This window comes from Lepidochelys olivacea (genome assembly GCF_965140295.1).
Source record: "Lepidochelys olivacea isolate rLepOli2 genome assembly, chromosome: 3".
NCBI lineage: Eukaryota > Metazoa > Chordata > Testudines > Cheloniidae > Lepidochelys > Lepidochelys olivacea.
In genome coordinates, this window is record NC_140413.1 from 38,791,566 (window position 1) to 38,853,631 (window position 62,066).

Genomic DNA, 62,066 nt, shown 5'->3' on the forward strand with positions numbered 1-62,066 from the left:
AGCCACTCCAGGGTCTGGCTCAGGAACTAGGGTGGGTTCCCGAGGAGGTGGTGTGACCGCAGACTCCTCTGCACCTCTAGGAGTGGAGCAACTGGCTGCTTCCTCAGGCACCCTAGGCTCAGAGGCCACTGAGCATGGGGCCTTGGACTGGCCACCCTGGGACTGGTGTTACACCCATGGGGTCCAAAATGGTCACTGCGCTGTACTGTGCCACTGTGCTGGCCATGGCCCTGCACCAATGTCAGGTTTGTCCTGCACAGACTTGTGCCGGGGCCACTGTGAATATTTGGATTCTGTCTCTGAGTCTGAAGACAGAGACCGAGACCGTCATGGCCATGGCAAAGCCAAGCGCAGCTGAGCCAGAGAGTGGTGCCACGAGCTTGGGGAGTGGTGCCGCGAGGTTGGGGAGCAGTGCCACGAGGCTGGGGAGCGGTGCCATGGCCTGGAATGGTACCACGATCTGGAGCAGTTCCACGAGCGGGGTCTGTGCAGAGAGCCAGATCGGTGCCAATATGAACGGTGCCGAGATCAGGACCTACTGAGCGAAGGCGATCTGCACTGTGAGTGGGAGCGCTGGCGGGATCTAGATCAGTGCCACGAGTCAGACCTGTGCAGCAAGTGCAACAGGTGCTGGGACTCCGAGCGGCACCAGGACTCTGAGTGGTACCTCCCCTCTGCAGGCTGAGTCAAAGAGTGGATCATCGCCGGCTTTCCCCAGGACGGCGCCACCCATGTCAGTATCGGAGGCTTAATGCAAAGGGACAGGGACCTCGGTGTTTTCATCACAATGAGGTCCCTGGCGGCCTCAAAGATGTCCAGGGTGGAAGGCAGTTCTACTTCCTCCACCATTGGACCCGGGGAATCCAACTGCACCAGACTCGACAGTCCCGCCTGTTAGCTGAATTCAACGGCACAGGCTCCAAAAGTTTTGGCACCGGGGGCTCCTCCCTGGGGCGTGCCCCATTGGCCGGCTCCGATGGGGTGGGTCCTGAAGTGGGGGAACCACTCCTCCCTTGCTTCTGGTGCCACGTCTGTGCCTACGAATGGGATCGGTGCCGGGCTGGTCCTGCCGGGGAGCGACGGTGCCGAGGGTCTCTACCCAAGTCCTTTTGCAGTGCCACCTCTGCCACTGCTGCCAGGGCACTGTGCACCGAGGAACTCAGCCCTGGGTCCTGCCATGCTGATGTGGGTTGCGGTCTAAGTGCTGCCTCCATTAGGAGCTGCTTCAGTCTAAAGTCCTGCTCCTTCTTGGTTCGGGGGCAAAAGCCCTTACAAATCCTGCACTTTTCTGACTGATGTGCTTCCCCCAGACACTTTAAACAAGCGGCATGAAGGTCGCCCATTGGCATGGGATTGTTGCAGATCTTGCAGGGTTTGAACCCCTGAGACTTAGACATGTAAGTCCCCCGAGGAGAACGCAGTCAGGGTGGAGGGTAAACCCTCCAGTCCAACAGCTAACTAACTACTAACCAGAACTACAATAACTAAGAATTAACTAAGAACTAAACAACTACAAAATACAAACAGTCCGAAAGAGAAGCTAGGGAAACGTGGAGAGCTTGCAAAGCAAGACGACACACTTCCAGCAACTGTCACTGGTGGTAACAAGGAACTGAGGAGGCGCTGGATTGGCAGGGTCATATATTGAGCACCATGAGGGGGCTCCACAGCCGACCCAACGGGTGCTGCTAGGGGGGAAACATTCCGACGATTATGTATGCTGTGCACACACACTTAATTGGAATCAATATGAGCAATCCCTCAAAGTAGACTACATATACCAAACAAATCTCTTATGATCACCACTCCCAATATGCAGACAAATTTCACCCAATGGCCAGTCAGGATCCACTCATCTGGGGGTCCCTGGAGATGCCTCTGCACGGCATGGTCGTGCAGAGGGGTCAGAGTTCCAGCTTGATGTTGAACTGCAGTTCGGAAATAGTTCCCGAAGAGCATTGTTTTTCATTTACTTTAGATAGGTAAAACTAACTACCTCTTTCAAATTTACTAAACTTATCACATTATTGCACACTCCTAAATAACAAAAAAATTTATCCATTACATACTAGCACCTATGTGTCCTTCTTCCTGCCCAAGGGTTTTACATTTTATCTTTCATGTCCAAATTATAACTTAATTGTGACCTACTCTGTTTATGCAGATGGTCACCATAAAAACACTGGTTAGAGCTTATCTGACCATTTATTGAGTCTCTTTCTGTATTCTCCCTAATTTCCCAGCACCTGGGTGTCTCTACTTTACAACCTTCGTGGTTATAACTCTCGTTAGGGACATTCCTGAAGTAGGGGTGCTTTATCAGTAGCGGAACATTGATTTTTTTTCAATTTTAGTGGTGAACTCCCGGAGTTTCATGCAAGGCTGGTTTAAGATGGGTGGGGGAGGGGTTGATCAGGTCTCAGGCTTACAGGGTGATAACCAGGGATCCTAGAAATCTGTTTTCTGTGGAAAAACGTGGAATTTTCATTTCGACAGACAATCTTAATATAGTTTATTTGTACATAAAATAAAAAAACTAAACTATTACCTAATGTTACTGAAGCATGAGCATGGACAAACAGAACATGGGAATACAGCCATTCTGCAGCAACTAGCCAGCCTGTTCGTGACAGAAGACATATACACTGACCTGAAATACATTGTAGAGAACTGAGGATGCCCAGTGACAGAACTAGATGTTTTATAGTCCCCAAACTACCAAATACACAAAGTGTACAATGTTGTCCTGTATTTAATTTCATGGCTGGAGCATCTTGTATCATCAGCTGATAATGCAAATGGATCCACAGCTGCTCAAAGCACTGCTGATAAACAGACAGTACAACCTAAAAAATAAACAAAGAGCTATTGATTTTCTCCATGCTGTTCATGCACTGGATCATAAACAAATAGCTGCTGCTTGTACAGATTATGAAACTGTGAAACTGCAATTAAAGCTGTCTAATTAATGCAACATGGAATGGGCAGTGTATTTAGGGATTGCCAAAGATGTGTTTGGAGACGCTGAGGATCCCATTTACTCCTGGATGGCTGCTGAAGATTGCATTCCCCACCTGGCAAAACACTCAGTGGTTCTCCTCCAACTAACTGTAAATTCAGCTGATGTGGAAAGAAGTTTGAGCAAACTTTGGGTTCTTTCCTGTGCTCAGCACCAATGACTGAAAGACAAATGTGGCAGGAATGCTGTAATTCTATTTTAACAACCAGAACTAACTCAGAATGTGAGTAATGTTAATATAAAAGCAATTTTCACTTTATTTTTGTGTATTAAAAGCAAAACAATTTTCTGAAAATATAGAATACACACATAGAAGTATTTGGTATATATAAAAAACAAATTTCAGTTCTATTAATTTTATAATTTTATATTATAAGGATTGATGGCATGGATAGGCTTTGAACTTGCTTAACAGTTGTAAATATATCAATAAAACATTGTGTTTAACTGTTGCCTCTATATATTGTGGCTTGGGAAACTAAAATTCAGCATTTAATTTTAATCGTGGAAAAATGCAGATTTTGTGGGGGGGGGGAGTTGTCTTGGAAAACTAGCGTCCCTGGTTAGAGCTGTACTAAAACCAGGAAAGTATCATTCCCGTATAGCAAGCTACCATCTGATATCGTGTCTGAGTGGTGATTACAAACTTTTGGCACAACTAATTCTGCAAAACATTATGCCCACAGTCGAGCAGGCTCTGAGTGATGACCAGCCATGTTTAAACCTAATAGGAGCACTTGCGATCAAGTTCTTGCTCTTATCACCTGTATAGCATATGATTTTTAACAGAAGACAAAGACAGGTGCTGTGTTTCTTGATTTGCAACAATAAATGATACTATGTGGTATACTAGCCTGCTGGCCAAGATATCAAAGATGTTACCTTGATGGGTGGTTATTGCTACAACATGCTTTGAAACGGACAATTCCAAGTGATGCTTTGAAATAACCTGAGCACATGGAGGATCCAGAACAGATTCACTCAGGGATCTGTTCTTGCCCCAATTTTTTCATGATGGTTTGCTGACCAGTGGTATATTTCAGCCAAGAAGACCCAGATAATTTCTTAATAAGTACTGTGCGTAGCGAGAAGTCCTCCATGGACTCAATGAGGCAAACAGAAAGATAGGTATGCATATGAATCACAAGATGACATAGGTCATGTCAAATGTACCTGGTTCATGAACGTTCACCATACAATTCAAGGGGATGCATTCAAAGAAGTAGAACATCATGCTTATCTAGGTCAAATGGTTTAAAAGGAACTAACCAAGAAGGCAAAATAGAACAAAAATTATCACAGGTTGAGTAACATACAGTAGATTACTGCAATTTTTTACAGGAAGGATGCTACTTTGCCAGAAGTGGATGTTGTACAAAATCTACATGCTTCCTGTTGTCAGTTTTGGCACTGAAACTTGGACAATGTCAAAGCAAATGGAAAATCACTTGAAGAACAGCAAAAGAAGAGTGGAGTGAGCAATGCTGATTAGCACAATGAAGGACAGAAGGACCAACATGGAGATTCATCATCAGAAAATAGCAAATGTCATCTATGCAAAGAAAAGAGAGTGGGCAGTTCACTGGCCGCATCATAAGATAGATGAAAGATGGTCTAAGGTTTTGAATTGCAAACAAAGTAGAGGGCAGTTACAAAGTAAGTGCAGACACAGGCTGACAAAGCAGGTGGGAGTTGCTTGGATTTCAATGGTGCATGACTGAAGAAAATGGTGCTTAACTGGGGAGTCCTTCATTCAGCAAAAAGAAAAAGAGTCCTTGTGGCACCTTAGAGACTAACAAATTTATTTGAGCATAAGCTTTTGTGAGCTACAGCTCATTTCATCAGATGTATGCAGTGGAAAATACAGTGGGGAGATTTTACATACACAGAGAACATGAAACAATGGGTGTTACCATACACACTGTAACAAGAGTGATCAGGTAAGGTGAGCTATTACCAGCAGGAGAGTGGAGGGGGGACCTTTTGTAGTGATAATCAAGGTGGGCCATTTCCAGCAGTTGACAAGAACATGTGAGGAACAGTAGGGGGGGAAATAAACATGGGGAAATAGTTTTACTTTGTGTAATGACACATCCACTCCCAGTCTTTATTCAAGCCTAAGTTAATTGTATCCAGTTTGCAAATTAATTCCAATTCAGCAGTCTCTTGTTGGAGTCTGTTTTTGAAGTTTTTTTGTTGAAGAATTGCCAGTTTTAGGTCTGTAATCGAGTGACCAAAGAGACTGAAGTGTTCGCCGACTGGTTTTTGAATGTTATAATTCTTGATGTCTGATTTGTGTCCATTTATTCTTTTACGTAGAGACTGTCCAGTTTGGCCAATGTACATGGCAGAGGGGCATTGCTGGCACATGATGGCATATATCACATTGGTAGATGTGCAGGTGAACGAGCCTCTGATAGTGTGGCTGATGTGATTAGGCCCTATGATGGTGTCCCCTGAATAGATATGTGGACACAGTTGGCAACAGGCTTTGTTGCAAGGATAGGTTATTGTGGTTTTGTTGTGTGGTGTGTGGTTGCCGGTGAGTATTTGCTTCAGGTTGGGGAGCTGTCTGTAAGCAAGGACTGGCCTATCTCTCAAGATCTGTGAGAGTGATGGGTCATCCTTCAGGATAGGTTGTAGATCCTTGATGATGTATTGGAGAGGTTTTAGTTGGGGCTGAAGGTGATGGCTAGTGGCATTCTGTTATTTTCTTTGTTGGGCCTGTCCTGTAGTAGGTAACTTCTGTGTACTCTTCTGGCTCTGTCAATCTGTTTCTTCACTTCAGCAGGTGGGTATTGTAGTTGTAAGAATGCTTGATAGAGATCTTGTAGGTGTTTGTCTCTGTCTGAGGGGTTGGAGCAAATGCGGTTGTATTGTAGAACTTGGCTGTAGACAATGGATCGTGTGGTGTGGTCTGGATGAAAGCTGGAGGCCTGTAGGTAAACATAGCTGTCAGTAGGTTTCCGGTATAGGGTGGTGTTTATGTGACCATCGCTTATTAGCACCGTAGTGTCCAGGAAGTGGATCTCTTCTGTGGACCGGTCTAGGCTGAGGTTGATGGTGGGATGGAAATTGTTGAAATCACGGTGGAATTCCTCAAGAACTTCTTTTCCATGGGTCCAGATGATGAAGATGTCATCAATGTAGTGCAAGTAGAGTAGGGGCATTAGGGGACAAGAGCTGAGGAAGCGTTTTTCTAAGTCAGCCATAAAAATGTTGGCATACTGTAGGGCCATGCGGGTACCCATAGCAATGCCATTGATTTGAAGGTATATATTGTCCCCAAATGTGAAATAGTTATGGGTGAGGACAAAGTCACAAAGTTCAGCCACCAGGTTTGCCGTGACATTATTGGGGATACTGTTCCTGACGGCTTGTAGTCCATCTTTGTGTGGAATGTTGGTGTAGAGTGCTTCCACATCCATAGTGGCTAGGATGGTGTTTTCAGGAAGATCACCGATGGATTGTAGTTTCCTCAGGAAGTCAGTGGTATCTCGAAGATAACTGGGAGTTCTGGTAGCGTAGGGCCTGAGGAGGGAGTCTACACAGCCAGACAATCCTGCTGACAGGGTGCCAATGCCTGAGATGATGGGGCATCCAGGATTTCCAGGTTTATGGATCTTGGGTAGCAGATAGAATACCCCTGGTCGGAGTTCTAGGGGTGTGTGTGTGCGGATTTGTTCTTGTGCTTTTTCAGGGAGTTTCTTGAGCAGATGGTGTAGTTTCTTTTGGTAACCCTCAGTGGGATCAGAGGGTAATGGCTTGTAGAAAGTGGTGTTGGAGAGCTGCCTAGCAGCCTCTTGTTCATATTCCGACCTATACATGATGACGACAGCACCTCCTTTGTCAGCCTTTTTGATTATGATGTCAGAGTTTATGAGGCTGTGGATGGCATTGTGTTGTGCACGGCTGAGGTTATGGGGCAAGTGATGCTGCTTTTCCACAATTTCAGCCCGTGCACGTTGGCAGAAGCACTCTATGTAGAAGTCCAGTCTGTTGTTTCGACCTTCAGGAGGAGTCCACCCAGAATCCTTCTTTTTGTAGTGTTGGTAGGAAGGTCTCTGTGGGTTAGTATGTTGTTCAGAGGTGTGTTGGAAATATTCCTTGAGTTGGAGACATCGAAAATAGGATTCTAGGTCACCACAGAATTGTATCATGTTCGTGGAGGTGGAGGGGCAGAAGGAGAGGCCCTGAGATAGGACAGATTCTTCTGCTGGGCTCAGAATATAGTTGGATAGATTAACAATATTGCTGGGTGGGTTACAGAAACCATTATTGTGGCCCCTTGTGGCATGTAGTAGTTTAGATAGTTTAGTATCCTTTTTCTTTTGTAGAGAAGCAAAGTGTGTGTTGTAAATGGCTTGTCTAGTTTTTGTAAAGTCCAGCCACGAGGAAGTTTGTGTGGAAGGTTGTTTTTTTATGACAGTATCTGATTTTGAGAGCTCATTCTTAATCTTTCCCTGTTTGCTATAAAGGATGTTGATCAGGTGGTTCCGCAGTTTCTTTGAGCGTTTGTGGCACAAGCTGCTGGCACAAGCTGCCAGCATAGTCTATGTGGTATGTAGATTGTAATGGATTTTTTACATTCAGTCCTTTTGGTATGATGTCCATCTGCAAACTGGATACAATTAACTTAGGCTTGAATAAAGACTGTTAGGCTTGAATAAAGACTGGAAGTGGATGTGTCATTACACAAAGTAAAACTATTTCCCCATATTTATTCCCTCCCTACTGTTCCTCACACATTCTTGTCAACTGCTGGAAATGACCCATCTTGATTATCACTACAAAAGGTCCCCCCCCCTTCCACTCTCCTGCTGGTAATAGCTCACCTTACCTGATCTTGTTACAGTGTGTATGGTAACACATATTGTTTCATGTTCTCTGTGAATATAAAATCTCCCCACTGTATTTTCCACCGCATGCATCCAATGAAGTGAGCTGTAGCTCACAAAAGCTTATGCTCAAATAAATTTGTTAGTCTCTAAGGTGCCACAAGTCCTCCTTTTCTTTTTGCGGATACAGACTAACATGGCTGCTACTCTGAAACCTTCATTCAGCGGTGAACTGAAAATGGCTAATTAAATAAGAGAGATGTCAGGCAGCTTGAATTGTATAGAGGCAAAGGCATACACAGAGTTTGAAGCATGAATAGAGATTAAAAGGGTGAAGGGATGTAAATGGAGATGGAAAATCTAAGGTGTGAAAGCCTTTTAGAAAGAATATGAAAACACTGTGCTACCACTGTACAAAAAGGATGGCAGCAGCATAAAGCAGTTGAGCAACTTGGATATCCTTAAATCTGCCATGAATGAGCAAGAAGCTGAGAGTGACTTGGCCACTTCATATATCTTTATAACAGCTTATTACATAGCTAAAAAGGGTTTGTCTTCTAGTGAATACATCGAGTTCACTGTTCCAGAGTGTTTGAAGAGGAAAGCTGGTTTAGTACTGTAAGTAATGAGTCACATGCAGGTATAATTAAGTGCATTTCTATACATATTATTTTAAAGTAAGCATTGAAAAGAAATCACTACTGAGTGTGCTCCATGAAGAAAACTCTAGCATAAAAGCAAAGAGTGGTGCTTAATTATTTGAGAGGCAGTTTTGATGCAGTGAAGCTGGTTGCTTTTCTTCTCAGACTCTCAGATGATAGACCCAAGCAACTGTTAACTATCACATCTCTCATGTCCCTGAAGCTGCAGGAATCTTTAGAGAGATTCTATATAAGCACATACTCTATATAGGCAGACAATAGCTACCAGTAGCCAAATCACTGCAGCAACTGTTCAAACAAGAAGCCAAATAGGGCAGATTCCATGCAATTTGCCACTGTTTACTCAGGATTTAGGAAGCACCACTAGTTCCTGGTCCCCTTCTCATGCCACCAGGCCCAAGGACACTCCCAGGGAGCCCCAACAGGCGGGGTAGGGCTGGGTACTGGGTAGGGCTAACACTTGTGCCCAGGTGCTGTATATAATCACCTGCCCAAGAAAAGAGTAGGAAGCCCATAGAAGTTCAGGGGACTGAGTGGGGATTCATGGCGACAACACATAATGGGGGATAAAAGAGCTGAGACCCAATGGAATGGCATAAGGGATGAGCCCCTCTCCCTGTAGGCACGGTCATGCCATTGCACATCCCTGAGCCAGAATGGTGGCATAGGAAATCCCAAATCCTTCTGCTCAGTCTGCTGCATATTCCCTGCACATATCTTCCAAAGGCCTGACTCAGTGTATGTGGCTCAGAGACACCGTACAGCACTAGAGCTGATTACTGGAGTAGGGACTCTCTTATGGGTCACAGATACTGCACATAGGAGAACCTGCAGGGAATAGGGCCAATATAGTATAGGAAGGGAGAGAAGGGCCACGAAAAAAATTGAGCCTCTAACTGGCTTGTGGGATAGGTATGTGGGTCAGGAAGCAAACAACACACTCACAAAACAATGAGGAAACAGCACTGATCATGCCTGGCAAAAGATATTCCAGCTTCTCAGTCTAATCAACAGCAGTGGGTGCTGTATAAGAAGCATGTGATGCCCATGCTTTGTTTTGGAGCAGGTGTTCTCACAACAAATTTTTTGGTGGCCTCAAGAGTGTGGCCACCAACTCGTGCTGGTGGCCGCACTGATACTTTTTCCTAAAATACTTAATTAGCTTTAGGAAAAAACCAAACAAATATGCACATATACACATCCATCATTGTAATATATTTATGTAGAGTTTTCTTTCTGGACTCAATAATAAAAATAATGCAGTGAACAGTGATGTTAACAAATATACAAGTACCACTTTTCACAACCTCCCAGCTAGCTAGTAAGTCTGCTGTGAAAAGTGATATTTGCATGTTTATTAATAACACTTTTCAAAGCAAGCCCCAGGACAAATTAAGCCCTGGATGGAGGGATAAGAGGGGAAGGCAGCGAGGGTCAGGGGCGATGGTGGAGCCCACTGCCCAATCACCCGGAGCTGAATCCCAAGCCCCATTGCCCCCCTGCAAGGTGGGTTGAGCACTCACCTTGCTCCTGCAGCGTTTTGTCCCATTTGTCTCCAGAGGTGGTGCAGGGTGGCACATCAGGAGCAAGGGACAGTGGGGAGGGGGAAAAACATCTGCTCCTATCACCACCAAGAGGTGGTTGTGGCCTGGTTCCCTCATGTGGCCACAGTGACCACATTTGAGAAATTCTGTTTTAGAAAGTATCCTGGCTTGTGCCATGACACCTTTATTTTTGATGCTTCCCCCATTTCAGGCATCTCTCTCTGCCACTGGTATGACTACCTACGAGGTAGGTGTGACATGCTCTCAGACTGCATTTGTGTCTCTGGGCCTCTGACACGCACATTTAGCAGCAGACAGGTTTAGGCTGCAGAGAAATAATAAGGTGGGGAATGAGATTGTTTAATATTCACACACTGTTTGCTTGATGCCCTCTCTCCCACAACCCAATTGAGGAAGAGAAGCACCAGCCCCTATCATTCTATGATCATTAGTGCAAGAGAGGGTGGAAGTCCCCTATCTGGTGGCTTTCAGTCAATGATATTTTCAATGTGTGGTCTAGTAATCCACTGAATGAATGACCTTCCTTTGGACAGCTGGGCATAGTGCCCAAGCAACCCTGATATGGTGCTGATAGGGGGAGTCAATGCACAGTTGCCAGAGTTTACTGGGCAGTTGCAGTGGGGCTATGACTGGGAGTCACAGGGGTGTGGAGAGAGACTGCCCAGCTATTCCCTGGGGTAATGGGCAGCAATGGTTGGCAACAGAGAAGTGCAGGGAAGAGAAATAACATTGTGGAGGTGGATTTGCCCTGTGTCCAGCAGTAGGTTGCTGTCATTTGTAACCCCAACAGGAACTGACATGAGGAAAGCATGAATTATAGTGGAGACTGTGGCCTGTGTGCGGCCTATGCCACAAAGTCTCTCTGAATCTGCAAAGACACTGCCACACAGGCTCAGTGATTTGTGGATAGCCCCTTGTAGTTGATTTACTCCTCTGCAATTTGAAAGCTTACAACGCTTCAAAAAGGACATAATTATAAAAGCCAACTGTAGAGAACTGGTAATCACTTTGACTTTTTGGTAATCACTTTGACTTTTGATTATTTTGGTAATCACTTTGACTTTTTGCCTATCACTTAAAATCTATCTTTTGTAGTCCATAAACTGGTTTTATCAGTGAGTTTACCTGAAGTGTTTGGTAAATCTGCTCAGCTCTTCATCACTTTCCATTGATGAAGTGGTGAACCAATTAATAAACTTGCACTGCTCGTCTTGAGCAGTGCACGACAGTATATTCCTGAGGTACAAGGCAGGGAGCTGGGGGGATTTGGCTGGTGCCTTTCTCTGTATGATTCCTGTGTGGCTTTGGGTGCATTCATGCAATCTAGCTGGATGTGGGGATCCAAATGCAGTTGTGCTGAATGTTAACAGTGCCTAGAGGGGTTTGCTGCTTTGTGAGAGACAGTGTGAGAGACAGCCCAGGCTGCCCCACAGTCCCAGGCTGCACCCCAGGGATCTCATCACAGATTAATTGTTCAGAATCCCTAAAGAAGTGATAATTAAAGGGTGGCCTGCAGAAATAAGTAATTGCTGTCCGAATATAAGAGACTGGAGACTGGAACTGCAGACATGAACTTACTGTGATAGAAGAGGTGATTGTCAAGGGCTGTAAGGTTGTAATTCCAATGAGCCTTTGAAAAGAAATGCTACAAAAGATCAGCAAAGGTCATTTAGGAATTGAAAAGTGCAAACAATGAGTATGAGAGGTGCTGTATTAGCCACAGATCAATCATGACATTACTAATGTAGTAGGAAACTGCTTTTCATGCTTAAAATACAAGCCATGCCAACAGGCAGAGCCACTGAAACCTCATCCAGGTCCACAAAGGCCTTATGAGAAAGTAGGCACTGATTTATTTACCTGGCAATCAAAGGATTATTTAATAGTCACAGATTATTATTCTCTGTATCAGAAATTTGCACACTGCATGGTACTAATAGTAAATCAGTGATAGCTGGCATGAAGGATACCTTCTCCAGACATGGAATTCCAGAATTATCTTAGCTATAATGGGTTGCAATTTTCCTTTGCAGATTGTAGGCAATTTGCCATAGATTGGGATTTTCATCACAAAAAATCAGGTCCAAATTACCCCCAATCAAATGGACTTGAGGAAAGGTCTATACGCGCAGTAAAGAACCTTATGAAAAAGACTTTTGACAGTGGGGTGATTTGTATAAAGTGTTACTGGTTTACCAAAGTCTTCCACTGGAGAATGGCTTTTCTCTGGCTCAGCTGTTAATGGAAGAAGGATCAGATCTACTTACCAATTACTGATAACCTGCTGAAATCTCATAACAATGAAACCATACAGAAGATGAAAGAAAATCAGAAGCGGAAGAAGATATATTATTTTTGTAAAAGGGCCCATGAGCTCCTATCTATTAACCCAAGTGATAAAGTGTGCACGAGGAATCACACCTCTAATACTTGGAGCCAAAGCGGTACCATTAAAGAACAGTTGCATCCAAGATTTTATGTAGTCCAGACAGACCAGGGGGACACATTTCAATGTAATCAAAGGGATTTACAAGTAATCCCAGAAATTTACAATGCATTGACAGTAGATGTGGACTCTGGCATGTCCCATCTGATTGATCCTTTATCATCAACACACAAAGGAAAAACTGTCAAGGAACAAGAAAACAACTCAGATGCTAATGGAAGGCTGTTACTGAGAAGATCAGAGCAGGAGATTAAAGTCCTGAAAGACTTATAGAGACTTGCTAACCTACTTGGAGAAGGGGTAGTTGAGGAAAGTGTTTGGTACAGACTCACTCAAGAGTGATTTGCTGGTAATCTCTCCACTCTCTAGGTAGTTGACACATTAGGTTTATAGAAATTTACTACATGGATTGAGAATTTAATGCATATGTTATTAGATCAGTGGTTCTCAAACTTTTGAGGCTCACGCCCCCCCTTACGTCTGTCTGCGCCCCCCTGCAGTCATTGCTGGGAGTGGGGACATGGCAGGGGAGCTGGGGGAGAACACGGAGAGAGGTAAGAGGGCAACAACTGGGAGTGGGTCTGGGCCAGGAGCGGGGCCACTGCCATGGGCCGTGGCTGGGGGCAGGAGTGGAGCCGTAGCCAGGCTGCAGTGGGGGCCAGCAGCCAGGTGCTGCTCCACTCCCAGCCTTGCCCCCAGCCTTGGCCCCAGGCTGGGAACGGAGCCGCAGCTGGGCCACAGTGGGGGCTGGCAGCTGGTCTCCCAGCCGGGTGAGGATCTGTGCCCTGGTGGGGAGAGGCTAGGCATGTGGCTGGGAGGAGCCAGGGACGTAGCTGAGGGTGGGACTGGGGCAGAGCTGGGGGCGGGGAGCTGCTCCCTCCCCGCCACTGTGGGGGCTGGCCTGGGCCCTGCCGCACCCCCCTGGATGGTCCTCCATGCACCCCTAGGGGGACATGCCCCACATTTTGAGGATCTCTGTATTATATAGTTGTTAGCTGTGTGTGTGTATATATATATATATGAGTTAATTTGTTTTTCTTTAAGAAGGAAGATGTAGAGATATGTTTATAGAAGATTATAATTTAGAGACACTCCTTCATAAGGGACAGTATTAAGAACACAGGAATTTGGAGATGTGCCCTGAAGACGTGGGTTGGGAAATGGCTATGTGAAGCAGTTCACCAGAGATGCTCTCCAGTTTGTTTTATTAAAGTTTTGTTCTTTTCTCATTCACTGATTTATTATTTAATGAACCACAAAATCATTCCATGGACCTTTGAGAAAGTTCTCCCATGGATGAAATCCACCAAGGTGAGCTGGTGGGTGATTTACCAGCTCCTCAGTAGACTGCAACCCACAACTCCAGCCCTCCCTCGCTACCCTTCACTGTTGTGCCGGGTGCAGGGTTGATATTTCACTAATATTGGATGCCTGGGTGCAGGGTTGATATTTCACTAATTTCACCCACAGGGTTATTTCAGTCTGTTTGTTACTGTGGACTTTTGGTCTTTTTTTGATTGCACAGACCAATTCATATGCTGATTCACACCTAAATCAGTATGCCCACAATTTATCATCCCATTCCCAGGTGGGGCAGTGGACCCCAACAAGTGTGCCTGAAATGCAGAGGTTCTGGGTTCTCCAATTTTGATGAGGATAATAAGTCCAATATTTCCAATTACTGGTCCACAAACCCACCCTCTCAACTCTAGTTTTCCAAAGAGTAATATCTTGGGATAGGTTTCTCCTCCTGCATGCTTTCTCCACTTCAATGAAACCCACAGGCAGGTGCTCAGACAAACTTTATTGGGCCAGACAACTCCAGGAGAGGTTTATGCAAGTGTACAGCTCTGGGTGGAGTGTAAGCATAGATGAGTCCATGCTGAGGTTCACAGGTCACTGAAAAAGACTTCTCCAATATATCCCCAATAGATGGGCATTATATAGTATCAAACTGTAAAAACTCTATGAAAATCATATGGGTTATCCCTATAACTTCACAATATAAACTGGGAAGGGACGAGAAACATTCAGAGGTTCCTTCTCCAGCAGCACAGGGGGATCTGGTAATATTGTTTGGGAGCTTGTTAGGGCCCTGCACATGTCTGGCTACCACATCTATATTGACTGGTATTTCACCAGCATACCTCTATTCAAAGCCCTTTCCCAAGGAAGAACAGGAGCCTGAGGTACAATCAGGAAAAACAGTAGAGGATGCCCCCAGAGCGTGGTCAGGCAACCCTTAAGTACTGGCAAGATGAGTGTCCTGTGAAGCTATGCCCTTCTGGCTGTTAAACATGCTGGCAGAAAGCCTATTTCTTGACCACCATGTACAATGAAAGAACCATCAAAGCCCCAGTCCCAGGAAGAAAGGAGCCCCAGAAGAAGCCTGTTGTACTTTAACCAATGAATGGGAGAGGTCAATAAATTAGACCGTTATAGCCATATCATGTAATCAGGAAAATGGTGGCATGGTACAAGAAACTAGGGCCTCTGTATAATGCAGCTTGCTATGCACAATTCCTGTGTTATCTTCCACCAGACATCAGGAGATTTTCACTTCACCTAGCTGAGTTTCAAGCTATCACTCATATCAAGCATGCTCGGAGCTTGAGGCAACATAGATTGAAGTATTGTTCCCTTTGACCAACTCAGCAAAGGCCACTTCATCTGAAAATTACTGCTGACCCGAGGCCATAGAAGAGATGCAGAGTCTGCAACAGGCAGGACCAAAGGCAAAATGCACTATTTCATTGCTCAAAATGCCCAGGAAAACCAGGCCTTTGGTTGGGTGCCTGCTTTGAACATTACTGTACTTCCATTGAATATTCTTTATAAATAAACCTTTCTCATTTCTCACATACATCCTGTCTCTGTACTGCTTCTAGGGGACAATCCTAGGGAATCCATTCACCATCCCCTCCTCCTTCTCTCTCGCTGAGTTGGCTGTACACTGTTCAGCTAAGAGGATGCCCCACACAGGGAAGAGGGGATCCCAAAGATCCCAGACAAGTTTTCCCAAGCAGTATGGGAGGGTCAGGGTCCCCTGAGGAGGGAATTGGAGGGGACTCTACACTTGCTCCAGCTCTCATAGACTCATAGATTTTAAGGTCAGAAGGGACCATCTTGATCATCTAGTCTGACCTCCTGCACCTTGCAGGCCACAGAACTCACGCACCTACTCCTATAATAAACCCCTGGCTGAGTTACTGAAGTCCTCAAATCATGATTTAAAGACTTCAAGTTAAAGAGAATCCACCATTAATACTAGTTTAAACCTCCAAGTGACCTCTTCCCCATGCTTCCTTACTGCAGAGGAAGGTGAAAACCCCCCAATGTCTGCCAATCTGATCCAAGGGAAAATTTCTTCCTGACCCCAAATATGGCAATCAGTTAGACTCTGAGCATGTGAGTAAGACCCAGCAGCAAGACACCTGGGAAAGAATTCTCTTTAGTAACTCAGAGCCCTCTCCATCTAGTGTCCCATCACTGGCCATTGGAGATATTTGCTCCTAGCAGTCGCAGATCAGCTACTATTACCAGAGAAATTCTCCAGTCTCCACTTTGCTTTCTTAAATTTTTATTCTGAATAAGCACCCTGAGATGAATGCTCCAGACCATGAGTGTGCTCAGTAAGAACTTCAGATTTCTAAAATGGTGCCATGGCAAAGAGCCAAGTATGGGCGCGGGGAGGGGGAGATTGGCAGAATCACAATTCTGAGATGAATGACAACAGTGAGCATATGCAATCCTGGTGACTACTGAATATGTGCAGTAAGGGGTGACAGAGAGGACAGTTACCTGAGCAGCTAGCTGGTCAGAGCCCACCCATTCCGCTCACAACTTGTTTTAAAAGTAAGAGCTGTCAATCAGAATTCTGAGGTAATGGTCAAGACTGGGCAACTGAGAGTGAGATGATTACTTCTAAGAATAAAAAAAGTATATAAAGAGAGAGCTAAAATATAGCATAAAAGCCCAGCTACCAGCAACAATTCTGGAGTCCAGAGTGTGAGTCTGAGAGAGAGAGAGAGAGAGAGAGAGAGAGATTTGGAAAGAGCCGGGAAGCAAGCAAGGGAAGAGAAAGAAAAACTGCTGCAGAGAGAGAAAAGAAAACTTGAGTGGAGCAGAGCTGACTGATCAGGAATTGAACAGCAGCAGCAGTGATTTTTAAAATGAAACATCAACAGATTTATAGAGTAAGCTTAATATTCTTAATAATAAGCTTAAGTTTTAATTTTAATTTAGCATAAGTATAGTATAGGATAGTATATAGGATTAGTATGTGTGTGCATGTATTGATAAGAACGCATACAATCCTGTTATTAATTGCATCGTATCTATATAACCTTTAAAGCAATTTAAGAGCTGCTGTCAGCAATTTGTTGCAAACTGGCCATGTGCAAGAAATTGCTTTGCTAAGACTCATTTAAACGATATGCTATTGTGGTTTAAGGGCTCTTTAACTTGCAATAAGGGATTTGTTTTCTCAGGGATTTTTGTGCCTTGTTTGGGATTTTTAGGTCATATTGTAGTAGGGACTGTCGTCATATGTTGGCTGCATGTGTGTTCTCTCTGCATGCTGCACTGGCTCTGGCCAGATAACCTGTACAGAAGCCTCCGACTGAACTGCCCAATATAACTACAAGATTTGGTTAAGCAGCAAAGGCACCCAGCCAGGTTTATTGTCGATGAAGCACAGTATTAGTGCCTTATCCTTGCTATAAGTACACTTCATACATCTATGCCCATGACAATGGATGCAGATCAGTGACCAACTGGATTTCCATTTGCCCTTAGGCTGGCCAAAGTCACTCTGTCATAAATATAAAGGGAAGGGTAAACCCCCTTTGAAATCCCTCCTGGCCAGGGGAAAGCTCCTCTCACCTGTAAAGGGTTAAGAAGCTAAAGGTAACCGCTGGCACCTGACCAAAATGACCAATGAGGAGACAAGATACTTTCAAAAGCTGGGAGGAGGGAGAGAAACAAAGGGTCTGTATGTCTGTCTATATGCTGGTTTCTGCAGGGGATAGACCAGGAATGGAGTCTTAGAACTTTTAGTAAGTAATCTAGCTAGGTATGTGTTAGATTATGATTTCTTTAAATGGCTGAAAAAAGAATTGTGCTGAATAGAATAACTATTTCTGTCTGTGTATCTTTTTTGTAACTTAAGGTTTTGCCTAGAGGGGTTCTCTATGTTTTTTGAATCTAATTACCCTGTAAGATATCTACCATCCTGATTTTACAGGGGGGATTTCTTTATTTCTATTTACTTCTATTTTTTATTAAAAGTCTTCTTGTAAGAAAACTGAATGCTTTTTCATTGTTCTCAGATCCAAGGGTTTGGGTCTGTGGTCACCTATGCAAATTGGTGAGGCTTTTTATCCAACATTTCCCAGGAAAGGGGGGTGCAAGTGTTGGGAGGATTGTTCATTGTTCTTAAGATCCAAGGGTCTGGGTCTGTAGTCACCTAGGCAAATTGGTGAGGCTTTTTACCAAACCTTGTCCAGGAAGTGGGGTGCAAGGTTTTGGGAAGTATTTTGGGGGGAAAGACGCGTCCAAACAGCTCTTCCCCAGTAACCAGTATTAGTTTGGTGGTGGTAGCGGCCAATCCAAGGACAACGGGTGGAATATTTTGTACCTTGGGGAAGTTTTGACCTAAGCTGGTAAAGATAAGCTTAGGAGGTTTTTCATGCAGGTCCCCACATCTCTACCCTAGAGTTCAGAGTGGGGGAGGAACCTTGACACACTCCCTCTGAGATATCTATTTATACACCACTACAAGCAAGTTATGTACATCCCCCAACGTAGTCAGTCACCACCCTTTACCTTGTACATGTTGGTTTGATCAAAACATATCCATCCACTACTGTCACCCTGACCTTATCTTTAGGAGGGGTCAGTGCATTCTTATTATCTTTGGTGCAGGGGGATGTTTGTACCATACTTGGTATTGGGGTGTTCTGGTACCACCCTTCTGGAATGTGTTTGCATGAGTGTCTTGTGCCTCGTACTTCTTAGAAATGCATGCTTTTGCAATACCAGTGCTGTTCTTGCCAGCTTCTGTGAGCGTGCATGCAAGCAGAGCCTGACTTCTGCTCAGAGCCTGTCTCTTGCTAACTTTGCCTTATATTAGCAAGCCTTGACCACTAGTTTAGTTCAGGCCTCAGGCCTCAGACTGTGTCTCTGATACAAGGACTTATGTCTCAGTCCCTGTAAAAGAAAGGGAGCCTATTAGATACTTCAATAAAAAGATACTTTGTTTTGGAAATGATACTGTCTGTGTCAATTACTTTATCAGAAGGTTATATTCATGTCCTTTAGTGTTTCCTTAACAACACCTGGAACTTGCACATCAGGAAGAACAGGCAATAGGCAGGTTATTAAAGCAGCATCCCAAAATCTATTTTTCAGGATAACACCATTGTAGGCAATCTCGTCATACATTCCCTTCATAAACTTATCGAACTCTGTCAGGCCTGGCAAGGCATGGATCGCTGAGGGCAGTTTTGGGGTGGTGCCCCATACTGATGGTGTGAGGATGGGGGCCCAGGGATTCCAGACAAGTTCAACTGATACCTCAAGTAGATTTGGAGGGGATTGGGTGACAACCTCATCCATGCACCCCCTTTTCCTCATTCATTTTGTCCAGTCTGGCTGAAATCTCTGACCTTGACCTGCCTCGGGAGCCAGGAACTAAGAAGGGATGCTGAGATTTCCGGATCTCCAATCCTGCCTCCCTGGGTAGAGTCCTGTGCTCCTGCCTGTATGAATGAGACATAGGGTTTGTCTACACTGGTAAGTTTTGTCACCAAAAACTGGCTTTTGGTGACAAAACAGCGATAGTATACACACTGCAATGTGACTTTTTTCCAAAAAAAACCCACCACGCTTAGTTTTGGCAATGAAAAGCTTCCACCCCTATGAGAGACTTTTGTCTTTTCCCATCCCTTTACTGATGACACACAGCTAGTGTAGACACCATTGTGGGTTTTTTTTTTTCAATTTTATTGGCCTCCAGAAAGTATCCCACAATTCCATGCTGCTCCTCTGGTCAGCGGTTTGAACTCTGCTGCCCTACAGCCAACCCGTCCCTCCCCCTTGCAAGCCCCAGGAGTGACGAGACTTGCTAGCCTCATCCCATTTATCTGGGCAAGGCGATTGCATAGAACTGCATACTCTAAAGATGAGACAATTCAGGGCATCACTTTGGCTCGTGATATTGAGGAGTTCAGTAAACTGTGGCTGGCAGCAGGTGGGAAGGAAAATGTGATGCCTGAGATACCCAACCCTAGTTATGTTCTCTGGTGATATCAAAATACCTGTGACAGGAGTACCAGGCCCTTTGAGGCCTTTGCTGAATGCCTTGTGGTCTTACCATACTGCTCCCTGGCGAAAGAGCAGTGAAGGTGGGTCCTCCAAGCCTTCCTAGAAAGGCTGCAGAGAAGCAGCCAATTAGAGCCCAGCAGGCTCAGATAAAGGGAACTGCAGGGCTGGCCTAAGCCAGTTCCTGGCTGGGACCTGAGCAGTTAGGAAGGGTGCTCTGCTCTGGCCATAGGTGCCTGAGAGAGAACCAGATGCTAAGTTCTGGATGCATTTAGTTTCTGCAAGGAGAGAGTGGACCTAAGAATGATAACCCTAAGGTACTGGGTGACACAAAAGAGTCCCGGTGGGAAGAACCCAGGGAAAATAATAGCAGCTAACTGTCAGAGTTAAAGGGAGCAGTGCTTGACTGCTTCTCATAGGATCCCTGAGTTGGGACCTGGAGTAGTGGGTGGGCCTGGCCACTAGCCACTGAGGAAATGGCTTAAGCCCTAGGAGGGGGATGAGACTGTACTAAAAGCCTGAGAAAGGAGTTGGAGTTTCAACAGGACCAGAGATGGGTCTGAGGCACTGGAGAGGGCCAACTATTTGTTGAACTTTGCTACCCTGGAATGAGACTGAACTTAAGGGGTGACCTGGCTGAACTGAGCCCAGAGCAAGAGGTAAATATACTAATAAAGGCACAGTTATAGACTCTGTTGGACCTTTGTTACCCCAGAAAGGGTTCATCCATTGTTGACCGTGTGACTTAGCTGGAGGGCTGAGACATTAAAGACCCACCTGATGAATTCAACAATCTACAGGAGGGTACCAGGAGGAAAATGATATTGCAGCACCACAACCAGATAACAGGAGGAACTCATGAAAGGTGAGTACACCCCGTCACAATACCACAGAGCGTCCTTGACACATTAAATGAGTGGGAGAAGCCGGCTCCCAGGGGCAAGTGCCCATTCTCCTGTGTCTGAGAGATGCGGAGTTCTCCCAGTGAAATGAACTACAATGCCGAGAAAGTGGAGTTGAACACTTACGTAATGATCCAGTCAGCAATTATTGGATCAGAAACCATACGGATTTTAAAGAGAGCCAGTTCCTAACACCTTGAAATTCAGAGTAAATGTGTATCCACCAGCAAATAACTAGGTCATAGCAAAAACAATCCATTATTGAGATGCTAAATATGAACTTTAATTTTCATTTTTGGGAAATGCTGGGCAGTCAAACATGCACACATAAAGAGGCACAATAAGCTCTGTGATATTTTGGTGAAAGAGGCATCAGGAACCAAAACTATACACTGCTGATGGTGAACTGAAAAAAACAGAGCTTGTATGTGCCAAGGATGGAACAGACCTGGTGGTTTTGAATATATATAAAAAAAGTATTCACAGACACAATGTCAGAGAAAGTCCAATACTATCGTTCTCTGACTGATCAAATAACAAAATTGATAGGAGCCGAGTTCGTCACCTAATATGGCTTCCCCATTGCTGTGAGAGCGAAATGGCCTAAGATTAATGATGAACTATTATCACATCTTGGGATGTTGGACTACAGGCAAGGACAAGCTGCTAGGCTGTTCAGTCTGAGAGCTCTTCTGTACTTCACTGATATCATCAACATCTTTGACAGCAGGAAGGGCGGTAGCAACTTCATGGATACTGAGCCCAATGGCACTGCAAGGCAACAAATGAGAATCTCATAATGAGTACACCAGACTTAACTCATGAACGTGATCAATGGACTTAACAAATTGGGTTGGAAGGGCCACCCGTGGTACAGCACTCCCCAAATAACCTGAAAAAGAAAGCCACTGGGGTTTTGCCAAATAGCCAAATGATTCATAATCTAATTGATAATGAATATGAATGAGATTCTCACTGCCCCTGCCTACTGTTATAAGACAAGTTCTCCAGCCTCCATTTTCAGTCCCTGATCTCTTCTGAACAGACAAATGTTACCCCACTCTAAGCTGCCAATCTGAAGCATGCTCAGTACTGAGATAGGGTGAAAAGTTCAGTTAATTGGGAGAAAACCCAGAATTTCTAAAATGGTGCCATGGCAGAAAGCCAAATCATAGAATCATAAAATATGAGGGTTGGAAGAGACCTCAGGAGGTCATCTAGTCCTTCATCCCAGCCAGGGCTTTGTCAAGCCAGGCCTTAAAGACCTCTAAGGATGGAGATTCCACCACCTCCCTAGATAACCCATTCCAGTGCTTCACCACCCTCCTAGTGAAATAGTGTTTCCTAATATCCAACCTAGACCTCCCACACTGCAACATGAGACCATTGCTTCTTGTTCTGTCATCTGCCATCACTGAGAACTGCCTAGCTCCATCCTCTTTGGAACCGCCCTTCAGGTAATTGAAGGCTGCTATCAAATCTCCCATCGCTTTTCTCTTCTGCAGACTAAATAACCCCAGTTCCCTCAGACTCTTTTAATAAGTCATGTGCCCTGGCCCCCTAATAATTTTTGTTGCCCTCCACTGGACTCTCTCCAATTTGTCCACATCCCTTCTGTAGTGGGGGGACCAAAACTGGACGCAATACTCCAGGTGTGGCCTCACCAGTGCCAAATAGAGGGGAATAATCACTTCCCTTGATCTGCTGGCAATGCTCCTACTAATACAGCCCAATATGTCATTGGCCTTCTTGGCAACAAGGACACACTGATGACTCATATCCAGCTTCTTGTCCACTGTAATCTCCACGTCCTTTTCTGTAGAACTACTGCTTAGCCAGTCAGTTCCCAGCCTGTAGTGGTGCATGATATTCTTCCTTCCTAAGTGTAGGACTCTGCACTTGTCCTTGTTGAACCTCATCAGATTTCTTCTGGCCCAATCCTCCAATTTGTCCAGGTCACTCTGGACCGTATATCTACCTCTCCCCCCAGTTTAGTGTAATCTGAGAATTTGCTGAGGGTGCAATTAATCCCATCATCCAGATCATTAATAAAGATGTTGAACAAAACCAGCCCCAGGACCAACCGCTGGGGCATGCCGCTTGATATCAGCTGCCAACTAGACATCGAGCCGTTGATCACTACCCATTGAGCCCAACAATCTAGCCAGCTTTCTATCCACCTTATAGTCCATTCATCCAATCCATACGTATTTAACTTGCTGGCAGAAATACTGTGGGAGATCATATCAAAAGCTTTGCTAAAGTCAAGATATATCACATCCACCACTTTCCCCATATCCGCAGAGCCAGTTATCTCATCATAGAAGGCAATCAGCTTGGTCAGGCATGACTTGCCCTTGGTGAATCCATTTTGACTGTTCCTGATCACCGTCCTCTCCTCCTAGTGCTTCAAACTGGATTCCTTGAGGACCTGCTCCATGATTTTGCCAGGTACTGAAGTGAGCCTCACTGGTCTGTAGTTCCCCAGGTTCCTTTTTTTCCCTTTTTAAAATATGGGCACTATATTTGCCTTTTCCCAATCGTCTGGGACCTCCCCCGATCACCACAAATTTTCAAAGATAATGGCCAATGGCTCTGCAATCACATCAGCCAACTCCCTCAGCACCCTTGGATGCATTAGATCTGGACCCATGGACTTGTGCATGTCCAGCTATTATAAATTGTCCTTAACCTGTTCTTTCACCACTGAGGGCTGCTCACCTACTCCCCATGCTGTTGTCCAGTGCAGCAGTCTGGGAGCTTCCCCCGTTTATGAAGACTGAGGCAAAAAAAGCATTGAGTACTTCAGCTTTTTCCACATCATCTGTCACTATGTTACTTCCCCCATTCAGTAAAGGTCCCACACTTTCCCTCACCACCTTCTGTTGATAACATACCTGTAGAAACCCTTCTTGTTACCCTTCACATCCCTTGCTAGCTGCAACTCCACTTGTGCCTTGGCCTTCCTGATTACACTCCTGCATGCTCTAACAATATTTTTATACTCCTCCCTGGTCATCTGTCCAAATTTCCACTTCTTGTAAGCTTCCTTTTTGAGTTTAAGCTCACAGAAGATTACATATTTAAGCTCATATTTAAGCCAAGCTGGTCATCTGCCAAATTTGCTATTCTTTCTGCACTTCAGGATGGTTTGTTCCTGTGCCCTCAATAAGACTTCTTTAAAATACAACCACCTCTCCTGGACTCCTTACCCCCTCATATTAACCTCCCAGGGGATCCTGCCCACCAGCACTCAAAGGTAGGGGAGAAGCTCAATAGTCATCCTCCAGAGAGTGAGGCTGGGACTCCTGGACCCAATCTGCCCACTAGTCAGAGGCAACCCCAACACAGAGAATGGCACATCCACGTTGGCCAGAGAGGAGCAACAGGAGCACTCTATCACAGGGCCACAGGAGCACTCTTCCACAGGGTCACAGGCACTCTAAGATAGCTCTATTTTATTTTCTTCTGCCCATTTTCCCCTAATTCTGATGGTGTCAGAGTATCCCTCTCCACCAACCACCACATGTAGACGTTCGTAAGGAATTGTGCACTCATATGAAACCCCTTTAGCCACACTGAAGTGGTTAAAGGCTCACTTTATGGCTTAAGAGAGAGAGTTGAATCATGTATTTTTTCTCTCTGACACACACACACCTTCATATTTACATTCCACATCAAAATCTGAAGTACTTTTAAGAAGCAAATTTGTGGCAATAGTTCTATCTGTTCTGGAAAAGGAATGTCTGTTACAGATTCCTTGTGCTAATATTTTTCTTGTCTCAAGATAACATTGGTTCATCTTTCCTTCTTTAAAACAAATATTTAAATATTGCAATAGTCAAAGTTGTCATCACCATTCAAGAATTCATAGCATTCAACTACAAATTTAATTGGGTATCTTAAATTTGTGGAAACAGTGACATCCTTTGCAAAACTGATGAATGGCTATCATATATCTAATCAACATTTATATGATATTTACAAATATATTACTGAAGAGCAGTAACTAACTCAAGGAATGGTCAGTTTTGATTCAGAAGTGTTGGTTGTTCTGGAAGACAAGGGAATAATGTTCACAGGCTCACAAAGGTAGGAGTAAAAGAGATGTTGGTTGTATTGGCAGGTTGGCAGACCACCCTGGAGGGAGAGAATATATAGAGTTGGCTGGATTCCTCTACCTCCTCAGGTTCTCCCTCTTCCACAGGCCAGCTGGGAAGGGGAGGGGGTGAGCCGATTGGCCTTCATTCTCAGTCCCTACTCCTATCAATTTAACACCCTTACTGGGCTTTCAAGGCCTCTTGCCCTCTTTAGCTGCAGACTGAGTCCCTTGTCTCTTTAGTTGCCAACAAAGCTGGAAGGGAGAAGAGAGGTGGTGGCTCCGAGCCCCACTGAAACAGCCAGGCTGGAGCTTAGCCAACCAACCCCGTCCACTTGTGGGAGAATTGGCAGCCAGCAGTGTCAAGGGGCAGAGGTCATTGAACCACAAGGGTCATCTAGTCTAACCCTCTGCCAAGGTGTAGGATTTCCTGTGTCTAAACCATCCAAGACAGGTCGCTATTCAGCCTCCTTTTGAAAATCTCAAGTGAAGGAGCTTCCACAATCTCCCAAGGCAGTCTGTTCCATTGTCCTACTGTTCTTAGAGTTAGGAAGTTTTTCCTGAGATTTAATCTAAATCTGCTATGCTGTAGTTTGAATCCACTCTCTTGTCTTGCCCTCTGTGACAAGAGAGAACAATTTTTCTCCATTTTTTATGACAGCCTTTCAAGTGTTTGAAGAGCACTACCATGTCCCCCCCTTCTATCTCCTCCTTTTCAAACTAAACATACCAAGTCCCTTCAGCCTTTGCTTATATGGTTTATGTTCCATCCTTTTGACCATCTTTGTCACTCACCTCTAGATTCTTTCCAGTTTTCTCACAGCCCTTCTATGGACTGGTGACCAAAGCTGGACACAGTAATCCAGCTGAGGACTAACCAGCTCCAAGTAGAGTAGTACTATCAATCACCTCCCATGACACGCATGCTATGCCTCAGTTAATGCAACCTAAAATTGCATTCCTTTTTTGCAGCAATTTATTAAGATCCCTCTGAATTTTAGCTCAACTTCCAAAGTATTGGCACCCCCTCCTCCCAGCTTTGTGTCATCTGCAAACTTGATCAGTATGCTGTCTATCCAGGTCATTAATAAAGATGTAGAACAACACCAGATCCAGAACAGATCCCTGTGGAACCCCACTTCCCTCCAATCTGACATCATTCCATTAATAATTACTCTTTGTTTGTGGGTGCTTGACCAATTATGTATCCACTTAATGATAGTTCTGCCAAGTCCACATTTCTCCAGTCCACTTATCAGAATGTTATATGGGAAGGTGTGAAAAGACATGCTGAAGTCCAGGTATATTATGTCCACTGCATTCCCCCATCCATCCAGGTATATTATGTCCACCTCATTCCCCCATCCATCAAATCAATTACCCTGTCAAAGAAGGAAATCAAGCTAGTTTGACATGATATGTTCTTGGTAAATCCATGATGGCTACTAGTGATTACCCCTTCATTCTCCAGGCATTCTCAAATTTAATGCAGGAGTTGTGAACCATGCTGCAGTAATCAGGTCTGGGACTGGCCCATGCCCTACCCTTTGTGGGAGAAATGGACCCTGGGTGGCAGCAACAGGGGTGAACTCTAGGGGCAGAGCAGAGAAAAGGGAACTACAGAAGCACCCAGGGCAGAGTTTAGTCCCTCTGAACAGTGGAGGATTCCAGCTGAGCCCTCCTGGAGGCTTTGAGATTCATAGCAATGTATGAGGGCAGTGAATTCTACCCAGAACTCAGTGAAGGAATCACAGCTTTAAACACCACCACCACCACCACACAAAGACAGGCTCTCAGTAGCCTCAGCCAAGGTAAGGGGATTGGGATCTTTCCCCCTGGATGCAGAGTGTGATCATACACAGATAACAGCAAAGAAGCTTCTGAAGAGCAGAAATGAGCAAAGAACAGGAGGGGAGGAACCCCACACCAGCCTAGGGAGAAAAATGTAAGCAGACCTTATCCAGGATCCCAGCTGTGGTCATATACATTGAGTTGGTGGCCCCACCAGAGATTTTCAAAGAAGGTAGAGGAATGTGGCATAGGGATGCAGTAAGCAAAATGTGACAGTAGGTTTACATTTCAGTTACTCCCTGTGCAACTCAGTCAAATGCTGATGTTGGCTCATACAGCATCCATGTAACACTCACTGCAAAGCAAAGTTGAACTGAGACTTAAATCAATGTTTGAAATTTTTATTTTTTGAATTGAAACAAAATTGAAAATGTGTTGATGCACTTTTAAATTTTTCATGTTCAACTGGTTTTGAATGTTCTGTTTCAATGTGGGATTTTTGGTTTTTGTACTCTATTCTTCAACTAATTAACACAAAATACTGGATATATGTCACAAATAGTTATTAATTACTATTAATTATTATTGTTGTTTTATTATTATTAATTTAGCTAATGCCTTTGTCCAGGGTGACTTCATTAATTCAGCAGTTTATCATTCATTTTGACTGGGTTTGTTTTGCTATAACAACCGCCGGGCTATAACAAACAAAAGGCTTGGATCCCAATAGGTTCGTTATAGCAAGGGTGTACTGTTATTACAAGGGCACTGGTGTGCACAGAAATGGGCAGCATAGGATATAACAAGCATTATTACTTTTTTGATTTTTTTCCCCAGTGTTGATGGCAGTCATTCTTTGGTGTGAGGAATTTAGAAATAAAAAGGTTTGCTTTTGGTGTGACAATCAGGCAGTAGTTCATATTAACTGACAGTCAGCTAAGCTGGGTCTGGTAATGAGTCTACTGAGGGCATTTGCACTGCACTGTAAGGGCAGTGCTGATGTTATATCTCAATTTCAGAATGACAGATTCCAGGAGTTCTCACAATCTTCTAGCTGAGACCTGCAGGTGATGCCTCGCCAGTTGTGGAACCCTGACTAATGATGACTTTAGGATTGGAAGAAAACTCTATTGCCTTGAGGACATTCAGGGATTACAAGACTTATTTTCAAGTTTCAGAGTAGCAGCTGTGTTAGTCTGTATTCGCAAAAAGAAAGGGAGTACTTGTGGCACCTTAGAGACTAACAAATTTATTTAAGCATAAGCTTTTGTGAGCTACAGCTCACTTCATCAGATGCATCTGTAGCTCACGAAAGCTTATGCTCAAATAAATTTGTTAGTCTCTAAGGTGCCACAAGTACTCCTTTTCTTTTTAAGACTTATTTTGTTTGGCTCAAGGAACTTAAGAGGTAGGAAACAACTCCAGCATATTGGGCCAGTCCCTGAGCTTCATGTGTGCTGGCCAGGAAGCAGTGAAAAGAAAGCAGTGAAAAGAAAATTTTGTTCTGAGGCCACCCCAACAGGCTTCTCCAGCAAGGGATAGATGCTGTACTTTCACTCACTGTCCAACAGCCATGGCAGGGTTGGCAAGTGATTAATGAGAGACTTATCAGCATCCAGTTCCATAACAGTTGTGGGTATTACCCCATCGTTGTAGTGTACGACCCCATCAACACCACAGTCAAGAATGCTGCTAAAGGTAATTTTTTTACCATCAAGTGCAGATAGTTTATAATGGAACTCCAAGAAGAGCTGTCATCATTATTCTGAGTGACTTTAATGTGCAGGTAGGAAAGGATAATGATACCTGAGGAAGTGTGCTTGGGTCTCTTGGTATCTGGAAGCAGAACAGAAAGGGGAAGGGACTGCTTGAATTTGGAGCAGCCAATGACATTTTTATCACTGACTTGTTCTTTCATCACCTGAACATTCACAAGCTGACCTTGTACAGCCCAGATGGTTTCACTGTGTCCTCATTAACAATCATTTGCAGTTAACAGTCATGGAGGTACAAGTTCAGAGGTGCTGAACTTCACACTGACCAGACTTCTGCTGCCAAAAATGCACCTCTGACTTCGATGACAGCCAGTTAATGGGCCAAAATTAGCCTGATTCAAGCAAAAGTACTTATTACAACCAAGGTATGAGATGGCTTTCTGCTCTTAACTGGTTATGCCATTGGAGCATTAAGGCCTGAAATCTAACTCATTCTGTCATATGAGGAGGAAAGGCATTGTTTCAAGTCATTAGTGCTGACTACTGTCAGCTTAGTGATGGAGCCTCAACCCTTAAAACATCATCCATGGATCAGTGAGAAGATGCTTACTGCAGTCAGAGCTAAGAAAAAAGCAAGGCTATAATTCAAGTCTTTAAAGACAAGCATTGAGAGCAAAAGCAAAGACTAAATGAGTTTGACTTCAGAATATTGTCAAGTCATTGTGTAAGCAAAATAAGGAATCTTTGGCATCAACTTAGGCAGCCAATTTAGAACAGACTGCCACCAGGCATGATTTTCACCACCTGGTAAACAAATTTGCTGAGTTTGGGGAGAAGGTGGCACCAGCATGTCCAGTAAAGAATTGGGATGGCTGCATTAACCAGAGACTGCAAAATTAGTAGCATCAATGTGAAAGACCATTGTGAAAGACATTGTCATTGTCAACTGTCCACCATCTATTGTCATTCTTCCTTTTGAAATGGAATGGGAAGTTTTGGTAGGCCCACTTTTGTTCAGCCAATATGAGATACAGATTGAAGTCCATATATTTAAGTCTGGAAAGGCACCAGGAATTTGTAACATCACCCCTGAGTTGAAGACAGGTGCATAGGCTCTTCCAGACCATTCACCACACTAATATCCCAAATGACTAGAAGAAGGTGTTGTTCTGCCTCTGTTCAAAAAGGACAACAATGTCAAATGTAGTAACTATAGAGATATTATGCCATTGTTGGTCCCAGAAAAAGTCTTTGCTTCCATGTTAATGTCTCAATTCCTGTGTGTGTGTGTGTGTGTGTGTGTGTGTGTGTATATATATATATATATATATATATATATATATATATATATATATATATATAAAAATAATAAAAAGTTAACAGAAAACACAAGAATTGGCAAATTTGCAGTTTATGCACAGAACAATGTCCTGGAAAACAAGGCCACGGGGAGCTGCCCGTGACCATGCCTGTGGACGGTCAATGTAAAGAAACTGTCTTGCGGCCCACCGGCGGATTACCCTGATGGGCTGCATGCAGCCCGCGGGCTGCAGGTTGCCCACCAGTGCCCTAGACAATATGCTACAGGTTAATATATTTCTAGATGGTCATGTTCTATACTCTGAGAATCAGAATGTCAACACTGGCGATATGAAGAAAAACGTAACAGCACTGGAGAGATGCTGGCATATTGAGGATAGTCAGACTTATGCCTGTTTGTTAAGACAAGGGGATATGGGCTTTATTCTACCCAAAAGTATTCAAACTTGATAAGATTGGCTGCAGCACAGAAATATGGTAGATCCTAAACAAAAAAGAAATTATGTATTTTCAACAAACCTCTATAAGAAACTTGAATTTCCTACAACTAACACTTAATATTTCTCTCCATCTTTTGTGGTTACAGCACAGAGAATGCAGAATACACAGATTTTCTGGCACATATGATTTTTTAAAAAACAATCAATCCAGTAAGTCAATATTTCTTATTTTCCAACATTTCAGTTCAAGTTCCCATTTCTAACATTTTCCTTCTGTATTAAAAGTATTTCCCCTTTAGCATTAATATTACTGGAAGTGACTTTACTTTCATGTATTCATCACACATGTAAACGATATCTTAGAGTTATTTAATGTTAAATATGTTAATTTTTTAAATTATTACAATTTGAAATAGGCTGTGAAGTACTTAAAATGAACCACATTTTAACATTACATCTGTCATTAATGATAAATTAAACATTCTTTTTACACTCTCTAATTTCACTAATTAGGACACACAATTATCATTAAGATTGCTTACAGCTGACATTAATGTGGTGAAACTGCAGTCTATCTTACTGCTTAATTTTTGCATACTACTTTCTAAATGATTTATACCTCTCAGTGGGTTTTTTGCAGTTTACAAACTAGATTTTATTAGAAGTAATCCTATTAGTTTTTTCCATTATCTCCTTATTCACCACACAATATTCAGGTGTCTTCCATTATGTTTTCTGTCTCTACAATTTCTTCACAGTAGTATTTTCCCTTTCTCTCTATTTCCTCAGTATTTGTTTTCTGTAAACTAATATAACATGTGTAATGTTTGAATGAGAGAAATTTTTGAATATGGAATCATTAACAGGGGGATTTTCAAAGGGGATGATGTGAATATACAACAGGGAATCTGAACACTCTTTTATGGAACTTACAGCAATTGTCAAAGTTGAGAGTAGATGTCACTGGAATTTTTAAAATTTAACCCCTGCCCTTGAGGTGTAAGCGACCTAAGCACTCTGTCCTTAGCTTTATTTCCTACCCTGGCATAGGTAATGGGGAGCATCTCCAATGTGTTAAGTGTCAGTGACAAGTTCTGTCTTTTTAGGGGTGCAGGCATATGCTAGTCTGTGGTCTAGCTGTCACTATATATCTGATGAGCCTCATCACTTGAAATGTATCTTATCAATATTTTGTGCCTACCTTTCACCCTCCCCTCCTATGGTAGGAGAAAACCAACAGAAGTTTACTTCATGAGATAGAGATTTCAGACTTGCATTTACATGAGACATTAGACCCACAAAAAGAGAGATCACTGCCTGGAAGGTTTTCCCACTTTAGCCTCCCATCAGAATGATTATATTGGCCAATGAAATCACTACTTTTCGCCACAGCAATGCATACAACCAGCACATCCCTGGAATATTATAAAATTATTCATTCCAAGTCCATACAACTTCTGCATTTCACACTCACATTCATCACAAGTTAGTGCTTGCTGTATTCCTTATTTGGGTTTTCAGCATGTCAAGCAAAACACCTCACCTACCTTATTTGCACTCCCACTCCCACACTGTGCCCTTGTGCTTATGTTGCCTTTTTTATTTTATACTACTGTCTGAAACCCAGACAAAAAGCTTTATAAAAAAAAAAAGTTATACCATAAAAGAAAGCATATGTGAACAGAAATCTAGATTACACATCTATTTGAATACCAATTTTGCAACTGTGGTTTAAAAGAGATCACTATTATATTTTGCAATATTTACCTTCAATGTCTCTTTTCTATCTTTTTAATGTTTGTGTCAGATGAATTCTTGGTAAGTTTACAGTTTTGTTTGCTGATATAAACAGTTGGTTACTTGGTGTCAGACTTCAGATAAATATACCAAATAGAACATAGACTAAAGAAAAAAATCTAAAACTAAAACCCCCCTCTCTATCCACTGTTAGAGTGAGCAGGCACGGTGGAATTCTCCTAGCTATTGGTTTTATTGGTAAGACCTTGAATCTTTATATAACAATGCACAGTTACACTGAAGTTAGTGGGGCTATGCCCAAACTAATCAGTACTGGGACCTAAGTGGCTACTAGTGAGTAAGGTAAAGAAGAAGTGTAGATACCAATCCATAAACCCCAAAGATTTTTTTTATTCATACTAGGTTCTATGATCACAAAGCTTCTCTGAACTCACTATATCCCTGAAAATGTATTATGTGGTCAACAGTGCTCACTAAAAGATTATGTTCCTGAAAAAATAATGTACTCAAGAAATACCAAGTAATAGTGCCATCTACTGTTCTTATTTTGTGTAATAAAAAAATGTCAGGATGTTCCTTCATGATACTTTGCTTTCTGTTGTAAAAAACTGTGTTAATCGTTGCAGTTATTTTCTTTCTAGTTATGTACACATATTGACATTAGCATTAACAAAGACTAGAATGGCATGGTATGCCATTAATAAAGTACTGTAACACAATTAATGTCAACTCAAAATGAAACATTAAAACAAACATCAGGTAGACTTTGGACATAAGGATGATCTAGCAGGTAGGGCACAAGCTTTCCTATGCAACATAACTATGAAAAAACTCTTTCAAAAAACCTCTCAAAATCTCGCTTGTAATAATTTTTTACAGTTCTAGCTAAAACAAAAACAAATGTACATTTTTCAGTGAAGGACATTATATATTGCACATTTTGGAAACAGAAAAAAATGGCTATTTATATACACACATATATACACATACACAGAGCAATGTTCTGTATTGAAATTTGACTTTATCAACTTAACCCATTCAGTACTCTATCTCTGTTACGTTCCTGAGTCATGGTTGAGAGAGACTTAGGGATGGTAGAGAAGCAAATCATCCCAAAGCAACATAGTTATTTGCAAAAGCAACATTCTCTCCCTCCAGTCTTCTTCTCTCACCATCACGAGAGAGAGGTAAACAGAAGACAAGATAAGTACTCAGAATTACCATGAATATTATCCCTAAGCATACATCAATCACCATTTGACAGATCTCACACACAGTATTTCCATTCTTTTGTCCATTACTAAAGACAACCAACAAAATGAGTGGCATAAATTAGATGCTCAAAGAAGACTAAAGATTTATTCTTGTAGAATTTAGAGGAATTCAGCATCTTTTGAGATAAACAGGTACCCAAATGTACAAGTTCTTGATGCATAAGGACAGGCATTCAAGAGGCTTACAGAGCCAACAAAAATAGAGCTAAGGCTGTTTAACAGGAGGAAAAATCTTGCAAATATGTATACAGATACCAGCTATTCTAAACTAGACCTTCATTCATCATCAAGTCAGATTTTGGAAGATAGCAAAGACCATAGCCTGATAGACCTAAGGACAAAATTCTGAAGTCCTTAGTTTTATTCACTCCTTATTCAGGCAAAACTCATGGTTTGTGAATCAAAGTGTAACCCCCAAGGAGCTCACCTAGGTTCCTGGGGCTCTGTGTGCTGGTAGCTCAGGGAGAGGCCCACTGACCCTGGTAGGGAGGGAGAGCCAAGGGCAGAGTCAGAGTCTGCTCTGGTTGGCAACCAATAGGGAGAGAGATGTCCCTCCCAGGGAGATGAGGAGGGGGAAGAAGTCATTTTGGAGCCGTCTGGAGCCAGCCAGGGAAAGGACAGGAGCTAGTGAGTCCCAGGTCTGCATGCAGGGTTCCCTGTGAGAACTGGCCCCTGGGGACCTAAAAGCAAGATCCCTCATCTTGATCCTTTCCCTCTCCAAGGTGACTCCGAGTTTGTAGACAGGTTTCAGAGTGATAGCCGTGTTAGTCTGTATCAGCAGAAAGAACGAGGAGTACTTGTGGCACCATAGAGACACAAATTTATTTGAGCATAAGCTTTCGTGGGCTAAAAGCCCACTTCATCAGATGCATGCATGAATTTGTTAGTCTCTAAGGTGTCACAAGTACTCCTCATTCTTCCAGTTTGTAGAGTTTGCTAGGAAAACTTCTCCCAAGCAGGCTCAGACTGATCTAGGTGAGATCAGTCACCACATGGCACCACTAATCTGGCTGCTAGTCCAGGGCTGCTGCCTGCTGTGAGTGTGTCTGAGTGCTGGGGTGGGAGACTAAAGTTTGGATTTTAGGATAGTTTTGTAATGTGCATCTTTAGCCCTGCACCCCTTCGTGGTGAGGGGAAATCCTAGGACTAGAAGTAGCCTGACTCCTGCATGAAGAGGATGCCTGCCAGCAGTGATCATCAGCCCCTCTACATAGACTGAGGAGTCCAGTACATCTCTGAACCTGAGGATCATTCACAGAGTTTGTGAGTGCACCATCTTTTAGTTAGCTAGTCAGGGAAATTGGTTGGGAGACCCCTTACTCCCTGAACTATGTCCTCAAGCCAGGGGGTAAGGGTTTGTGGATTTTATTACTTGCTGCATATTAAACCTGAGGAAGGAGTTACCACCTTATCCTACTTGTGAGTCCTTTGGACTGTACTGAACCAAGTCAGTCACATTGCTAACTGCTGCACAGAAGATATCATGGTCACAGGTCATCAAGGGCCACAGAAAAGTACATGTAGCAATGGAACACTAACTTTATATTTGCTATATCAGGTCACATGGCTGGGGAACTTCACAGGTATTATCAACAGGGGCACCAGTGACCCTGAGAATTATGTTTTACCCTGTTATATTTATCTCCTGTTTAATATAATTACTGAGTTGAATATATTGTATGTGTTTGTGTTATTTCTTGGGAGTCCCCAATTATTTGGCAAGTAAATGGGGATTACCCTGTGTTTTGAATTTTCCTCCCAAGCTGCCCCAGTGACCCTGCCAGGAAGAAGTGAGTGGAGTAGAGGCATTGCCAAATAAATTTCTGTAGGAAGAAAATAAAGCAGTTACACCCTGCTGAGTGGGTGGCAGGATCCAGAACAACCCAGGCCTGTCCATTGATACCTGTAAGCAGATTGGCATTAAAGGAGGTAACCAGGTGGAGAGGGGACACTACAAAAGTTAATCAGAACACTAAAACTCCTTTTGCCTTTTTATTACTATGGCTAGTGATTCAAACTAAAAAAAGACAGTGAACTGTGGGCTGAAAATAAGGCAACTGTACATGTTTAAAAAAATGTATTCAATTTCTCTGCCATTCTGCAAAATGACACCTGATGGCACTGCAGAGCTGACAATCATTGAAGCAATTCTCTTGAAATAAAACTGGTTGGTTACAGGTTAGCCAGCTATTTCAAATGAATAATTATGGGTCAGTACCTAGGATTGTGGGGGAGCCAAAGCTGCTTTTCCACCTGCAGTTTGGCCTGGCCTCTTCCACCTTTGAAAAGTAGCCCAGGAGAGGTATAAAATAGTTGCCTTACTGTAACACATCAGGTCAGTGAGGAAGGGCTAAAACGTTCTTTTGGTGAGACTGGTGGAGTTTGTGAATGGTTTCTGTTAACTGGAGGTGCAGAATTCACCAATACAAGCTGCCAAAGCCTAAGGGTCTCATTTTACAGCTTCCTGTACTGATGTTGAAAGTTACAGCCATAAGTTTTCTGGAAGCCATTCAATTTCCCTACTAATTTAATTAGATTTAGTTGAAAACATAGGTAAAAGTGTCCTGATGACTGAACTAAAGAATACTTGTTTGTAGTGTTGTAGCCATGCTGGTCCCAGAATGTTAGAGACAAGGTAAGTTAGGTAATAAATATCTTTCATTGCACCAATAGAAGTTGTTCCAATAAAAGATATTACCTCACCCACCTTGTCTCTCTAGAGAATATTTGTATTTCAGAGTGTTTCTAAGTGGTTTGGAGATTGTGGAAAAGTAGTTGTTGTAGATATTGTGCTGTGAAAAATCTTAGAAAGAAACTATTGGATAAAAGAGCAACATCAAGTTATGTGCACAACTATTAATAAGGAACCTTCAACTGTTGGACTACTGCAGCCAACTTTAATGGACATGCAAGTGAAATATCTGATTAAGCCTCAATACAGCATAAAAAACCATTGCCGTATTTTTATCAACCAAATCTGAACAAAATAAACCCCACAAATCATATACCCTAGACCAGTGGTTCTCAAACTAGGGACGCTGCTTGTTCAGGGAAAGCCCCGGCGGGCTGGGCCGGTTTGTTTATCTGCCGTGTCCACAAGTTCAGCCGATCGCGGCTCCCACGGGCCACGGTTTGCTGCTCCAGGCCAATGGGGGCTGCAGGAAGCGGCACGGGCTAAGGGATGTGCTGGCCGCCCTTCCCGCAGCCCACATTGGCCTGGAGCGGCAAACTGCGGCCCGTGGGAGCCGCAATCTGCTGAAACTGCGGACATGGCAGGTAAACAAACCGGCTCGGCCCACCAGGGGCTTTCCCTGAACAAGCGGCGGCCCTCGTTTGAGAACCACTGCCCTAGACATAGCCCCCAGACTGAAGTAGTATCAGTTTTCAGAGAGAGAGAGAGAGAGAGACTCCATTTGCTACATTGTAATAAGTGCAGTATAATGTATCAGCATTGTAGGGCTTGTATACATATGTACGGAGGGTCTCTGTGTGCCTTAAGTATCACGTTGTAACTGTTATATGATTTGTGTAGCTATGTGTTTTGTGTAGTTTTTGTCTTTCTTTTATTGCACTGCTTTAATGTATAATTTCTAAACAAAAGTTAATAATGTTATATTATATTTTATGTATTATAATATATTCCCTCTTGCTTTATTGAATGCATTGTAACTGCTTATTGCCTTTAAATAAATGATACTTTGTTTTTGAAGAATTACTGCTTGAATGCCAATCCTTTGAGTGGAGGGCGGTATCCATGTCCTCCCACAGGGTAAACCTGGTAAAACCCTGACAATTCGTCTAGGGCAGGCCACCACCTTATAACCCATTTGGGCAGAATAAATTGACGATAAATTTATTATTATAGGCAAGCCAGTATTGGAGTGCCTTGGATCCAAATGTTGGGGTAACACCCTTGTATATATCTTCTGGAGCTCCAGAAAAATACATGTCTGATGTGGATGAAACAATATTGGACACCTGACACAGTGCAATACAGCAGAAGACATTTAATCAGTTTCAAAGAGAAACATAAGAATTGCCATACAGGGTCAGACAAATGGTCCATTATCCCAGTATCCTGTCTTCCAACTGGCCAGTGCCAGATGCTTCTGAGGGAATGAACAGAACAGGGCAATTATTGAATGATCCATCCCTTCTCATCCAGTCCCAGCTTCTGGCAGTCAGAGGTTTAGGGACACCCAGAGCACGGACTTGCTTCCCTGACCACCTTGACTAATAGCCATTGAGGGACCTATCCTCCATGAACTTATCTAATTCTTTTTTGAACCGAGTTATACTTTTGACCTTCACAACATTCCCTGGCAAGGGGTTCCACAGGTTCACCATGCATTGTGTGAACAAGTCCTTCCTTATGTTTCTTTTAAACCTGCTGCCTTTTAATTTATTTGGGTGACCCCTCATTCTTGTGTTATGTGAAGGGGTAAATAATTCTTCTGTATTCACTTTCTCCCTACCATTCATCATTTTATAGATCTCTATTATATTCCCCATTAGTCGTCTCTTTTCAAAACTGAACAGACCTGGTCTTTTTAATCTCTCCTTATATGAAGATGCTCCACACCCCATATCATTATTGTTGCCTTTCTCTGGATCTTCACCAATTCTAATTTTTTTTTCAGATGGGGCAACCAGAATTCCATACATTATTCAAGGTGGGGGTGCACTACGGATTTATATAGCAGCTTTATGATATTTTATCTTATTAGCTATCCCTTTCCTAATGGTTCCTAACATTGTTAGTTTTTCAGTACCACTGCATACTAAGCATATCTTTCAAAGAACTATTCACATAACTCCAAGATTTCTTTCTTGAGTCCTAACAGCTAAATTAGACCCCATCATTTTGTATGTATAATTGGGATTATGTTTTCCAATGTGCATTATTTTGCACTTACCAACACTGAATTTCATCATCTGCCATTTTGTTGCCTAGTGACCCAGTTTTGTGGGTTTTGTAACTCTTTGCAGTCAGTTATCGACTTTACTACTCTGAGTAATTGTATCTGCAAATTTTGCCAACTCAGTGTTCACCTCCTTATCATTAATATATTCAACAGAACAGGTCCCAGTACAGATCCTTGGGGAAGCCTGCTATCCACCTCTCTCCAATATGAAAACTGACTATTTATTCATACCCTTTGTTTCCTATCATTTAAACAGTTAGTGATCCGTGAGAGGACTTTCCATCTTATCCCATGATTGGTTACTTTGTTTAAGAGCCCTTGATGTGGGACTTTGTCAAAGACTTTCTGAAAGTCCAAGTGCATTATTAACATTATTAACTGGATCACCCTTCTGCATGTGTTTGTCAACACCCTTAAAGAATTGTAATGGATTAGCGAAACATGATTTCCCTTTACAAAAGGCGTGTTGACTATTCCCCAGCAAACTGTGTTAATCTGTGTCTGAAAATTCTGTTCTTTATTATACTTTCAACCAATTCACCTGGCACTGAAATTAGGCTTATTGGCCCATAACTTTCAGGATTACACCTCTGGGGCCTTTTTGAAAAAAAATCAGTGTTACATTGGCTATCCTTCAGTCATCTGGTGCAGAGGCTGATTTAAGTGATAGGTTACATACCACAGTTAGTAGCTCGACAATTTCATATTTGAGTTCTTTCAGAACTCTTGCATGAATACCATCTAGGCCTGGTGATTTCTTACTCTTTAATTTATAAATGTGTTCAAAACCTTCTCTACCTGTTTCCAGAGAAATTCTCCAGTCACACTTTGTTTGCCTGATCTCTCCACACTGAGATGAATGCTACAGACCCAGAGTATGCTGAGTTGAAAGCCCAGAATTTCTAAAATGGTGTCCTGGCAAAGAGCCAGGTATGTGTGTGTATTGATCAGCAGAATCACAGCTCTCAGGTAAATAACAGTGAGCATATGCAAGATTGGTGGCTATTGAGCAAGCACAGTAAGGGCTGACAGAGAGGTCAGTTCGCTGAAGAGCTAGCTGATCATAGCCCACTCATACTAGTCAAAACTTCTTCTGAAGGTCAGAGCTGTCAATCAGAACTCTGAAATAATGGTTGATCCTCGGCACATGCGAGTGAGGTAATTATTTCTAAGAATACAAAGGTATATTAGAAAAGAGCCACAATGCAGCATAAAAGGCCAGCTGTCAGCAGACAGTTTTGGAATCAGAGTCTGAGTCAGAGGGAGAGAGAGAGATTCGAGCAGAAGTAGATGGAAGAACTGGAAACTAATACAAGAGATTTTCCAGCTGCTCTGTTCTGTGGAAAGAATACAGTACTAAGAGCACTGTGCTGCCACCACTAGCTGAAGCAGGGAGGAATCAAAATTAAACTTCTTTAAAATAACAAAAATGGAGTGGTGACAGTGAATCAGTGTTACAGTATACTTACATATGGATAGTTGTTTATAAATATAGAGGTTTAATAATTAATAAAGATAGTTTTAGGTGGTTACAGCTTGAAATAACAAGATGGCAGTTGCAAGGAACACGTCAGAGAAATCCAAAATGGAGGTCTGAGAGAGAATCAGCCAATATCAAGCAAGCAGGCTCAGGTGGAACAAAGGGAGGGGTCAATTAAGCATAACACAGGTCTTCAATCAGGTCCAGCTTTGATTGACTGAAGGCTTAAACCTGATTGGTGGGAATGCTTAGGATTGTAAAAATAACCAATCAGAATAAGCAAACATCTGTATATAAGACAGAGAGCTGACAGGTCTGGGTCAGTGAGTGCATGTGTGGAAAGCCTGTGGGAAAGGAAGCAGAAAAGAAGAACACATCTAAAAGAGTGACATCACAAGAAAAAGGAAAGCAGAACAGTGAGCAGCAAAGCAGCAAAATATAGACAGAGCAGAAGGACCACTCAGAGGAAGGAAGACTACAGGAAAAGTAAGTTTAGTGATATCAATAAGAAATAAACTGTGCGAGTGGGTGTGTCTGAAATAATAAAGCTGGATGTCTGTGTATGTATATTTATTATGTTTGTTGTTATTATTATGTAGTTTTAATGTTTAAATAAATAGTTTGTTGCCAGCATCCTGTATGTGATCTGCTATTGCATATAGAATGTAACCACTGAAAAGCCCTTTCTAACTGTATTATACCCAGGGCTGGATTACCCAATAGGCAGACTAAGCACGTGCTTAGGGCACCAGCAAAACAGGGGGAAACCCCAAAACATGAGATTTTTTTTGGGGGGGGGATTTGATATTTCAAAAAAAGCATTGAAGTAATCATCATGGGAAAAATCAGAACTTTGTTAGACTTTCTTACATTCCACTATACACTCTTCCCCCATTTTTCTGTTCTCTTTTTGTTATTTATCCCCACCTAAACTAGGGGGTATCCTACTAACATAGATCAAAATAATGTGAGGAAATGAGATCCTGTCATTTATAACATTCCTCAATCTGAAAAGCCACACTGGTGAAGAAATGGCAAATCAAGTACTGCCTTATCTGTGCGAAGTTTGCAGAGTAGATTTCTCAAAGTGCAGAGGTCAATCTTATGGCAACACTGCCAACATGTCAGGGCGTTACCAAAGAATGCAGACAAAGCTTTTAGAACAGAACAAATATGCCATATTCATACCATGTGCTGCGCACTCTCTCAGTCTTGTTGGCCGCCGTGCTGTTGATTGTTGTCCGGTGGCAGTAAGTTTTTTCTCAACAGTCCAGTTACTTTATACATTTTTCTCTGCCTCAACACGCCGATGGGCAGTTCTTAAAATATATTCGGGCAATGATTGTGTGTTGAAATCTCTTTCTAATACTCACTGGGAGGCACATGCAGTGGCAACGAGTGCAATTCTGGAATCCTACTCAAAGATTGTGGATGCATTAGAAAGTATAGCTGAAGACCAATCTCAAAAGGGAGAAACTATACAAGAGGCAGAAAACATTGCAAACAAGATGCAAGAACTAGAGTTTGTATTCATGTTGACCATGTGGAATGAAATTTTATGACACTTTTACCACTCAAGTCAAGCTCTCCAAGAAAAATAATTGGAATTGAAAACATGTGCAGACTTCTGCCAATCATTAGCAGACCACTTACACACTTTGAAGAATGATTTCGAAAGATTTGAAGACATATCAAAAGATATCTTGCCTGATACTAACTACAAAAAAGCCCAGTCCCACAAGCAAATCAGGAAAAAACAAGCAAATGGTAGCAGTGCAACAGACACAGCACTGAATCCTAGAGACAAATTTTGCGTATCTATTTACTATGCTATAATTGATACACTTGAAGCTCATATGAAGAGGAGAGGTGAAGTGTACAAAGAAGTATCAAGTAGATTTTCTTTTCTAAATGATATGGACTTATCTGACAAACAATATTCACAAGGTTCCCAAAAGTAAGTTGACTCATATCCTATTGACTTGAGCATAAGTCTCTCTGGAGAAGTACGGCAGTTCCACTGTTATATGCAAGCAAAGTTTAATGAAACAGGAAAAATGAAATTCAGTCACATTGATCTTCATAATACAGTATTGAAAGACAGAATACAATGTGTATTTCCAAATGTAGAGATCGCACTACGTATTTTTCTAACACTGATGATAACTAATTGCTCCACAGAATGCTCTTTTTCTCAGCTGAAAAGAATAAAAAATCCTCAGAGAACAACAGTGTGTCAGGACACACTTGATTCACTTTCTCTATTGTGTATGGAAATGGACATGCTTCGATGAACTTATCCAGAATTTTGCAATCAGAAAAGCTAGAAAGAAGCTATTTTAATTTTAGCATACATGTAAGTTTTGTGTAATTTCGAAAAATAAAATTTTATTTTACGTTATAGTATTGTTTTTATTTTGAATTACATATGAGGGGGCACCGTAATCTTTTCAGTGCTTAAGGCCTCTAAAGGTCTTAATCCAGCCCTGATTATACCTTAATATGCATCTGTGTTAATACAGTTTATAAGACATAAACTGTACAAACTAATGTATTGTTTCTCTAAATATACATTTTAGATTTATTGTATTAGAGTTGTGTTAAATAAAGGTTTATTTTTGTTTTTGAAGAATTACTGCCTGAGTGTCAATCCTTTGAGTGGAAGTCTGTGACCGTGTCCTCCAGGGGTTAACAGAATTAGTCTGTTCTGGGGAGTTCTCCACAGGCTGAAGGGAAACCCGCTGGTAAAACTCTGACAGTTCCCCTAAGGTGGGCCACCCCTTTTCACCTACCAAAAACAGACAAATTGCGAATTAAGTTACGGGTAAAGGCAGGCCATTGTAGGGCTGGCTCGATTCTGATTTGGGGGGTAACATATCTTGTGTCCCTGGGTGAGCCCACCGTGTTATTTGAAGCCTCAAGGAAGGTATAGTAACCCCTAATAGATAGGAGGACAATTGACAGCAGGAAGTATTTTTTTTAATTGCTTTAAAAAACTGATGCTATGTGTTCAAGACAAGAAGGCCCACAGGAAACAGAATCAGCCACCAAGGGTAAGAAGACCCAAGAAGGCAGATTCTGGAATCAGGTACTGAGGGTAGAGAAGCCCTGGGAGGCAGACTTTATCCTGAGAATTATTAAAGTATAGGAGCCTCTGAAGAGAAGTATTATTCTGAGGATAATAGCACAGTTTGAAGGGTGGAAATTGAGGATCACAACCTAAATTTCTGCTGGGCTAAGTGGTTGAAATAAAATATAATACGACAATGAAAGGGATACGAAGTCATGATATCACTTAGAAATGCTGTTGGGAGATTGAATTATAAGACTTTGTTAAAAAGATGGGGTGCGGTACTTGGAAATTAGAAGCATGCATTGGGCCTGGTGCTTAACAACTGTGTAAACAATGGGTTCAGCCAAGAAAAAAGGGATTATCTCAGGAAAACCCAGCAAAAAGGAAAAGAAACAAGCAGCTTTACAAGGTTTATGAATAGTAACAAATATTTTAGATTTAGAAGTAGATAACCTTATGTAAGAAGCAAGTGTCACACCATGCCCATATTCTTCATAGAAATATGCTTATGATATGAATATGGCATAACTAAGTTGTATTTGATGCAAGATGGGTCTTGTGAGATATCACTGGAAAGGTTATGATTTACTGACTATGACTGTCCTATTTGTATGTATCATTGTGGAATCTGAAGTTAGGGATATAAGCTCTGTATCAATTGCAAAAGTGTTTGTCTACTGTCTCGTGGGCATTTCCTAGATGCAATCAGCCTAAACGGGCCATTAGGAAGAACAATAAGACTTTGAAGATACTAATCTCCCACCTTCCTGAGAAGCTTCCTGGTTTCCTGCTTTGACACTACAGGGTCAGGTGATCATGTCACCGGGTACTAGACCCAATCCTGGGCTTTCAGTGTTTTTTCCATTAAAGGGGATCAGACTGGGAAACAAGATTCCAGTCATATATAAATTTTATTTAAGGCTGGAGAGTGAGTTAATCCTGGTTGCCAGTTCTTCACTGAATCCCCACCCAGGATGACTGCTGGGAACACCTAAGACTGATCTGGGGAGAAAGGTTAGCCTGTGAAGGGTATACCTGGAGATTTAAGCTGCAAGCAGTGCAGTTTACCTTCAAGAGACTCTGCAACCTGCATAAAAACAACATTTAGGGTGAGAAATTACTATTTGTAGCCAATTTCTTTAATATATTAAGCCTAGTTTGTGCGTTTTATTTGCTCAGGAATCTGCTTGGATCTGTTTGCTATCCCTTCTAATCACTTTAAATCAGTCTTTAGTAGTTAATAAACTTGTCTTTGTTTTCTATAAACCAGTTTGTACAATTCATATTGGGGGGAAGGGAAGCAGTAAAAAGCGCTGCATATCGCCCTCCACATGGAGGGAGGAGGCAAATTTTATAAGCTTGTGCTGTACAGATCTCTATACAATGCAAGACAATATTATTTTGGATTTACACAGCAAAGGAGGTGTTCACAAGAGTGCTGGGTAAATCCCCAAGCTGAATCCTCCCACACAGAGCTGATTTCAGTCTGTGTCTGCAGTTGGATGTAGCCTTACCTGTGAGTAGTATATGGCTCGATAGCATTCATCACCATGCATTTTTGACAGTTTTCCATGCCCCCTTTGGGGCTTATGTCCCACCCTCCAACCCTGTTTCTGTTGGCATGGAAGTTTGGCGCCATCGGCCATTTTGAAAAAAAAAATCTTATGTTTAAATAGGGGGAGTGTTGTGTATGTTTGTGCTTGGATACATTTAGAAAAAAAGGTTAAAAGACTAGAGTGTGAGAGTTTAAAGAGGAAAAAAGAAAGTTTGGGTAAGGTTTAAAGGAAAGAAAGGTTATTTGGGGAGGTAGAGAAAGGAGAGAGGATTGTAAAGGTCTAGTTTGGCATTTTATTCAAGAATAGAAAGAGAACTTGAAGAAAAAAGGAGAGTTTTGTTTTTAAAGGGTTAGTTTTAAAGAAGAGGGGTAAGTTGTTAAAGAAAAGAGATTTTTGGTGAGTTTAAGTAAGGAGAGATGATTTTAAAGGTCTAGTTTGGCATGTTATTAAAGAATAGAAAAATTTGAAATAAATGTAAAAGGTTATTAACTAGCAGGGTCGGTTAAGAAAAAAGTTAAATAATATTAAAAACCAGGTTTAAAAAGGGAATTTACTAAGGCAGAGCCTGTTTAGTAAGAACATGGTAAAAAAGTGAATACAAAAGCATTTAAATACAAGGGTAAGTTAAGAAAAAAGAACAGGGCAAGAAAAGGGAAAAGAAAGCCCCTTTGCAAAGGGCAAAGATAGACAGCACATGGTTGAATCAGAGAGCGAGAGAGAGAGAGAGAATTCTTACCTTTCAATTTTTCTGTAGAATGAGGCAACTTCCCTGGTTCAGACCCTCTCAGACTTGTTATCACTGCCTTTGGATCAGCCCAATCAGAGGTTGTTCTACAGAAGCGTCATAGAATTAATTTTCCAGAACCAATCCTATAGTTCCAAGATTTTAAACAATAGCCAACTCCCTTCTCTCCCCGCTCCCCTCCTCTCTCCCCCTTCCCTTTTAACTGCCTTATTCTTATCTAAAAAAACAGATCCCCAGCATTTTTTCCCACCATATAGTCCTTTTACATAGGGGCTTTCATAAAAGTTAAAACCATAAGCTTTTTGTAACAAACAATTTGTAAAAGTTATCCCCTAGGTTTTAGACTAACATGGATTATTTTTAGTAAGAAGAATGTGAAGCTGCAGCAAAGCCCCTGTTAGCAAAAACAACCTTTGTGAGTCAGTGGATCAGAGAGAAGCAGTCTGCTTCTTTCCCAAACTTTTTAACAAACACCAGTAAAAGTTACATTAAGTTTTGTAAACAAATAAAGCTCTGCTTTATAATGACTTGAAAAGACAAACATATCTGAAGACACATTCCTTTATTTATAGGGGTGTTTCAGTAAAAAAGAGCATGCTGAAGCACCCATAGCCTCAACCCTGACTAACAAAAAGTATTTAAAAGCTTTTCCCCAAGGTTTTTAGTAAGAACAACTTGAAACAGCCTTTTGAAGGTAGTGGATTAGAAAAGAAGACCACTTTCAAAAACAAGGCCAGCTGAAGACACATTCCTTTATTTAACCCCCTTGGCATAGGTGTTTCAATAAAATGTGAGTCTGCAGAAACAACCCAGGCTTAAAAACACTGAAAACCTGTTTTTAAAGTTGTCCCCTAGGTTTTAGACTAACGTGGGTTATTTTTTAGTAAGCACAATTTGAAACAGCAGCAAAGCCATTTGTTAGCAGAAACAGCCTCTTGATCGGAGATAAGAAGGCCAGAACATAACAAGAAAGCCCTAAGCCTGCTTTTAAAACAAAATGATACCAAAGACTTGTATTAGAAAGAATGGTAACTTTAACTGTAAACTTCCAGATGCCCAACTAGTAGAGCGGGCCAGACATCTCCATCAGGAGTTGGGGCTTTCGGACCAAAAAATGATTAGCTTTACAGACATGAGCTCTTTTGAAGAGCGCTTAGGCGTGGCTATTAGCGTCATGTATCATGAAAATGGGAACTTGTGCTTTTTAATATATAAAATAAAAACTTTTTTAAAATGAAAGTTTAAAAAAGCTAAAGTATGTAGCCAGAGGCCCTCCCGCGTTTTTTTTTTTTTTTGAGAAAAAGGGCCCCTGCTCTGCTCTTATCTAAACAACCAGGACCTTCTTTCTTTTTTTCCACCCTGTAACAAAAGCTGAGCAACACATAATATAAACAATTTTAAAATGTGTTTTTTAACGTGATGCCTAAAAAAACCCTCTTTTCAACTTATTAACAATGTAAAATAATAAAAAGATAACCAAAAACAACCCTCATGGCCTGTAAATTGTGCAGAAAGCTTTAAAAGCCAGGGTTCAGTTACAACCCATGCCAACTGTGGCTTTTTTAAAAAAAGGTTAGAACATAATATGAAAAAAAAATTAAAACCCACAGTAAAACACAGCAACCTTTTTAACAAAATGTAAAATAAGACTTGTCGGGGTTTTTAGTAATAAGTTTAACAGGGATTATTTTAAAATGAGCAAGCTTGTTTTAAAAAGCCAGGGCCACAAAATGAATTAAAGAATACAGGTTGCGGCTTTTAAAGACTTCTAGTTACAGAGATGTTAATGGGTTTATTACCATTTACAGTGTCTTTTTATTAACTGTTTAAACACATTTACTATAGAAAATAAGAACTTTTTAATTATTAACATTTAAAGAAGCTAAAGTATATAGCCACATGCCCCCCCACACACATACCTACCTACCTTTTTTCCTAGAAAAAATGTCCTTTACACACCTTGGTTTTTCGAAGAAATGCCTTTTTAAATATTAATTTTTAGAGGTCCCAAGACCTTTTTTCCAACAGGTTTAAACCTATAAATAGGGACAGAAAACTGGACAACACTGTTAAAGAAATACTGCTGATACAAGACTTCTGCCACCACGGGAAGCAACACCATGGTAAGAAAAATTACTATGGTGTGTGTCTGTGTGTTTGCCACCATGGTTTTATACCTGTGTTGTGCTTAGTTAACAGTCAAGATATATATATTTTTTAAATAGGACAAGGCCTTTTTTCTTGACATACCAGATTCTTCACTAGAAGTTTTAAATTTTGGTAAGCTGATTAATATGCTACACATTTATGGTTTATTTTAAAAGAAATGGTTTTAAGGAGTTTATTTTTTTTTAATTTAGAACAAGATGGAAGTCAAAACCAACCAATAGGTTTTCCTGAGATTACAGAAGACAGTATGATTTGTTTTAAATAGGTGTTTGAAATAACGGTTATTGGAAATAGTGTATATGTTTCTAGGGGGGTGCGTTAACAGGTGTATTGGGGACTATGTTTGGTGTTGTTAGTTTAAAAAAAAAAAAAAAAAAAGCTGCCTTTGCCCCAAAGGTTTTACTATAAAAAAGTTTCGCTGGACGTTGTTGAGAATTTGGAAGCTGTACTGCCCCCATGTGGCATAAGCGGGAATAGCGCTTTATTTTTGTACATTGTATTTAAACATAGTTTTTAGCCCCCCTTTCTAAAATAAATGTTTCAGCATTGCGGGGCGTGTTATCCCCTATACACACACACACACACACACACACACATATAATTTCACATATGTTGTGTTGCTGTTAGTAAAAAGAACATACAGCCTTATGTGCTAAAAACATTTTGTTTATGTGTATTGGCAGACTTATCAAGCGTAACCCCTCAAGAAGAAATGTTGAAGGGGGCCAAGAAATTTCCCTCTGAATCAGCGACAGTTTCCAGCGTTTGAAGCAAGGGTATTAGGCACCCCGATTTTGAACAGCCCTGCACATCCAAATCCTTCATTACACAGAGCCAGCCATCCTTAAAAAGGGCCAAGAAATCTACTTCTGAAACAGCAACAGTTTCCAGAGGTGGGAAATAGGGGATCGTACCCCCCAATTTTGAACCGCCCTGCACCTCCAGAGCCAAGAAATCTACCTCTGCAGCTTCCAGGGACATTGGTAAGCAATTCAAAGGGGTCAAAGCCCTTAGTTCTCAACAACCCTATGCCTTCACAGCCCAGAAGGAATCAGCTTTAAAAAGGGTAAAAGCAAACAACTCTGTAGCAGCAACCATGTCCGACATGGGTTTGAGCAGGGACTAGGGGCCAGCCCCCCTGCTTCTGGGCAACGCAGAACCTCTGCTACAAATAACAACCTCCCCGTAGGCCTTGCTGCATCAGTTGTTGTTTGTAATGAGATGTTTAGTGTTTGTACATCTCTTAAGCGTTTAATAAATAAAAAGTTTTCGAAGCTAATTCTTGAGGTGTTTCAAAAGCAAAATGCTCCAGAAGAAAGGGTGGTTTTAGACCAAAAGATAACAGATACCCAGGCACTGATTGAAAAGGTGGAAAGCGCGTTGAAGGCGGAAGGGAGGGTGTGACTAAACATGAAACCTAAAAACATAAAGAGGTGTAACCCTTCTGCCCGTCAGAGTTGGCAGCAACAAGGGCCGGGTTCAATATCTAGGGGTTCCATTCCAATAACACAATGCAAACCGGCTCGAGCCCCCACCCAGTGACCTGGGACAAATATATACCACCCCCGCTGGGCGCCTCCAAGAGGCAATACTTCCCCTCTCGCAAGCACATAGTCTGAGTGTAGCAAAAGTCTTTTAATAACAGAGAGAAACAATGTGGCATTATGTTGGGGAAACACCACCAACAGGATTCATAACACAACCCATGAGCAAAACAACCCCACCCCAGGCAAATTGGGGCATGCCCTTTTCCCTTTTGGTTCTTGAGTCCAGCAACCCCAAATCACCTAAAGTCCCAAAAGTCCAATGCCCCAAAAGTCTCTGTCCCTGGTCAGGGCAGCCCCAGAGTTCGAAAGTTTATCGGCGGAGCTTTACCTCCCAACCTGGGTGGAAATGGGACGGGGGTAAGAGGCACCTTACGTGATCTGAAGCTGACCGCCCCATAGCTCCATAGCGGCGCTCCGCTCCGCCAGCCGCCCCACAAAACTCCTTCGCTCAGCTGCACTCCGCTCCACCAGCCGCCCCACGAACTCCTTCGCTCAGCTGCGCTCCGCTCCGCCAGCCGCCCCACGAACTCCTTCACTCAGCTCCACGGCCCACAAGCAGCTCCTGCCATCCACACACTGCTCCGTGTCGAACTGCTTCACCAGCCGTCCCGCAACCTGCTCCACAATATATCTTCAGGCTCCCCCACTACTTAACACAACACTCAGTGATTTCAGCTCTTAGGTGAATTCAGCTTATAGTAGGGGAGCCCCAGTGCTGGTGCACTGTCAGCCCAAAGTGAGCTCAGCAGCCTATAACTAGACTTCTAATGAAATCAAAATTAGCTCTGATATTCCACAGTGGAGAGAGGAGGAAGTGCAATCAGCATGTAAGGCCCTCACCAAGGGGCCCATGCCACCAAGTATTAATACTTGTCCCCAGCCTCTCTCCATTCACACAGTTTTGGAACCCATGACCCTTGCCTAGCGAGTGCTACTTAGTTGATGGTGAATCCCTCCATCATAACAAAAGGCCACGTACAGTTCCAAGCACAGTTCCCATAATCAGGGTAATAACAATTTATTCTTCCTGCCCCAATAACAGAGACACTGGGGATCCCACAGCAGCCAAAGTGACCATTTGGGCAGCTATGGTCTCATTCTAGGCGTGGTGGGTGTGCCTATGCAAATGAGATCAGCCCCTGAAGTTCTTTTCCACAACTTGCCACACCTCACCACCAGATGTCAGGGTGGAGCTCATCCTGACACTGCTTACAAGGGGTTAGGGGGAAAAATGGAAGAAATCTAAAAAACTGAGGAGGCTTTTGGCCAAAAAACTTTAAAAAGCCAGAGCTTTTTACAGAAAATAACCCCCCAACCAAGAAAGGGAAATAGACATAGACTCCCCCCCAACCCCCTCTTCTGAAGGTCCAGATTCTCCTGCTCCTAATACACCTCCTTAGGTGTATTTGGAATGTGTGAGACACTGGATAAGACCCCGAAGAGAGTTTAACATATACGAATATTTTCAAGAATTTCGTTTCACTAATTTGGACAGAGTAATGGGGTTCACAGAGGCCACGGCAGCCATTGACACCGCTATTCAAAACTTTCTAGATGATATTAATAATCAGGTGGGCTCTGAAGATTTTGTACAGCTACACTTAGATGCCCCAGGGCTAAATCACCCGCTTTTTTCTCTACGGAGGCCTTGGGAAGATTTAAACACCATAGATTTTTTTAAATAATATCATTACGTTGTTACAAAGTAATGCAGAGATTATGGGGTCTGGAACTCTAAAACTGGTTGTTACGATTATTAGAAACAGGGCTGGTGGAGGTGGGTCTGTAAGACTCTCAAAGACTATCACATACAGTAAAATCATCGGGGAAAAAAATAAAACAATTAATTGATTTAAATAACCAGGGTAACAACCTGTGTTTTGCCGGTAGCGCGCTGGGTCTTTTATCAGATGAAAAACTTACAGATGCTCAACTATTAGAGGGGGCCAGACATCTCCATCAGGAGTTGGGGCTTTCGGACCAAAACCTGATTAGCTTTACAGACATGAGCTCTTTTGAAGAACACTTAGGCGTGGCTATTACAGTCATGTATCATGAAAATGGGAACTTGTGCTTTTTTTACAATGCTTGGTGTACATTACCCCAAAACTGTTTTGTTCGGTTACATGACAAACATTATTACGGCATCCTAAATATTAAAGCCTTCACAGGCACACCATATTTGTGCAACTACTGTTACGCCACGTACAGCCACAAACACCAGCACGCCTGTAAAAACTACTGCTGTATGTGTAATAGTGCTGAGTGCCTTGAAGTGGCCAGTGAAAAACAGAGATGCCCCAGCTGTAAGCTATTTTGCAGGTCCAAGGCCTGTTTAGAAAGGCACAATGCTCTGGCAAAGGACGGTAAAGTTGATTGTAAAAACAGAAGTCTTTGTGATAAGTGCAGCTTCTATGAAGTTAAAAATCATTGGTGTAAAAGCAAAAAGTGTCCCCAGTGTATCAGAAGACCAACAACATAGATGGTCACGAGTGTTATATGCGTAATATCTGGTCTCCAGAAGAGGGGAAGGATTATGTGTTTTATGATTTTGAGTGCATGCAAGAAACAGGGGTACACGTGCCAAATTATGTTTAAGCCTTGTATTTAGATAAAGAAATCAGCTGGGAATTTAAGGGGAAACCTTAAGGGGAAACCTTGTTCAAACCTTTGTAGACAAGCGCTTTAAGGGATACACTTTTATCGCTCATAAAGCTAAAGGTTAGAATTGTTGTTTTTTTCTTAGACAGCTGATTAAAGAAAAAATGGCTGTCAGCCCGGTAATGCAAGGTGAAAACTAATGTGTGTAACAGTGGTGGACTTAGACATCAGATTTATAGGTTTTTTACATTTTCTTCCCATGAAACTCAGCAAGTTACCCAAAGCTATGGGGTTTGAGGAAGTCAAGGGGTACTTTCCGCTGAACACCGTTGAAAATCAGAACTGTGTGGGGCCTATGCTCGGGATAGAGTACTTTGGAGTAGAATACATGCTGCCTGAAGAAAAAAAGGAATTTCTGAACTGGTACCAACACAATCGCCAAAACAAATTCGATCTCCAGAAAGAACTGCCTTATTATTGTCAAAAAGATGTTGAAATTTTGCGAGAGGCTTGCGATTGGTTCAGAAATGAAGTCATAAAAATGTCAGAGAAGCAGATTGTTAAAAACCCAGGACATGATGATGAGGAGGTGGTCACTAAGTGTATAGACCCCTTTCAGTACCTTACGTTAGCCTTGATTTGTATGGCCATGTACCGGTTTAATTTTTTAAAACCACGAACCATAGCCCTTCTGCCATTAGACAATTACCACAAACAGCAGAAGAGATATTCCATCCAGGCCATTCAACGATTGCTGTATTGTAGCCCACACTGAGAACATTTACATCCAACACGCTTTGCAGGGTGGGGAGTTTAAAGTGGGGTCCTATTTTTTAGACAGTTATGCTGTCATAGCAGGTAAACCCACAGCCTTTGAATTTAATGGTTTTTTCATGGCTGTCCTGTCTGCTATTGTGAAAATGATTACAATCCGTTGCTTAATGTGACCTACGGACAACTGTACAACCGAACCATGATTAAGGCTGAATTTCTAAAAAAACAGGGGTTTGAGGTAAGGACTGTGTGGGAACACTAATGGCAGGCTATGCTAGCTAACGATAACCGGGTGGGGGATATTTTATGAGAAAAAAACCTGCCACTGCCTTTGGTTCCTAGATATGCCCTTTACGGTGGTAGAATGAATGCCATCTGCCTTTATTACAAACCGCAGCCCGGGGAGCAGATTCATTACTATGATTTTACCAGCCTCTACCCTTTTGTTAAGAAGACTAAACAATTCCCTGTGGGACACCCCATTATCGTGTATGAGGGGTTTGGGGATATCAGAGGGTACTTTGGCATCACCAAGGTTAAAGTGTACCCTCCAAGAGGTCTGTAGTTCCCCGTATTGCCATACAGGGTCGGTGGTAAACTAATATTCCCCCATGCGCCCTTTGTGCAGAAAGAAGACAAAAGGACCCCTGCACACACAGTCAGGAGAAGAGGGCTTTAACAGGGACTTGGTGCACAATAGAGTTGGTGGAGGCTTTAAACAAAGGGTACAGAATCACTAAGATTTATGAAGTCTGGCATTTTAACAGCTCTTCAGATACCCTGTTTTCAGACTACATTAAAACACACCTGAGATAGAAACAAGAGGCCTCGGGGTTCCCTCACTGGTGTACGGACGAGTTGGAAAAAAAACCAGTATGTTAAAAAGTACCGTGAATGAGAAGGCATGTGTCTGCATCTAAACAAGATTAAGGTAAACCCCACAAAAAGGCAAATTTCAAAGCTGTTTTTAAATTCCTTGTGGGGAAAATTTGGTCAGCAAACAAATTTGACTAACACCAGTATAGTGATGGACCCCAACAAGCTCTTCAAGTACATCTTTGTACCTCATTACGACGTGTCAGCATGCGAGTTTATCGACAATGACACGGCCATGGTGTCTTGGAAGTACGCAAAAGAATGCTGCACCCATTCCAGCAACACTAACATGTTTATAGAGTGCTTTACCACCGCTTATGCCAGGCTAGAGCTCTAACACCTGTTAGACCGCTTACAGGCACGGTGTCTTTATCACGATACGGATTCTGTGATTTTTGGGAGTAAACAAGGGGAGTGGAATCCGCCCCTAGGGGATTATTTAAGGGATCTGACCAACGAAATACCACCAGATGGCCACATCGTGGAGTTTGTGTCCGCTGGGCCTAAAACATAGGGTACAAACTGTCCAGCGGTAAGACCTGTATGAAATTAAAACGGATCATGCTCAACTCAGGGAATAGCGAAAAAATTAATTTTGAAAGCTTAAAAGAACTCGTCTGGGATTACCGCATGGGAGAGGGCCCAAAAGAAATTGTGGTACAGCAGCCAGGAATCATGAGGGTAAAAAAGCACTGGTTGATAGAAACAAGAACTCTGGGGAAAAAAACAAAGTCATTTACAACAAAAGAGCCCTTGAGGTGGATTTTAAAACCTTGCCGTACAGGTACTGATTATTATGAAAAGCCACGTTCAGATTGTTCAATCCTTTTCCTGTTTGCTTTGTGGCTCCTTGAATTCTGGAAAATCATTTTTTATAAAGCAATTGTTAGAAAATGGCAATAAATTGTTATCGTGTGTGCCTGAAAATATTGTGTGGTGTTATAGCTGTTGGCAACCATTGTATAAAGAGTTGCTGCAAAACTTTCCATGTATTATATTTTTGGAAGGTTTACCTAATACTTTTAATGGTGAACATTTATTTCCTAGTAATAAAATGAATATGGTTATTATAGATGATCTAATGGCGTCTGCTTCTGAAAGCGGCAAAATCGAAAAAGCTTTTACAAAATACGTACACCACAAAAACCTAAGTATTATGTATATTGTGCAAAACATGTTTTGTTAGGGGAAAAAAGCCAAACAATTAATTTAAATACTAAGTATATGGTTCTTTTTAAAAACCCACACAATAAACTGCAAATCACCACTCTGGCCCGGCAAATGTACCCTGGTAAAACACAATTCTCTTTGGAGGTTTTTGAGGATGCTACCAAAAAACCCTACAGGTATCTGCTGGTAGATTTAAACACTTCAGTGCCTGAAGCCTTCAGGTTAAGAACAGGCATTTTCCCCACAGACTGGCACTGTGTATACGCCTTAAAAAAATTCCATGAAAAATAGTTATTTTTATCAAACTTCCATTTTAAAAAAGAGCATCCCCCGACAAACATTTCTAGCCACATGCAGAGAAACCTGGCTCTTTTAAGATTTCTCATCAAAGCCAAACAGCAGCAAAGAAAGGCTATTCTTTGCTCAGCTTCTGATGACCTAGTAGAAAACAGGGAATTATTTAAAAGCTGAGTGATAAAAAAACTATCCCTCAAAAGAAAAAAGCTAATTGTGAAACAGGCCGGGAGCTTTATCGGACCTTTGTTGAGCTTGGCACTCCCTCTACTGTCAAGCCTTTTAATTAACAGATAATGGAACATGTTGAAAAATTGTACCTCATTCATAGCCATCAGTTAGAAGAAATAAAGCGTGCTTCCAGCAGTGAATAAAATATCAGAACCACAACCACTCGCCAGTTGGATTCAGAAATGAAAGACATTCTTCAAAGATCCAGTTTATCCGACTACAAGAAAGCTAAACTTTACAAGGGGGTCCTGCAAAGATATCTGGTATTGGCAAAGCATGGTGAAATGGAAAAGACTAAAATAAACCTCTTTCTTCCTGAGGAAGAGCAAAAGGAAATTCAACCTCCTGAAGTCCAGTGGGGTTCATCAGACTTTGTCATTCGGGAGGTATTGGAGGGGGTAAATCCTTGCTATAAAAAAAAAGCTGAAATATTGTTAAATAAACTCAGACAGCATAAAGATGTTTCTTCTTGGGCCAATAATGGCAGTTTTGTGTACTGGGGAGAAGCAACTGAGGGGTCTCACATGCTCGATTAAGTCAGGGAGGTAACCGGCTCTTATTCTTTCGCTAACAAGAGGACTCCTAAGGGGTGGAATGTTTTTATGAAAGCCTTGGCAGAGCTGAACATGCCTACATCCGTTGTAAGCCATGTTACCAATAAACAGTTTTTAGAACGTCTTAAAACAGGGCTAGAGCCATAAGTAGCAGCACCCCTTTTAAAAATGTCCCTCTTAAAAAACAAAAAATTGAATGGTTAATGGTGTAAAATAAAAGACGTAAACAAAATTCAACGTGTGCTTTATTGATGCACCTCTTTAAACTCACGACAAGACAAACACGTCTGGACATATTGAAACATGTTTGGAACAAGTCTGAGCATGCCTGGCCTTTTTCCTTTTACAAAACGTACCACCAGGCGGTCATTTTCTGGTAAATCATCAGTGTACAATTTTAAAAGATCAAAAGATAAACCCCTACTATGTTGCTTTAAAAAAAATACAATGATAACTGCAGGTTACAGCTAGAGGGTCCTGTAATTGTCTCTGATGAAACACAATGTTATTAGAGTTACAGTTTAAAAAAGTCATAATAGATTTAGAAAAAAAGTCACTGTCTGTTGAAAATCCGTAGGAGTAAAAAAACTCACCAGGGCCCTGTTTTGGTAAATAGAGGGCCAGCCAGTGTTCCCCTGGTAAGTCGTGGGGGTGCATGTTAACAATAAGCCTCAAAGGTTTTCCAGACACAAAACCCTTCGGGAGCAAGTCGCTAGGAAAAACATCTAAAAAAAGCATCCTTTGATAAAATACGCCTTAGCTGCACGGTGTTCATAATCACATATAGTCAAACGGGATGTGTCTCGTATGATTCACTTCAAGCACGTTATCAAAAACCCCATACACTATCATATTAACCATAAAGGGCAGTGCCATTGCAAACTGAATCTCCACTCTCAGGTTTCCAGTTTTAATCAAAGAATAATGATCGGTGCACTCCTGGTCCGGGGTCAGATCGAAGGCGTACAGCGTATAGCCCTGGGGAAATTCACCACTGTCAATCGAGAGCGATAAGTCTTTTGCATATTTCCCAGTCGCCTTCACAAGCTGCATGTACTCCCTCACACAGTTTCCATTCTCAAAATCGGGTTGTAGGGGTTTTGCCGGCACCTGTTCGCCATCCACATAGGAGGCCACAAAATTAATGTTATAATGTTTAAAGTTAAAAGGGTTTTTAATGTAGCTGCTGCTGAAGGCTTCGTTATCTATAAAACCGATTACGAGCTGCTTGGGTAACTGTCCCAAAAAGAGGTTTTCCTGGTTACTGACAAGACTGCCGGCCAGAATACTAAACACCTTTATGCCCACCCTGTCTACCGGGTACTTAGCACTGGTGGTCATTAGAGCTTCAGCATGCCCCAAATGGACCCCCAGGGTCACTTTCACCCGTTTTACAAACAGGGACACTGAAATAATGTGAGGTTTCAGAGGAGCAGCCGAGCTAGTCTGTATCCGCAAAAAAACCAGGAGTACTTGTGGCACCTTAGAGACTAACAAATTTATTAGAGCATAAGCTTCTGTGGGCTACAGCCCACTTTATCGGATGCATTGAATGGAACATATAGTAAGAAGAGATATATATATACACGTACAGAGAAGGTGAAATTTGCCATACAAACTGTAAGAGGCTAATTAATTAAGATGAGCTATTATCAGCAGGAGAAAAAAAACTTTTGTAGTGATAATCAAGATGGCCCATTTAGACAGTTGACAGGAAGGTGTGAGGATACTTAACATGCGCAAATAGATTCAATATGTGTAATGATTATTCAATATAATAATAATAATGTGTAATAATTATTCAGTATGTGTAAAAATGTGAATTTTATTCTGGTTGGCATTCCCGCTCATGAGGCAAAAACCATCTTTGCTGCGCGTCAGTTTAATTTTCAAGTCCACACCATTCAGCAATAGTTTTTCTTGAAAAAACAAATCGCTGTGTAGAGGCCCCAACAAATTCAGCTTCCTGCTGCCAGCCGTTAGTCTGGCCCTATGTATAAACCCCTCATTAGTCGCACCAACCAAAAGGGTGCTTTCATGGGTCCCCGCCGTGTCTTTATGGAAACCTCCTGTTGAAAACTGCGTTGCAAGGGTGTCATGGCTGTAGTTCAGAATCAGCTCTATCAAGGCTCCGTAAGGGTAACAATTGCTTCTCTGGCTGATAAGCCAGTCGCCTAGAGTGACATCCAGCTGGTTAAAAAGGGTGGCTATGGGATAGTTTGTTAGGGCAACCCTGGCGTCGTCATCAATGTCTGACCCATCTTCTTTTCCACCTTACAGCACACATACAGCAACGTGTTGTTAAGATCTAAGTAATGATCCCCGTGTCCCGAAATAAAAAATTCTAGAGGGGCATTCACCGTCAAAGCAGCCAAAGGCGGCACCTCTACATAAAAGCTATTCTCAATACTGGTTTGTATGGGGGCTATTTGAAATAAATCCAGTTCCGATTTGGTGCATTCGTCAGAGCCACAATGAATAAAAGCCATTTTAAAATATATCCCTTTTACTACGGGCGATACGTCACTTCCTCTTCTTAAGGCACCTTTTAGTTTTATGACTGAGGAGTCTTCTGACAGCTTTTTTTTTAAGGGGCCTAGGAGGCCCTTTAAATGGCTGGCACGATGCTGCTCTCTTTCTCCTCATCATGACTAAACCGGAACCTTCCTGTGGCTTGTGCGCTACTATTTTGTTTATAATGGTGCTAGACACGTGGTTCACTACTTCTCTGGTTACATTTTTTGTGGCTGTTTTCATGTGGGGTTTACTAATTTCAAAACCCCTTCTCAAAAGCGGCATGGCTTTTCTAAAAAGACTGCAAAATACCCCTCCTAAACCAGCCCTGTACGTGACTGGTAATCCTTGAAATCCCGGTAAGGCATAACCAGCCTGGGCCTTGTAGTAGTTCCTACACTAAATGAGATCCCCGTAGTTTTTCATAGTCACCATTCTTTCATTTTCCTGGGGCACAAATGTAGTTAAACAATCACCTTCCCAAAACTAAATGAAACATGTTTATTTTGATCTGTCTTTATTTCAATAGTAATGGTACCGATATGCTGGTTACTCACGGGGACGTAATGTGGTTTGTCATACGTGATGGTAATAAATTTGTTGTTGCTACCGCGGATGGGAATGCAGTGCTACCGTGGATGGGAATGCAGCGCAACAGCGACACGTAGTAGTCCCCCACTAACTGATGTTCCGCTATGTCCATTTACACATATAAAGAGTTAAACCCTCCCATAATGTCCAAGGGGTATGGTGCTACCCTACATGGATAATCCAGAATCGTTCCCAATATTGCTGCCAATTTTCCCAGAGTGGAAAAAAAGTAATTTTCATCGTTTGGTTTTAACCGAACCCTTCTAGTCACCGAGTTGTAAATTAAGTTGACCTTTGGTTTTTCGGTATCGTTGTCAATATGCTTAATGTTCTCTATTAAATGATGAATGCTTGAATAATAGCTGGCGTCTATGTTGTAGGATTTAATTTCTTTTTTCGATACTAATATAAACGGTGTGTCGTAAAAGAGTGTGTTTCACGAGTGACAATAATGAATTTCCAATAAAGCGACATCCCAATAACCTATCAAATTTAAAGGCTTGGCTAGTTGTATTGTAAAATTGGAACTAGTATTTTGAGGAAAAGCCCCCGCAGAGGCGTTGCTTGGTAAGGTAATGTAAAAACTCCGTTCAGTCATTTCCCCCCTACTTTATTAGAGGTCTTGCACTTGAGACGCTTTAACACAACTGTTAAATATTTTAGGCCATCCTTTCCATTTCACAAAAAAATTCTCATTCCTTCCCCAACCTTTTTTCGCTAAAAACTTTCCTACCCTGTAAATGCGGTCCTGGTTAGGGTTTACTTTTTGTAATTCTTCGGGGTAAAATGAACCTGTGACTTCCTCCTCTCCGTAATCTTATAATGCGTACACAAGCCTCTGTCCTCGTAATAAAACCCCTGACACAATTTCATGAAACATATTTCATCAGTAAAGGTTTGCTGATATCCTTTTTCAAAAGTACCCTTCATTTTAGATACCCTTATGTGATCCCCTTTCTTAAAAATCACGTGGCGCCTTTATTTAAAACCCGTAGCCGGTTTTCCATACGCTTAGTGTGTTAGAGTGTGTCACGTCGATCGGGCATCCTCTAATAGTTCTGTGATAACTTCTGTTGTAACCATCTATGAAGGCCTGCAGCACATCAATGTAGCAAAAATAAAATATACCTCCACATCTTTGATTTTAAAGTTCTGTTAAACTTTTCCATGACCTTTGCCTTGACTTCGTTATTGGTTACAAAACGGTGTATCCCATGTTGCTTAAACAAAGTTTTTAAAGCTTTGTTTAAAAACTCTTTTTCTCTGTCTGTTTATAATTTTTGAGGCAAAAATGTGTAAAAATAGCTTTAAACGCCTTTGCCACTTCTTCCCCGGTCTTATTCTTTAGGGTTACCGCCCAAGCGTATTTAGACAAAACATCTATCGCTGTTAAAATATATTTACGACCATCGTTGTGATTAGAACAGGAGACCATGTCAACCAAATACGCCTGCCATTATGCATCTGCATCAGACACAACCGTTTTTTCTTTTAAATGTAAGCACTGCCAGTTTATGTAAAGCGTAAGCCTCTTTATCCGCAAGCCAAGCGGCAACCTGCTTTGTCTTTTAGCGGTGTCTTTTAGCGGCCTGAAATAAGGGTGTTACACCCCCCAAACTTCCAACTTCTCCGGGAGAGTAATACATTTTCTTTAGCAACCTCGGCATGTCTAACCCATCTTACTTTAAAACACATGTATACACAAGATCCAGTTTTTGCTTTTGTTTTTATTTAATACAGAAGAGGCTATACACATTTTACTTAAAAAAAACAAGCTTTTAATGCAGCAGCAAAGTAATATTACTTTACATTTATGTAAATATTAATATTAGGGTACAACTATACACATTTATTTAATGCATAAGGAAAGTAATATAGAAAATGGTTATACAAACTTTTTTTTAATTTTACAATACATCTTAATCACTATTTTTTTTTACCCTTTAGGGTGAGGAGCTGGCATGTAAAAAGTTTTACAATCCATTTTACGAATCCTGCTACTCACTGATCGGCCAATTTTGGCTGCCACCTCGTTTGACAGGTCTACCAGCAAGACCACCGGGTCAGATGTCTCTGCAACCTCCCTGATCATTTTAACAACTTCAGTTACAGTTTCAGTGGTCATGTTAAGCTTTTTCAGTTTGTAGCCTTCAGCTATAACTACATTTAGAAGCTGGGTCACATTCAGTTTGGAAGAAATACGTCTAATCTGGTGAAATACTTCTGAGCGACCCCAAAAGACACAAGGGTGACTAAATGGGTTGGGCTCGCCTACCACACAAGCTGCACAGTTTTCCAGAAGTTGTTTTTTCAAACAGTGGTAAATGGTTTTTACTACAACGGCCCTAATAATATCGGCCATAACATCATCTTCGCAGCTCTGCTAGTCACCCTCCTTACTTTTTACAGACTTTTTTTTACAATCTTGCTTCATGCAAAAACAACAGGTGCATATCATGGTTATTCTTCTCAAGGGCCAACTCTCTTCATCCTCTGAAGATATCTGTCAAAAACAGAGAAAAACGTGTATTAAATTCTTTGTTGCAATCTTTTAAAAATAAAAAAAGGCCTACAGTTTATCGTGCTACCTCAATCTACCCTCGTCTGATTCTGAATCATCATCCCCGGCAGATACACCGTCGGACCCGTGGCACCTTCCTGTTATTAAACACAAACATATAGCTGTGTTTAACGCCCCCTTACATATATGCTTATATTTCTATTTTTTTCAAAATTCTCTAAGTAGCTTTTACCTCATCATGTTCTTTTGGGTCTACATTTGACAACCACTCGCTGCACCCCCAGGCTGTGTCATTTGTTTCTGAATCACCACAGGTGGGGGCTCCGTCAGTCATCGTTTCAGCAATCTATTATTAAGCACAACCATATAGTGGCGCTTAACTGGTGGCTTACATAGATGTATTTTCTTTCCTTTCAAATAATTTAAGCTGTTTTTACCTCATCATTCACTTCTGTTGCTCTGCCAGTAACAACGTCGCCGTCTTTCCATGATCTGGGGTCTATTGGTTGGTTTTCGACATCACTATCCTCCAACGGTCCCTCAGTTGCCATGTCCTCGTACATAGGTTCTTCTTCCATTCCTACCTATAAAAAAATAAAAATATTTAACCATCAATATTTATAAAATATTTGTAATTTTCCATTAATTTGTTATAAAAAAGGTCTTACTTCTGCCCTCGAGTCGGCTTCCTCCAAAGCCGGCAACAAATTTTTTCGCACTTTATCCTTTTTTTCTTTTACAAATGGTTGTGGCTCCATAAAGTCTTCCTGTTTCTTAGGTTCAATTTCAGGATGAAATACGGGGTTCGGTAACAGTCCCGCCTCATTAGCAAAATAAGCGTAAAAGGGTCTTCTCTTCTGAACACGAACTGGTGCACCCAGGGGCAATTCCGGCTTCTTGGCTTCTGTAGGTGTCTTGTACATGGACATGTCTTTGTGTCTAGGCTCCCAGTTTTAAAGCCCTGCTCCCAAAATATGTGGCTTTATACACATGGCCAAATGCTCATTGGTTAGAGTTTTTCAAATAACCCGCCCCGCACTAGTCCATTTTTAAAAGGCTCTGGTTTAAAATTTTGGGAGTACAGGATAGGTTCAACAACTGCATTCTGTGACCTAGCTGTAAAATAGCTACAGATTGGTCCACTGAAAGGAGGGACTAGCTCCCCAGGAGCACCACCCAGAACAGCTATCATTTCACTACCAGCAGTCGCTGGGGTAGGATGTTTCGCTCTGCATGTGTTCAGTAACACAGACTCTCTTACTGCTTTATTTTTTTCTCTCTTTACAATCCTCT

The 62,066-nt window shown here is 42.0% G+C and overlaps 1 long non-coding RNA gene across 1 annotated transcript; it reads left to right on the forward strand.

The window, feature by feature from the left end:
- Window positions 1–39,850: 39,850 nt before the first annotated feature.
- On the forward strand, window positions 39,851–60,745 carry LOC311518618. Its single transcript, XR_014711055.1, has 3 exons — window positions 39,851–40,043; window positions 47,784–48,083; window positions 60,200–60,745. It is a non-coding gene; the product is annotated as an uncharacterized lncRNA (long non-coding RNA).
- Window positions 60,746–62,066: the final 1,321 nt, after the last annotated feature.